We start from the raw sequence: 72,089 nt of genomic DNA, 5'->3' as shown, positions 1-72,089 counted from the left end.
AGGGGATCAGCTGACGTTACTGAACCCCACTGAGACACGGGAGCAAGTGTCTCTTTCCGTGTGGACGGCACTTCCGAACTACAACTGGCTGTGTTGAAGCCCAGGAAATAGGATGGTGTAGGCAGAGGCCTACTGTATTTTGAATGAGGTGACAGCAGGAGAGACTGCCATCCACACAGCAGGGGATCAGCTGACGTTACTGAACCCCACTGAGACACGGGAGCAAGTGTCTCTTTCCGTGTGGACGGCACTTCCGAACTACAACTGGCTGTGTTGAAGCCCAGGAAATAGGAGGGTGTAGGCAGAGGCCTACTGTATTTTGAAAGAGGTGACAGCAGGAGAGACTGCCATCCACACAGCAGGGGATCAGCTGACGTTACTGAACCCCACTGAGACACGGGAGCAAGTGTCTCTTTCCGTGTGGACGGCACTTCCGAACTACAACTGGCTGTGTTGAAGCCCAGGAAATAGGAGGGTGTAGGCAGAGGCCTACTGTATTTTGAATAAGGTGACAGCAGGAGAGACTGCCATCCACACAGCAGGGGATCAGCTGACGTTACTGAACCCCACTGAGACACGGGAGCAAGTGTCTCTTTCCGTGTGGACGGCACTTCCGAACTACAACTGGCTGTGTTGAAGCCCAGGAAATAGGAGGGTGTAGGCAGAGGCCTACTGTATTTTGAATAAGGTGACAGCAGGAGAGACTGCCATCCACACAGCAGGGGATCAGCTGACGTTACTGAACCCCACTGAGACACGGGAGCAAGTGTCTCTTTCCGTGTGGACGGCACTTCCGAACTACAACTGGCTGTGTTGAAGCCCAGGAAATAGGAGGGTGTAGGCAGAGGCCTACTGTATTTTGAAAGAGGTGACAGCAGGAGAGACTGCCATCCACACAGCAGGGGATCAGCTGACGTTACTGAACCCCACTGAGACACGGGAGCAAGTGTCTCTTTCCGTGTGGACGGCACTTCCGAACTACAACTGGCTGTGTTGAAGCCCAGGAAATAGGAGGGTGTAGGCAGAGGCCTACAGTATTTTGAAAGAGGTGACAGCAGGAGAGACTGCCATCCACAAAGCAGGGGATCAGCTGACGTTACTGAACCCCACTGAGACACGGGAGCAAGTGTCTCTTTCCGTGTGGACGGCACTTCCGAACTACAACTGGCTGTGTTGAAGCCCAGGAAATAGGAGGGTGTAGGCAGAGGCCTACTGTATTTTGAAAGAGGTGACAGCAGGAGAGACTGCCATCCACACAGCAGGGGATCAGCTGACGTTACTGAACCCCACTGAGACACGGGAGCAAGTGTCTCTTTCCGTGTGGACGGCACTTCCGAACTACAACTGGCTGTGTTGAAGCCCAGGAAATAGGAGGGTGTAGGCAGAGGCCTACTGTATTTTGAATAAGGTGACAGCAGGAGAGACTGCCATCCACACAGCAGGGGATCAGCTGACGTTAATGAACCCCACTGAGACACGGGAGCAAGTGTCTCTTTCCGTGTGGACGGCACTTCCGAACTACAACTGGCTGTGTTGAAGCCCAGGAAATAGGAGGGTGTAGGCAGAGGCCTACTGTATTTTGAAAGAGGTGACAGCAGGAGAGACTGCCATCCACACAGCAGGGGATCAGCTGACGTTACTGAACCCCACTGAGACACGGGAGCAAGTGTCTCTTTCCGTGTGGACGGCACTTCCGAACTACAACTGGCTGTGTTGAAGCCCAGGAAATAGGAGGGTGTAGGCAGAGGCCTACTGTATTTTGAAAGAGGTGACAGCAGGAGAGACTGCCATCCACAAAGCAGGGGATCAGCTGACGTTACTGAACCCCACTGAGACACGGGAGCAAGTGTCTCTTTCCGTGTGGACGGCACTTCCGAACTACAACTGGCTGTGTTGAAGCCCAGGAAATAGGAGGGTGTAGGTAGAGGCCTACTGTATTTTGAATAAGGTGACAGCAGGAGAGACTGCCATCCACACAGCAGGGGATCAGCTGACGTTACTGAACCCCACTGAGACACGGGAGCAAGTGTCTCTTTCCGTGTGGACGGCACTTCCGAACTACAACTGGCTGTGTTGAAGCCCAGGAAATAGGAGGGTGTAGGCAGAGGCCTACTGTATTTTGAAAGAGGTGACAGCAGGAGAGACTGCCATCCACACAGCAGGGGATCAGCTGACGTTACTGAACCCCACTGAGACACGGGAGCAAGTGTCTCTTTCCGTGTGGACGGCACTTCCGAACTACAACTGGCTGTGTTGAAGCCCAGGAAATAGGAGGGTGTAGGCAGAGGCCTACTGTATTTTGAAAGAGGTGACAGCAGGAGAGACTGCCATCCACAAAGCAGGGGATCAGCTGACGTTACTGAACCCCACTGAGACACGGGAGCAAGTGTCTCTTTCCGTGTGGACGGCACTTCCGAACTACAACTGGCTGTGTTGAAGCCCGGGAAATAGGAGGGTGTAGGCAGAGGCCTACTGTATTTTGAAAGAGGTGACAGCAGGAGAGACTGCCATCCACACAGCAGGGGATCAGCTGACGTTACTGAACCCCACTGAGACACGGGAGCAAGTGTCTCTTTCCGTGTGGACGGCACTTCCGAACTACAACTGGCTGTGTTGAAGCCCAGGAAATAGGAGGGTGTAGGCAGAGGCCTACTGTATTTTGAATAAGGTGACAGCAGGAGAGACTGCCATCCACACAGCAGGGGATCAGCTGACGTTACTGAACCCCACTGAGACACGGGAGCAAGTGTCTCTTTCCGTGTGGACGGCACTTCCGAACTACAACTGGCTGTGTTGAAGCCCAGGAAATAGGAGAGTGTAGGCAGAGGCCTACTGTATTTTGAAAGAGGTGACAGCAGGAGAGACTGCCATCCACACAGCAGGGGATCAGCTGACGTTACTGAACCCCACTGAGACACGGGAGCAAGTGTCTCTTTCCGTGTGGACGGCACTTCCGAACTACAACTGGCTGTGTTGAAGCCCAGGAAATAGGAGGGTGTAGGCAGAGGCCTACTGTATTTTGAAAGAGGTGACAGCAGGAGAGACTGCCATCCACAAAGCAGGGGATCAGCTGACGTTACTGAACCCCACTGAGACACGGGAGCAAGTGTCTCTTTCCGTGTGGACGGCACTTCCAAACTACAACTGGCTGTGTTGAAGCCCAGGAAATAGGAGGGTGTAGGTAGAGGCCTACTGTATTTTGAAAGAGGTGACAGCAGGAGAGACTGCCATCCACACAGCAGGGGATCAGCTGACGTTACTGAACCCCACTGAGACACGGGAGCAAGTGTCTCTTTCCGTGTGGACGGCACTTCCGAACTACAACTGGCTGTGTTGAAGCCCAGGAAATAGGAGGGTGTAGGCAGAGGCCTACTGTATTTTGAAAGAGGTGACAGCAGGAGAGACTGCCATCCACACAGCAGGGGATCAGCTGACGTTACTGAACCCCACTGAGACACGGGAGCAAGTGTCTCTTTCCGTGTGGACGGCACTTCCGAACTACAACTGGCTGTGTTGAAGCCCAGGAAATAGGAGGGTGTAGGCAGAGGCCTACTGTATTTTGAAAGAGGTGACAGCAGGAGAGACTGCCATCCACAAAGCAGGGGATCAGCTGACGTTACTGAACCCCACTGAGACACGGGAGCAAGTGTCTCTTTCCGTGTGGACGGCACTTCCGAACTACAACTGGCTGTGTTGAAGCCCAGGAAATAGGAGGGTGTAGGTAGAGGCCTACTGTATTTTGAATAAGGTGACAGCAGGAGAGACTGCCATCCACACAGCAGGGGATCAGCTGACGTTACTGAACCCCACTGAGACACGGGAGCAAGTGTCTCTTTCCGTGTGGACGGCACTTCCGAACTACAACTGGCTGTGTTGAAGCCCAGGAAATAGGAGGGTGTAGGCAGAGGCCTACTGTATTTTGAATGAGGTGACAGCAGGAGAGACTGCCATCCACAAAGCAGGGGATCAGCTGACGTTACTGAACCCCACTGAGACACGGGAGCAAGTGTCTCTTTCCGTGTGGACGGCACTTCCGAACTACAACTGGCTGTGTTGAAGCCCAGGAAATAGGATGGTGTAGGCAGAGGCCTACTGTATTTTGAATGAGGTGACAGCAGGAGAGACTGCCATCCACACAGCAGGGGATCAGCTGACGTTACTGAACCCCACTGAGACACGGGAGCAAGTGTCTCTTTCCGTGTGGACGGCACTTCCGAACTACAACTGGCTGTGTTGAAGCCCAGGAAATAGGAGGGTGTAGGTAGAGGCCTACTGTATTTTGAATAAGGTGACAGCAGGAGAGACTGCCATCCACACAGCAGGGGATCAGCTGACGTTACTGAACCCCACTGAGACACGGGAGCAAGTGTCTCTTTCCGTGTGGACGGCACTTCCGAACTACAACTGGCTGTGTTGAAGCCCAGGAAATAGGAGGGTGTAGGCAGAGGCCTACTGTATTTTGAATGAGGTGACAGCAGGAGAGACTGCCATCCACAAAGCAGGGGATCAGCTGACGTTACTGAACCCCACTGAGACACGGGAGCAAGTGTCTCTTTCCGTGTGGACGGCACTTCCGAACTACAACTGGCTGTGTTGAAGCCCAGGAAATAGGATGGTGTAGGCAGAGGCCTACTGTATTTTGAATGAGGTGACAGCAGGAGAGACTGCCATCCACACAGCAGGGGATCAGCTGACGTTACTGAACCCCACTGAGACACGGGAGCAAGTGTCTCTTTCCGTGTGGACGGCACTTCCGAACTACAACTGGCTGTGTTGAAGCCCAGGAAATAGGAGGGTGTAGGCAGAGGCCTACTGTATTTTGAAAGAGGTGACAGCAGGAGAGACTGCCATCCACACAGCAGGGGATCAGCTGACGTTACTGAACCCCACTGAGACACGGGAGCAAGTGTCTCTTTCCGTGTGGACGGCACTTCCGAACTACAACTGGCTGTGTTGAAGCCCAGGAAATAGGAGGGTGTAGGCAGAGGCCTACTGTATTTTGAATAAGGTGACAGCAGGAGAGACTGCCATCCACACAGCAGGGGATCAGCTGACGTTACTGAACCCCACTGAGACACGGGAGCAAGTGTCTCTTTCCGTGTGGACGGCACTTCCGAGCTACAACTGGCTGTGTTGAAGCCCAGGAAATAGGAGGGTGTAGGCAGAGGCCTACTGTCTTTGTAATGCGGAGACAGCAGGAGAGACTGCCATCTCCACAGCAGGGGAACAGCTGGCAGTGCTGAACCCCACTAACACTTGAACGAATGTGTTTGGCTCTGTGGAGACGACACTTCTGAACACCAACTGACGTTGTTGGAGCCCAGGATTAGGCGAGGAGCAGGCTGGGGCCTACTGGATTTTGGCAGGTGAATGCAGCAGGAGACTTGCCATCTCCACAGCAGGGGAACAGCTGACAGTGCTGAACCCCACTAACACTTGAACGAATGTGTTTGGCTCTGTGGAGACGACACTTCTGAACACCAACTGACGTTGTTGGAGCCCAGGATTAGGCGAGGAGCAGGCTGGGGCCTACTTGATTTTGGCAGGTGAATGCAGCAGGAGACTTGCCATCTCCACAGCAGGGGAACAGCTGACAGTGCTGAACCCCACTAACACTTGAACGAATGTGTTTGGCTCTGTGGAGACGACACTTCTGAACACCAACTGACGTTGTTGGAGCCCAGGATTAGGCGAGGAGCAGGCTGGGGCCTACTTGATTTTGGCAGGTGAATGCAGCAGGAGACTTGCCATCTCCACAGCAGGGGAACAGCTGACAGTGCTGAACCCCACTAACACTTGAACAAATGTGTTTGGCTCTGTGGAGACGACACTTCTGAACACCAACTGACGTTGTTGGAGCCCAGGATTAGGCGAGGAGCAGGCTGGGGCCTACTTGATTTTGGCAGGTGAATGCAGCAGGAGACTTGCCATCTCCACAGCAGGGGAACAGCTGACAGTGCTGAACCCCACTAACACTTGAACGAATGTGTTTGGCTCTGTGGAGACGACACTTCTGAACACCAACTGACGTTGTTGGAGCCCAGGATTAGGCGAGGAGCAGGCTGGGGCCTACTGGATTTTGGCAGGTGAATGCAGCAGGAGACTTGCCATCTCCACAGCAGGGGAACAGCTGACAGTGCTGAACCCCACTAACACTTGAACGAATGTGTTTGGCTCTGTGGAGACGACACTTCTGAACACCAACTGACGTTGTTGGAGCCCAGGATTAGGCGAGGAGCAGGCTGGGGCCTACTTGATTTTGGCAGGTGAATGCAGCAGGAGACTTGCCATCTCCACAGCAGGGGAACAGCTGACAGTGCTGAACCCCACTAACACTTGAACGAATGTGTTTGGCTCTGTGGAGACGACACTTCTGAACACCAACTGACGTTGTTGGAGCCCAGGATTAGGCGAGGAGCAGGCTGGGGCCTACTTGATTTTGGCAGGTGAAGGCAGCAGGAGACTTGCCATCTCCACAGCAGGGGAACAGCTGACAGTGCTGAACCCCACTAACACTTGAACGAATGTGTTTGGCTCTGTGGAGACGACACTTCTGAACACCAACTGACGCTGTTGGAGCCCAGGATTAGGCGAGGAGCAGGCTGGGGCCTACTGGATTTTGGCAGGTGAAGGCAGCAGGAGACTTGCCATCTCCACAGCAGGGGAACAGCTGACAGTGCTGAACCCCACTAACACTTGAACAAATGTGTTTGGCTCTGTGGAGACGACACTTCTGAACACCAACTGACGCTGTTGGAGCCCAGGATTACGCATGCCGCATGCAGAGGCCAATGGGCATCGGTTTTTATGGAGGTTGTGGACTACTACTGATTCTAACCATGCTCCACTTAGGCCTCTGGCTCCACTGTCTCTACTATTTACCCTGGCCTCCAACCCCGCCAGCTACATCTCTGAAGTGGCGTCAGCACAATCTACACTTGTTCCTGTGTTACTGGTGCTCAGTCCCATCAGTTGATCCCCTGATGTTTGTCCGGCAAGTTCGCCAGCTCTGTCCTCATTCCCACTACTGGTTATGGGAATGTGGACAGAGCAGGAGACCTTGCCGGACACACATCAGGGGATAAACTGATGGGACTGAGCCACAGGAACACAGGAACAAGTGTAGATTGTGCTGACGCCACTTCAGAGATGTAGATGGCAGGGTTGGAGGTCAGGGGAAATAGTAGAGACAGTGGAGCCAGAGACCTAAGTTGGGCACGGTTAAAAATCAGTAGTGGTTTGAATGTTGATGGAGCTGGTGACTCTGCCGTCCACACAGCAGGGGATCAGCTGGCATTACTGAACCCCAGTAACACAGGAGCTAGTGTGTTTCTCTGTGCAGACGACACATCTGAGCGACAACTGGCTGTGTTGAAGCACAGGGATTATAGTTCAGGTGGTAGAAAAATGAACACACCAGCAGACCTGGATACAGTTGCCAACCACTAATTTAGTCTGTAAGAGGAATGGCAAAGTCTTTGGAGATCCAGACCTTGTTCATTTTCAGAAAAGTCAGCCGGTCAACATTATCGGAAGATAGTCGCGTGCGACGGTCTGTTAGTACACCACCTGCGGCACTAAAGACACGTTCCGATAATACACTGGCAGCAGGGCAAGCCAGCACCTCCAATGCATACTGGCTAAGCTCTGGCCATGTATCCAGCTTAGAGACCCAAAACTTGAAGGGGGAAGAGCCATCTGGGAGTACAGCGACAGGGCAAGACATGTAGTCTGACACCATCTGACGGAAGCGTTGCCTCCTGCTGACTCGAGGCGTCGCTGATGGTGTAGACAATTGTGGTGGACACACAAAACTTTGCCACATTTGGGCCATAGTGGTCTTGCCTTGTGCTGCGGCACTGCCTCTGCTCCCTCTTTGTGCAGAGTTTCCTCCACTGCCTCGACGCACAGAGCTGCTTTGTAAAGCACTAGCAACAATGCTGTCGGGTGGAATGGAAAACATTATGGACTGCACCAGTGACTCTTCGTACTCCCGCATTTTACGCTCCCGGTTCAACGTTGGTATGAGCCTTTGTACGCTGTCCCGGTAGCGAGGATCTAGGAGGGTGTACACCCAATAATCAGCCGAGACGAGAATGTGGGCGATGCGGCGGTCGTTTCTCAGGCACTGCAGCATGAAATCAACCATGTGCTGCAGACTCCCAACTGCCAAACAACCGCTGTCCCCTGTTTGAGGCGTGACCTCGACCTGCTCTGCATCACCCCACCCTCGCTGTACATACTGAGTAGAGGTTTGTGTACCTCCCTCCTCTGGAGAGATGTCTTCCTCCTCCATCGACTCCTCCTCATCCTCCTCACAAAGTGTCCCCTGCCTAGGCCTTTGTGAGGAAACACGTAGCGCAGACTGTCCAGAAGCAGATGGCATTTGGGACTCCTCATCCTCCACCTCTTCTGAAACCTCATCCCTTAGTGCTTGCAGTGTTTGTTGAAGCAGGCAGATAAGGGGGACAGTCATGCTGACTAGTGCATCATCTGCACTCGCCATCCGCGTGGATTCATCGAAGGCACGCAAAACGAGGCAGATGTCCTTCATAGAGGCCCACTCAATGGTGCTGAAGTGTGAACGGCGCACAGTGCGACTTGTTTGCGCCTGATGCAGCTGGTACTCCATGACTGCTGCCTGCTGCTCACACAACCGCTCCAACATATGTAACGTTGAATTCCACCGGGTGGGTAGGTCACATATGATGCGATGTTCCGGAAGGCCAAATCGTCGCTGCAGAGCAGCGAGGCGCGATCTTGCCGTGCTGGAACGTCGCAAGTGAGCGCACTCTATGCGGACCTTGTGCAACAGTGCATCAAGATCCGGATAGTCCCTCAGAAAGCTCTGCACGACCAAGTTAAGAACATGTGCCAGACATGGGATGTGTGTGAGGTTGCCTAGGCCAAGAGCTGCCACCAGATTTCGGCCATTGTCACACACTACCAAGCCCGGCTGGAGATTCGCTGGCCCAAACCACACATCGCTCTCCAGCTTGATAGCATTCCAGAGCTCCTGCGCTGTGTGGCTTCGATTCCCCAAAGAAATTAATTTGAGTACAGCCTGTTGACGTTTGGCCACGGCTGTGCTCATATCGGTCGTAACAGGCTCCTGCTCTGCTGTTTCTGAGGAACTTGAGTAGGAGGAGGAGTCTATGTGTACAGACTGGAGTCCTGCAATCCGTGGCGTTGGAAGAACACGTACAGCGCCACTCTCCAGATCCGTACCCGGCTCCACAACATTGACCCAGTGGGCAGTGAGGGAAAGGTATCGTCCCTGTCCATGGTTACTGGTCCACGCATCGGTGGTCAGGTGGACCTTGCTACTAACGGCGTTTAGTAGCGCATGTTTTATTTTGCCCTCAACATGTTTCTGCAGGGCAGGGACGGCTCGCCTGCTGAAATAAAAGCGGCTGGGCACGTTGTATTGGGGGACTGCCAATGCCATTAAGTCCCGGAAGGTGTCAGTGTCCACCAGCCTGAATGACAGCATTTCAACTGCCAGAAGTTTGGCAATGCCAGCATTCAGAGACTGTGCTCGGGGATGGTTTGCCGAGTAAGGGCGCCTTTTATCCCATGCCTGTGCTACCGATGGCTGTGATGGATGGGAACGTGCTGTTATGGGTGGAATCTGACAGGGTCTCCGGACAACAGTGGCAGAGGTTCTTCCTTGGCGATCCTGTGAGGAAGCCGAACCAGCAGTGTGTGAGCTGGAGGAAGAGGGCCCAACACGAACTGAAGAGGTGGTAGGTGGTGCTGTACGTTGGCCTACGTCTTCAGGGTGTCTCTGCAACTCCAACTCGTGCTTGGTGCGCACATGTTTCCACATATTTGTGGTATTGAGGTTGCTGACATTTCTCCCTCTTTTGACTCTCTGATGACACAGCTTGCATTTGACAAAGCAAATGTCATCTGCAACTGTGTCAAAAAAGGACCACGCACTGCAACTCTTGTGAGCGCCCGGTTTGCCTTTGGAAGGAGGAATGCTCCTAACGGGTGCCGAAGTGGAGGGTACAGGCAACCAAGTCTTCCCCCTCCCTCTGCCTCCTGTTTTGGCCGGTAGGGGAATCTCTTCCTCCGAGCTGCTCCCACCACCTTCCTGTTGCTCACGCCATGATGGGTCAAGGACCTCATCATCTTCCCTTCCCTCTTCAAACAGCTGCTTCTCCGGGGTTGTCTCGCCAGCACCGTACGCACCAGAAAGTGGCAACTGAGTCTCGTCATCATCTGATGTGTACTGAGGTGTGCTGACCATAGGCACTGGCCCACTCGCCTCTTCAGATTCAGAGGGACAAAGAAGTTGCGCATCACTGCATACTCCCTCTTCTTCACATTCAGGAATGCTGCTTGGCTGGCCCCCTCTTTCCAAGCCAACAGATTCCGAGAACAGAAGTAGAGACTGTGATGGCTCCTGTCCATGTCTCTCTGACTGCCTGGGCACTTTGGCAGGTGGTGAAGAGACAGATGGTTGCTCTTCGGTGCTCTGACCCTGAGAGGATGCGGAAGTAATTGAAGTCGATGCGTTAGCTGCCATCCATCCGACAACGGCTTCAATTTGTTCCTCCCGCAGCAGTGGGGTACGTTGAGGTCCTACAAAGCTGCGCATAAAGGACTGTTGCCTGCTAAAACTGGGGGATGCTGATCCACTGGTGCCCGCAGCAGGCCCAGAATCCCCACGTCCTCTACCTGTAGAATCCCCACGTCCTCTCCCTGCAGAATCCCCACGTCCTCTCCCTGCTGAAACTCCACGCCCACGCCCACGCCCACGCCCCCGCGCCTTACTCCCTGCCTTCTTCATCTTGCAAGACTGCTTAAGATAGGCAAAAAAGTACAAAGGGGGGCCTTAGTGTGCTTATTCCTGAACAGCTGGTTACAGGTACAAGAAACACTAATTTTATGAAGTGTGTGTGTGTGGACTAGACTTTAATAGGAGCTGATGTGGCCTACACAAGTTCAAAATGTAGTGTTTGGTGAACTTTTTATGTGGTTTCTTTGTTTGAAACAAACTCAAAGTATGAGAACAAAGAATTGAAACTGATAGTATCACCAACTTTTTGGAGCTATTACAATGCAGGCAGGTAACCTACAATGCAAAAGATGAGGCTCCCAAAAAATTGGGTAATACTAATCTGGCTGCGCCGGCAGGGCACAAGCCAGAAAAAAAGGCTCCTCTATCTACTCCTATATAGTGTTTGCAACCAACCAATGTTGATGGATACGGATGGATGCACACTAATAGGAGAAGAAAAAATGAGCTGCACTCAAAGACAAATATGTGTGAGGCAGTGACGCACGTTGAGCGTCCTACAACTAGACGTAGCTGCAGGACACTCTACTCAGCGTGAGCTGCACTCACACACAGTCAGAGACCTCTCAGACAGCCGTCAACAGTGCAGCTAAGTGGGCACTGGCACTGACAGGCTGCAGAAAGGCTCCGCTGTGTACTCCTATATAGTGTTTGCAACCACCGTAGATGGAGACGGATGGATGCACACTAATAGAAGAAAAAATGAGCTGCACTCAAATAAAAATATGTGTGAGGCAGTGACGCACGCTGAGCGTCCTACAGCCAGACGTAGCTGCAGGACACACTACTCAGCGTGAGCTGCACTCACACACAGTCAGAGACCTCTCAGACAGCCGTGAACAGTGCAGCAAAGTGGACACTAGCACTGAAAGGCTGCAGAAAGGCTCCGCTGTCTACTACTAGTGTTTGCAACCAACGTATATGGATACGGATGGAAGCACACTAGATTGAAATTATTTAAAAAATGCAGCTCAAAAAATAAAAGATGTATGAGGCAGCAGTGATCACACTGGGTGGCCTACAGCCTGACGTGGCTGCAGGACCCACTCCACAGCGTGAGCTGCACTCACACAGCCCTTGCAGACAGCTGTGAACACTGCTGCTAGGGCAAAGAAGGCTACAGTGGTGGTTTATGTAGCCTGGGTAAAGCACTAGATGTTTGGTGGAATCGCTATTTCTAACTGTCCCTCACAGTCTTCTACAGCAGCCTGTCCCTAACTGAATTCACAGCAGAGTGACCAGAAATGGCGGCTGCGGTGGCTTTTATAGTGCATCATGACATCATTTCGGCAGCCAATCACAGCCATGCCAATAGTTAACATGCCTACATGCCTAACAGGATGTGCCCACACTTTGGAGGATTCCCATTGGCTTAATCAAAGCAAGCAGGCTCATAGCATGATGGGAACTTCCTATTCCGATTCCGATCCCGGAATCCGATATGAAAAAAGTATCGGAATTAAGTATCGGAATTCCGATACCGCTAATATCGGCCGATACCCGATACTTGCGGTATCGGAATGCTCAACACTAGTGTCAACCTGTACTATCCGTTGGCGTCTGAATGAAAAGGGACTGTATGGTAGGAGACCCAGGAAGACCCCACTTCTTACCCCGAGACATAAAAAAGCCAGGCTGGAGTTTGCCAAAACTTACCTGAAAAAGCCTAAAACGTTTTGGAATAATGTTCTTTGGTCAGATAAGACAAAAGTAGAGCTTTTTGGGCAAAGGCATCAACATAGAGTTTACAGGAGAAAAAAAGAGGCATTCAAAGAAAAGAACACGGTCCCTACAGTCAAACATGGCGAAGGTTCCCTGATGTTTTGGGGTTGCTTTGCTGCCTCTGGCACTGGACTGCTTGACCGTGTGCATGGCATATGAAGTCTGAAGACTACCAACAAATTTTGCAGCATAATGTAGGGCCCAGTGTGAGAAAGCTGGGTCTCACTCAGAGGTCATCGGTCTTCCAGCAGGACAATGACGCAAAACACACTTCAAAAAGCACTAGAAAATGGTTTGAGAAAAAGCACTGGAGACTTCTAAGGTGGCCAGCAATGAGTCCAGACCTGAATCCCATAGAACACCTGTGGAGAGATCTCAAAATGGCAGTTTGGAGAAGGCACACTTCTAATATCAGGGACCTGGAGCAGTTTGCTAAAGAAGAATGGTCTAAAATTCCAGCAGAGCATTGTAAGAAACTCATTGATGGTTACCGGAAGCGGTTGGTCGCAGAAATTTGGCTGCAGGTTGTGCAACCAAGTATTAGGCTGAGGGTGCCAATACTTTTGTCTGGCCCATTTTTGGAGTTTTGTGTGAAATGATCAATCTTTTGCTTTTTGCTTCATTCTCTTTTGTGTTTTTTTCATTTAAGACAAATTAAATGAAGATAATAATACCAAAGAATTTGTGTTTGCAATAATTTTCAGGAAGAAACTGAGTATTATCTGACAGAATTGCAGGGGTGTCAATACTTTTGGCCATAACTGTATGTATGAGTATGACTGCAGCACTATCCTAGCAATATATCGTAGCAATAGAACCAATATTCCGTTTGTGGATCATCATATTTCTTGATGTTACGCAGGTGCTCATTAATTCTCACGTTCATGGGTCTCTTTCTTCTGCCCACATAAAATTTGTTTCAAGGACATCTAATAGAATACAGGCCCCCTTTGATGAGCATGTAATGAAATCTTTAATTTGGTAACATTCATCCCCTTTCTTTATCTCCGTTTTTTTCTTCAATTCTAAAGTTTTACCGACGGAGATAAAGAAAGGGGATAAATGTTACCAAATTAAAGATTTCTTTACATCAAGAAAAAATATGATGATCACCCTCTCTGAAAACATTTTGCTAAAGTACATGAAGGCTCCAAAAGTGGAATAGATGTAATAGGGATCCAAGTAATTAAACAACACTGGTGAAATGGAGATTTTATTAAAAAAATGTCACAAGCAGAGAGTAGGTGGATCTTCGAGTTAGATACATTAAAACCCAGGGGATTAAATAATTAAATTGAGTTATTTGCATTTGAATAAATCATCACTGCTATATAAACACTCCTCCATGATATTAGGACCACCCCTGATGAAGGAAAGCGGTAATGTTTACCAAACGCGTAGGAAATGATCCTAAACGCACATCGTTGTGGAAGAGTGTGCATCACATGATTGCAAAAGAGTCACGTGACTGAAGACGTCACGCAGGTCCTGCAGGTCCTGTGGCTGAACACACGCGTGCATACGCGCCTTCTACAGCACCACAGGACGCCAATCCCCAGCGTCTGTCACCGGCCGGGACAGCGCTGCAACTATACTGACATTTGGCTCACAGCACCGGCTTTTTTTTCCCTTTAGCCTGTGCATCAGTTTATCTAGGATATTCATGATTTAAGGACTCGAGCGCTGCAGCATCGGTATATGGACAGCATCTAAACTGTGGCATTAAGGTAATTCCATCCTCAACGCTCACAGGTTGCAATGGAATATACCACTCAGTCTTTAGATATTTCATCGGAACAGTGCTGCAATTGTGCCTAATTATATGCTTTTATGATAGTAGTTCCCTCCTTTATCCTGTGATATATTTTATATTTCTATTTAAGGACATGAGCACTGCAGCATCTTCATATGATTAGTGATCCACATTGTGGAAACAAGGTAATTTACCTCTACTGCTCCTAATGACCTAAATCAGTCCCTGCTTATATTGCTACGATATATTGCTAGGATAGTGCTGCAATCATACTCAATCATATATACATTTTTCAAGGCCCCGCTTTTCTAGATCGTGTGCCATATCTCGTTTATGGATATTTTCCACTCAAAAATTTGAGTATTGCAGCGCCTCTATACGATCGACACCCTATACTGTGGAAATAAGGTAATTTAACCCCTCTTGCTTACATTGTTTTAATAATATTTGAACATATTATAGAGACAAGTCGCTTAGAGCATATCTGGAACCAGCGCAAAATTATAATTATTTCCCATTATTCCAATTTTGGTCTTGTTGGTATAGACCCTAATTTTTGCTGCGGTTTTCAGTAAGGTAAAAACGCGCCACTAATTAAAATTAGTTTTAAAACTCAAGGATATTTTATTAATAAATAATATTTTTTTTTATCTTAGCAGATGACCGTACCAGGAGATCAGAGGGACAGCTGACATCTTCAATTTTTAAATCTGATGATCTTGAGATCCTACAAGATACAACTGAAGTGATTGCTGTTACTCCAGATATATCATCATCCATTCACAGCAAAGATCTGTCATCTGATCCTATGAAACAGGTCCCATCTTCTGATTCATTACTGACTACTAAGGGAAATCAAAGTCACAAAAGAGGCAATAAAAAACAAACTGCTCCTAAAGCAAAGAAGTCATTCTCATGTTCAGAATGTAGGAAATGTTTTAACAAGAAATCTCATTTTGTTACACACCAGAGAACTCACACAGGGGAGAAGCCTTTTTCCTGTTCAGAATGTGGGAATTGTTTTAAACAGAAATCAGATTTGGTTAATCACCATAGAACTCACACAGGGGAGAAGCCTTTTTCCTGTTCAGAATGTGGGAAATGTTTTACACAGAAATCACATTGTGTTACTCACCAGAGAACTCACACAGGGGAGAAGCCTTTTTCCTGTTCAGAATGTGGGAAATGTTTTAAACGGAAATCGTTTCTTGTTAGGCACCAGAGAACTCACACAGGGGAGAAGCGTTTTTCATGTTCAGAATGTGGGAAATGTTTTAACGAGAAATCACATTTTGTTACTCACCAGAGAACTCACACAGGGGAGAAGCCTTTTTCCTGTTCAGAATGTGGGAAATGTTTTAAACAGAAATCAGATTTGGTTAATCACCATAGAACTCACACAGGGGAGAAGCCTTTTTCCTGTTCAGAATGTGGGAAATGTTTTACACAGAAATCACATTGTGTTACTCACCAGAGAACTCACACAGGGGAGAAGCCTTTTTCATGTTCAGAATGTGGGAAATGTTTTGCACTGAAATCAGATTGTGTTATCCACCAAATAACTCACACAGGGCAGAAGCCTTTTTCCTGTTCAGAATGTGGGAAATGTTTTAACAACAAATCAAATTGTGTTAAGCACCAGAGAATTCACCAGGGGAGAAGCCTTTTTCATGTTCAGAATGTGGGAAATGTTTTAACCAGAAAGGGAGTCTTGTTCCACACCAAATAACTCACACGGGGAGAAGCCTCTTTCATGTTAAATGGAAAATAAATCTTGATCACCATCTGAGATCCCACACAGGGGGGAAGCCTTTTTCCTGTTCAGAATGTGGGAATTGTTTTAAACAGAAATCAGATTTGGTTAATCACCATAGAACTCACACAGGGGAGAAGCCTTTTTCCTGTTCAGAATGTGGGAAATGTTTTACACAGAAATCACATTGTGTTACTCACCAGAGAACTCACACAGGGGAGAAGCCTTTTTCCTGTTCAGAATGTGGGAAATGTTTTAAACGGAAATCGTTTCTTGTTAGGCACCAGAGAACTCACACAGGGGAGAAGCCTTTTTCCTGTTCAGAATGTGGGAATTGTTTTAAACAGAAATCAGATTTGGTTAATCACCATAGAACTCACACAGGGGAGAAGCCTTTTTCCTGTTCAGAATGTGGGAAATGTTTTACACAGAAATCACATTGTGTTACTCACCAGAGAACTCACACAGGGGAGAAGCCTTTTTCCTGTTCAGAATGTGGGAAATGTTTTAAATGGAAATCGTTTCTTGTTAGGCACCAGAGAACTCACACAGGGGAGAAGCGTTTTTCATGTTCAGAATGTGGGAAATGTTTTAACGAGAAATCACATTTTGTTACTCACCAGAGAACTCACACAGGGGAGAAGCCTTTTTCCTGTTCAGAATGTGGGAAATGTTTTAAACAGAAATCAGATTTGGTTAATCACCATAGAACTCACACAGGGGAGAAGCCTTTTTCCTGTTCAGAATGTGGGAAATGTTTTACACAGAAATCACATTGTGTTACTCACCAGAGAACTCACACAGGGGAGAAGCCTTTTTCATGTTCAGAATGTGGGAAATGTTTTGCACTGAAATCAGATTGTGTTATCCACCAAATAACTCACACAGGGCAGAAGCCTTTTTCCTGTTCAGAATGTGGGAAATGTTTTAACAACAAATCAAATTGTGTTAAGCACCAGAGAATTCACCAGGGGAGAAGCCTTTTTCATGTTCAGAATGTGGGAAATGTTTTAACCAGAAAGGGAGTCTTGTTCCACACCAAATAACTCACACGGGGAGAAGCCTCTTTCATGTTAAATGGAAAATAAATCTTGATCACCATCTGAGATCCCACACAGGGGGGAAGCCTTTTTCCTGTACATAATATGGGAAATGTTTTAACTAGAAATGGAATCTTACTACTACTAATCTTTCTTTTTATATAGCTCTAACATATTCCGCAGCACTTTACAGTTTGCACACATTATCATCGCTGTCCCCAATGGGGATAACAATGTAAATTCCCTATCAGTATGTCTTTGGAATGTATGAGGAAACCCACGCAAACACGGGGAGAACATACAAACTCCTTGCAGATGTTGTCCTTGGTGGGAGTTGAACCCAGGACTACAGCACTGCAAGGCTGCAGTGCTATCCACTGAGCCACCTCACCAGGGAACTCACACAGGGGAGAAGCCTTTTTCCTGTTCAGAATGTGGGAAATATTTTAACCAGAAAGCGCTTCTTGTTAGACATCAGAGCAGTTACACAGGGGAGAAGTCTTTTTCATTTTCTTAATGTGGGAAATATTTTACTTGGAAATCAGCTGTTAATAAACATCATAGACATCACATAGGGGAGAAGCCTTTTTTATGTTCATAATGTTGGAATAGTTTTAACCAAAATTAAATCTTCTTAAATGGGTTGTCTCTTTTCATTCCTCATGTTTGCTGACAAAAGGATAAAACTAAACTTTATTAATTCCAAATATAAAACTATACCCATAATTCACCCCCTGAAGGTTAGTCAGTAGGTGACTAATAGAAAAAACATATACCCCACATCTCAGTATATAGGGTGAGATGATGTATGCACACTCTCCAAGCCTCTCATTTCTAAGGGTTTCATCGTCCTCACCAAAGGCGACTCATCAGGAGACTATTTAATATTGATCTATATTCAAGCGAGACTAGACAAAAAACAAACTAAAATCATGTATCATGTTATCCGAAACAGAAAACTAGTCACATATTGGCAGATCCCAGACTTCAAACTATATACTTCATATAGTTTTTACATCACGAGGGACATGGATCTATTATTCTATAGGAAACAACCTAGGGGTTTTCAGCCTCAGTTGGAGGAATACAGATCTGCTCCATTGACCATCACTGAACCATGGATACGTTTGGAGAAGCCAGGTTGTGATCCTCGAATCAACTGGCCTTTTACCTTGTATGGACTGAATGGATTGTCATCTTCCTACACTTGTCGTTACCTCCTCTCTGTGCGTGCCACAGGTGGGTTAGCGATCCTGTGAGCGAATCAGCGGAAGGGTGAGACTCTGTAATGTGCACTCTGTTGGGTGTTTTGCCGGGACTGTTCTATGTGTTATCTGCCTATTTTGTGGTTCAATAAAGCATTGCCCACACTGTTTTACCCTCACTGTGTGTTGTCTGAGTAGTGTTATGCCCATGTTAAAGGGAGAGCGAGCATTCAGTGGGATGATCCCTCATCCATGTGGTTTCGGCCAGCGGATCGGGGTGCCGGCTGACCACCCCATGTCTTCACAGGCATGCTTCAATAGTCTCAATGGGAGGCTAGAAGCTGCTATAATCCGATCGGCTCTGCTACATACAGGCAATGATCAGATCACCTGCGTGTAGCAGAGTTGCTCACTTGCTATGAGCGCTGACCACTGGACAGCGCTTATAGGATCCAGCAGTGACAACCATAGAGGTCTTCTGGAGACCTCTGGTTGTCATGCAAGCCCATCGGTGACCCGCGATCACGTGACAGGGTCACTGATGTGCGGGATTTCTGGCCCATCATGTGCCAGAAAAGATGTAGGCTCAGCGCCGGGGCCCACATCAAAAGGAGGGAGTCCGACATCCTCATACAGTTACACCCAATGTCAGAAAGGGGTTAAAGGGGATTGTTTTTACAGAGACAGAAGTGGTAATCAATCATGTGTACATACAAATAATTACAAAAATACACAGATTCTAATGTTAAATAGTATAGAGTTAAGACAAGAAAATATAATTTGCGTAAATCAAGTGTAGATGTAAACATTCAGGCAAATGTCAAATGTTCAAAAACACAGCAAAAAGGCAGAGATGCTTAGCTGCCCAGACCTCCAAACAAACGCACTATCAGGGTGAGTGGGCCCATATAGTTAGGATGGCGGCAACACAGGTGCAAGAATACAGATGAGACAACCGCTCACAACCTACCAGTGTATGGAGGGGCGGTTGCTTGGTATATTAATGCACAATGAAGACTTGTATGCTCCGCTGTTCACACAATGGGAATGCACAGCATCCAGGCCAACAGCCTATTAGTTACACCCATACTATTAGATCAGGCAGGCTGCCCAGTGCTATCCAAATGCATCCCATGTGAACAGACACCACAGTTTACAAGACCGAATGGGCCCAACTGCACCCTGAAAAATAAAATGCAAAAAACACATATAAAAATATGAGAGGTCTTAGTAAATATTTTGGCCAAAATACGTATGCAAGTAACTCACGTCATGCGTTGGCCTAAAAAAGTGTCTAAGGACTCAGAGAAATTGCTTCTTCTACTTCCACCACTGCTGCTGCTGCTAATGTTTTGGCGTTGAAGAATTGATGGTCCGGAGGTTGGAAGTCTACAGCTGCGATGCGAACGATGTGCTTCAGTGATGTCTTGGGGAAAAGCTCTCGTAAGGTTGTATAAAAGCGTGTTTCAATACTCCAGCATTCACAGTTCCCTTTCTAGGGCGGGAATCATCTGGCAAAATTTGGTTTTATAACGTGGATCTAATAAAGTGGCAACCCAGTAGTCAGCGTTATTCCTAATCATGACTATACGGGGATCATGTTGCAGATAGTGCAGCAAGAAGGCGCTCATATGTCGGGCTCTACCATGAGGTCCAAGCCCATGCTGTGTTGGTGGCTGGGTAACAATGAGGCTCGTTTCCTCCATCCCATCCCGCCAACCACAAATAACAGAGAGGGGAGTATTATCCTCTTCATCTGACAGTTGCTCGCCCATCACCTCTTTCTCTTCCATTTGTTCCTCAGATCTTGTACTTTAGATAGCAGCTTGTCTATCACCACCCCCCCTCGATCACAGTAATCCACCCTCCCTTGACACCCACCTGTGTGGCGACAGTCTTGAACTTAGAGACAATATTATCCCTTCTACATCCCTTCTACATCCTCTGCTTCCTCCTTTCCTCCTCTTCTTCTAGGACCACCATCTCTTCCCGCAGGCTATTCAAAGTCTTCTCCAGCATATAGATGACCGGAAAAGTGATGCTGATGATGGCACCATCAGTGATAACCATCTCAGTAGATATTTCAAAACAGTGCAGAAGGGTGCAGAGGTCCTTAATCTGTGTGCACCCTGTAAATGTGACATGCGTACTGCGTTGGCCCAGGCTATACGACATGACATACTGCGTCAGGGCTTGTTGCTGCTGCCACAGTCACTGCAACATGTGCAGAGTGGAATTCCACCGTGTATCAATGCAAGTCGATGAGGAGAGGGATGCGAATGGCAGAAATGAGCACACAGCTTACGTGCTTTCTGGAGCAGCTCACCCAGGACAAAATAGTGGCTGAGAAAACACTGTACCACCCGGATGAGGACATGAGCCATGAAAGGCACGTGTGTGAGCTTGCCTTGCCGTAGGGCCGCCACCAGGTTTGCACTGTTATCGGACTTGGCCTTCCCTGCATGCAGGTTCAGCGGAGACAGCCATTGATCAAACTGAGCCTGGAGAACTGTCCACAACTCTTCAGCTGTATGACTGCGATCTCCAAGACATATGGAAAGGAATACATGGCTAGAAGGATATAACTTATTTGTTAGAAACACACTTGAGGAGGAGGTGTCGCATTGTATGTTAGAAACGCGTATATCTGCACAGAGATCCAAGCTTCAGAGACTGGGAGTTCTGTGGAAATTGTTTGGGTAAGAATACAAGGACAGAACAATGGAAAGGACACCATTGTAGGCATTTGCTACAGGCCACCTGTGCAAGCTGAAGATATGGATGAACTCTTTATGCATCAAATGGTCAAGTTCTCCAAAAAATATGACATAGTTGTCATGGGAGATTTCAACTATCCAGACATTTGTTGGGAATCTCTCTCAGGCAAAACTAACAGGTCAAGGAAATTCTTATCCTCTCTTGATGACAACTTTATCTTCCAAAAGGTAGGGGAGAAAACAAGGGGAACTGCTACCTTGGATCTAATCCTCATAAACAGGGAGGAAATGGTTGAGGAGGTAAAAGTGGCTGGGACCCTAGGAGGTAGCGACCACGCTATATTAGAATTTTGGATAACTAGAGGAGGAAGACCTGTGAAGTCTCAGATGTCAAGGTTAGATTTCAGAAAGGCAGATTTTAAGGGATTCTGAAAGAGAATTGGAGGAATCCAATGGCTGTGTCACATCGCCGTCAGACACAGGGACTGCTGTTCCTGCCTCGGCCACTGGGAGGCGCCGGACTGTCACGTCGGCATCAGACACAGGGACTGCTGTTCCTGCTTCGGCCACTGGGTGGCACCGGACTGTCACGTCGCCGTCAAACTCGAGGACTGCTGTTCCGGTCTCGGCCACAGGGAGGCGCCGGACTGTCATGTCGCCGTCAGACTCGGGGATGGCTGTTCCTGCCTCGACCACTAGGAGGCGCCGTGGTTCGCCCGTGGGTGGTGGTGACAGAGAAGGGGCTCCTGCGCAGGCATCTGGTGGGCACAGGCTCCGCTCCTGTCAGTCATGAAGGGGTTTGTGCATCACCATCTGGCCTGGTCCTGGGGGCGGTCCAAGTGACGTCATGAGACTGTGAGCCTGTGAGGGATAGCCTGATCCTTCAAATACCTTGGGGCCTGTCTTGCAGACCACCAGATATAGTCTTGGTTTCCCCAGTGTACTAGTGTGTTATTTGCTATTGCTGACTCTGACCTTAGCCTGGATTTTGACTCTGATACTGCCTGCTGATTTTGTACCTCTGCCGCCCGCCTGGTTTAGACCTGGACTCCTGACTACTACTTCGGTTCCATTAATTTATCCCTTTCTGGTGACCGTCCTGCTCTGGTCTGCTGCTCTTATACAGACAGCTACCTCCTGGGCTCTGCTGTAATTCCAGATCCCTGTATAGGGGTAAAGGGTCTCTGGGTTGCTCGGGGTGCTGTCTCAATTGCAGTCCAGACTCGCACCAGACGGTCGTCACATTATATCTGGCCCAAAATCGTTTTTATATATCCAGCGTATATATAAAAGCATTATCTCTGAACTTTTTTTTTCCCTCTCCTGCCTCGCTGGCTGAGCTGATTCTTTGGCTAAAAGCACCTGTTACCTGCTTCTTTCCACAGCCTGGAGGAACACTCCCATTCTCCTACACAAGCATGCTGCAGTCTGGAGACTTCAGGGAAAACGCTTGATGTCAGAAGTCTTCACTCTCGGGACGTCAGCCCCTGGGCAGCTCTGGTCATGCCTGCCCAGGGGCCCAAGTACTGCTGGCAGATGCTGCTAAAGTTTTTTTTACCCATCTCTCTGTCATACCTTAAAAAGTCTCTGTGTTTGGAGGCTTATGTGGATAGTGGTTCTGAGGGAAACTTCATGGATTTCTTGGTGGCAAAGAAGCTTGGTGTACCACTGCTAAGGCTTAATGCCCCTATTAAAACCACTGCGATTAATGGCACATCTATTGTCCAGGGTGGAGTATAGTTTGTTGCTGCAGAAATTGCAATGTCAGTGGAGACACTACATACTGAACATGTGTCATTTTTTGTGATTGATAATTTATCACCGCAGTTATTTTGGGTATGCCATGGTTGCGTACACATAATCCGGTCATAGACTGGCACCTGGGTGATATTGTGCGCTGGAGCCCACAGTGTCAGGACAACTGTATATCGCTATCGGTGAACCAAGTTGAAATCAAACCTCTCTTTGTACCGTATGCATTTAGAGATTATGGGGATGTTTTTTCCATAGTGGAATCAGAGAAATTACCCCCTCACAGAGAGTATGATTGCCCCATAGACTTGATACCAGATTCTCGTCTCCCAAAGGGGAGAATATTTAATCTCTCTGGTCCAGAGCATCAGGCCATGAAAGACTACATAGCAGACAGTTTACATAAGGGGTTTATTAGACCGTCCACCTCACCTGTTGGAGCTGGGTTCTTTTTTGTGGAAAAGAAAGATGGTGGCCTCAGACCTTGCATTGATTACCGTGAGTTAAACGCAATCACTGTAAAAAAACAGCATCCGCTTCCACTCATCCCTGATCTTTTTAATCAGCTGTTGGGAGCCCATTGGTTTACTAAGCTTGACCTCCGTGGAGCATATAATCTTGTCCGTATAAGAAAGGGAGATGAGTGGAAGACCGCATTTAACACACCCCTTGGCCACTTTGAGTACCACAAAATGCCGTTCGGGCTCAGTAACGCACCTGCTGTGTTTCAGAATTTTGTGAACGATATCTTCAGAGACATCTGTGGAGTATATGTAGTCATTTGTTTGGATGACATCCTGATCTACTCTGCTGACCTTATAATGCACGTCCAACATGTTTGTTCTGTTCTCCAGAGACTTAGAGAACATTCTCTATTCGCCAAACTAGAGAAATGCGTTTTTATGGCTGAGGAGGTACAGTTTCTGGGGTATATTGTCTCAGCTAAAGGGTTCGCATGGATCCTGACAAGATCCAACTCATTAAGGAATGGGTACAACCCATGTCTCTTAAAGTGCTGCAGCGATTCTTAGGGTTCACCAACTATTATCACAAATTTATTAAAGGTTTTTCGGAGATCAATAAACAACTCACGGATTTGACCCGGAAAGGGGCGGATGTGGTTAATTGGAAGCCTGAGGCACTTCAGGCATTTTCTGTTTTAAAAGAATGTTTTGCTTCTAACCCGCTATTGATTCAGCCTGATCTAGACTGCCCCTTTGTTGTAGAGATTGATGCCTCTGAGGTTGGAGTAGGAGCAGTGCTATCGCAGGACTTGTCTTAACTCTATACTATTTAACATCAGAAGCTGTATTTTTGTAATTATTTGTACATATACATGATTGATTACTAATTCTGTCTCTGTAAAAACAATCCCCTTTCCGACATCGGGCGTAAATGTACTTCCTCCCTTTGATGTGGGCTACGGCGGTAAGCCCACATATTTTCCAGCACGTCAGCTGTTTTGAACAGCTGCCATTTGCCCCTAACAGCCTCTGACAGCGGCAGTTAATGCGCACTTCCAGCAAGATTGCCGGAAATCCCGCCCATCGGTGACTCCATCACATGATCATGGGTCACCGATGGGTTGGCATGACAACCAGAGGTCTCTAGCAGACCTCTATGTTTGTCACTGCCGGAATGCTATAAGCACCGCCCGCTAGACAAAACCACATGGACCAGGGATCGTCCAGCCAAACTGCCCCTCTCCTTTTAACATGTTCAAAACACTACTCAGACAACACAGGGTGAGGGTTAAACAGTGTGGTCAATGCTTTATTGAACTACAAACCAGGCAGATAACACATAGAACAGTCCCAGCACAGTACACAAGATGGGGCACAATACAAACTCTCACGCTTCTACTGACCCGCCGGGATAATAGCTGCTGTGACATCAGACCTTCCAGGGTCACTACCCCAGCTGTGGAACACATACAGAGAGGAGGTAATGACAAGTGTTGGAAGATGACAGTCCATACAAGGTCAGTTGATCTGAGGATCACATAGAATCATAGAATCATAGAATCGAAGAGTTGGAAGGGACCTCCTGGGCCATCTGGTCCAACCCCCTGCTCAAAGCAGGATTCGCTAAATCATCCCAGTCAGATGTCTGTCCAGCCTCTGTTTGAAGACTTCCATTGAAGGAGAACTCACCACTTCTCGTGGCAGCCTGTTCCACTCATTGATCACTCTAACTGTCAAAAAGTTTTTTCTAATATCTAATCTGTGTCTCTTCCCATTCAGTTTCATCCCATTGCTTCTAGTCTTTCCTTGTGCAAATGAGAATAAAGTTGATCCTTCTACAATGTGACAGCCCTTTAGATATTTGTAGACAGCTATTAAGTCTCCTCTCAGTCTTCTCTTTTGCAAACTAAACATTCCCAAATCCTGCAACCTTTCCTCATAAGACAGGGTTTGCAGACCGGTCACCATTCTGGTCGCTCTTTTCTGAACTTGCTCCAGTTTGTTGATGTCTTTTTTAAAATGTGGTGCCCAAAACTGGACACAATATTCCAGATGAGGTCTGACCAAAGAGGAGTAGAGGGAAATAATGACTTCACGTGATCTAGACTGTATGCTTCTGTTAATACATCCTAGAATTGCATTTGCCTTTTTTGCTGCTGCATCACACTGTTGACTCATATTCAGTCTGTGATCTATTAGTATACCCAAGTCTTTTTCACATGTGCTGTCACTTAGCCCTATTCCTCCCATTCTATATATGCTTTTTTCATTTTTATTGCCCAGATGTAGTACTTTGCATTTCTCCCTGTTAAAAACCATTCTGTTAGTTGCTGCCCACTTCTCCAGTTTATTTAAATCTTTTTGAATCCTCTCTCTCTCTTCTCTAGTATTAGCTATCCCTCCTAGCTTTGTGTCATCAGCAAATTTAATCAGTTTACCCTCAATTCCTTCATCTAAATCGTTGATAAAGATGTTGAACAATACAGGGCCCAGGACAGAGCCCTGTGGTACCCCACTTGAGACATTCTTCCAACTGGATGTGCAGCCATTTACGACCACTCTTTGGGTCCGATCACTAAGCCAGTTATGAATCCACCTAACAGTTGCCTTGTCCATTCCATACTTAGTCATTTTTTCAATAAGGATTGTATGAGAGACTTTGTCAAATGCTTTGCTGAAGTCAAGATATACTATATCTACAGCATTTCCTTGATCCACCTGGCTTCATCTTCCAGGGTCGACTACTCCACCTGTGGCACACACACAGAGAGGAGGTAATCCCAACCTGGCTTCTCCAAACATGTCCATGGCTCAGCGATGGTCAATGGAGCATATCTGTATTCTTCCAACCAAGGCTGAAAACCCCTAGGTTGTTTCCTATAGAATGATAGATCCGTGTCCCTTGTGATGATGTTGTGGCTGCTGTCCTGTCTCTTTTACTTTGGATGTATAGATGTCTTGGCAGAATCTCTCTGGTTGTATCTCTCTCTCAGTCTGTCATGTCCGCCATGTTTGTCATGTCTGCCATGTCTGTTTTGTCTTAAGAACTCCTGGAGCGATGTGCATGTGCATATCTTGTCTGCTGTCCTGCATGTTCACTAGAGCAGTGTGCACACTCACCTCATGTCTGAGCTGCAGGATGCCTGCGTTTCTGCTCTGCCTTCTGTGATCTTCTCGTCTTGTCTAGGATTCCTGATCATGTGTTCCTGCCTGGATCCTGCACTGTCTGGTTCGGCAATCATCTCGTCATGTCTGGAACTCTGATCATGTGACCTGTCTAGGTTTCAGCACTGGATCTGCAGTCGTCTTGTCATGTCTGGAACTCTGATCATGTGACTGTGCTCTGTTATCCGTGGATCTGAACCCGGAAGTGCTCCCCTGGTCCTGACCTGGAAGAGGAGGTGCTATGCCCTATATCAGGCCGCCCCTTCCTATGCTCAGGGCCTGAGTATTGTGTGGTGTCCCTGCATGGCTGCTTGGTCTGTGGGGCGCTCCCTCTATTCTGTGCACTTGCACTCTGCCCTGTCTTGCGTCTCTGCACACGCTCTGTGCTCGTACTCCATCTCTTGTCCCGTGCCTTTTCTTATGTTTGTCTGTTGTGCCATGTTCATCTTTGTCCTGCTTGGACTTGTAGTCCTTCTGTTTCTCTGCCTTGCTTGTTTTCGCTATGCCTTCTTTTGTACCTTGCCTTGCTCTGCCTTGTTCCTCCCTATGGTCTTTGCTTGCTCTGCCTCGCTCTCTCCTATGGTGCTCTGTTGTGCTCCCTGGCACACGCACCCTTCCTCCTCTCTTTTCCATGTCTAGTCCCAAGGTTCTCCCTTGGCCCGGCTCTGGGCTTCGCCTACACTCCGCTGCTAGACTCTTTCCTATTATGCTCTCTTGCACATTTGTAGGCTAGTCCCAAGGTTCTCCCTTGGCCCGGCTCTGGGCTTCGGCTTACGCTCCGCTGCTAGCTCTGTTCTTGCTCTGATCTGCTTCCATTCCTGGTTCTGTACTCTGCCTAAGCCCTGCCTTGTTTCTCGTCTTGTCTTCCCTTGCTCTTTTTCTTCGTATGCTCTTTGCATGCACCTGGCCTTCCTAGCCTCCTGTTTGTGCCTCAGCCGTGCCCGCCCTAGCCGTGCCCGCCTGCTTGTGCCTCAGCCGTGCTTGTTGGTCAGTGACAGCTGTGTCACCTGCCATGCCTCAGCCGGGTTCGCTGGAGTCTTGCCCGTCTGTCAGTGCCGCAGCCCGATCAGCTAGCCAGTGCCCCAGCCGTGCCCTCTGTGCTCCCTTGCACTTCACGCTGTTTCCGCACTGTGCTCTGCGTGCTCTCTAAAGCACGCGCAGGCTCTCGCCTGCCCATGGCATACCTCCCCGTGCTTCTATAATAGTACGCACAGGTTTGGCCATGTACCCTGTCGTGCCCTCTTGCACGCACAGGTCCTAACCTGGTCCTTGAACCCTGTCCCTGGCGTGCCTCTCTGCACGCGCAGGCCTCTGCCTAGCCTGGACCCTGGCGTGCCCCTTTGCATGCTCAGGACTCTGTCTTGTACCTCGTGCCTTGGCGTGTCTCTACACACGCACTCTGTCTCGTACCTTGTGCCTTGGCGTGTCTCTACACACGCACTCTGTCTCGTGCCTTGGCGTGTCTCCACACACGCACCCTGTCTGGTTTTGTGAACCCTGGCGTGTCCCCTACACACGCACCTAGTCTTGAACCCTGGCGTGTCCCCTACACACGCACCTAGCCTTGAACCCTGGCGTGTCCCCTACACACGCATCTAGCCTCAGACCTCGGCGTGTTCCCTAACACGCATCATGCCTGGATATCTGTCGTGCCTCCTTGCCTGAAACCTGGTTTGCCTGCCAGATGCCGGGAACCTGCCGATCGCTGCCAGAGATCATGAGCTGGATGACTGCGGCCTGACGTCCGGAGCTGATGTCCGCAGCCTGATGCCTTGATGATGTCGATCGTTGCCAGCAGTCCGGAGTCCGATGCCATCGTGCCGTTACCTATGCCTAGGCATGCCACCTGGCACGTACCATGCTATGGACCTTGGCGTGCCCACGCACGCACCTTTCCGTGTTTGCTTTCTCACGTTTTTGCACTGTATGTGATCCTGAGTTATCCTAATGAAGATACCTTGCACCTACATCTTGTCTTGTCTTGCTTCCTGCTCGTCTTTGTAGTCAGACACTTGCACTTAGTGTCCCCTGAGCCGGCCGTCTGGTTCCAGCAGTCGTGGTGGCTCACCCCCTTGGTCTTGCCCCTGACACTCCCTGTATAGGGGGTGGATTCTCACAAGGTAAGCTCGTCCTTGGTGGGTGGGTGCCATGACCCAGAGGGTCCACTCAAAAAATGGGCTCAGAAGGAGCTGAGTCCGTCACACAGTCTCTTTATACAGAGGCATTTAACCTATTTTTAGACTTAACAAGTGTCTCTCATTCAGTATTTACATAAATGGTAAGAATGGAGATGAGATTATTATAGCATTATTGATTATTTAAACTATTTGCATAGTTTATCCCTTTCTGCTGTAAGCCCCCGTCACACACAGTGAGATCGCTAGTGAGATCGCTGTTGAGTCACAAGTTTTGTGACGCAACAACAATCTCATCAGCGATCTCGCTGTGTGTGACATGTATCAGCGACCGCCCCCCCCCGCCGGGTATCGCTGATCATGCTTGAATGCCCTGGACTTTTTTTGATCGTTGGTCTCCGGCTGGCCAGCATGCATCGCTGTGTGTGGCAGCGGGAGACCATCGATCAGTGAGCTGGAGCTGGTATCCAAGATAGACAGCGGGTAACTAAGTGACGCGCGCGCTTGTTACCCGCATCGTCACTGGTCCTGATCGCTGGTGAGATCTGCCTGTTTGGTGTTTGGCAGTTCACCAGCGATCATGTAGCGACACAACAGCGATCCTGACAAGGTCATATCATTGTCGGGATTGCTGGTGCGTCACTAAGTGTGACAGGGGCTTTAGAATTCAACAAACTGGCTCAGTAACACAAGGCATAATTAGCATATCAGCAAACATCACCAGTGATCAAGGATAAGCACGCAATAAAAGTCACTATTACCGGCTTACACAAACAAAAGTCTGTGTTATTGACCAACTAGAAATCAAGACTTAAATTTAAAGCCAACATACAGATAACATTCTATTATTCTTCATTTTCTAAAAAATAGTCATCTGGTTAATTAAGATACAATGCTGTATGTTTTCACAATGCCAAAAGTAAAAAAAAAAAAAGTTTTTAAAAATATTAAAAAATATAAAAGTTCAAATCACCCCCCTTTCACAATAAAACAATAAAAAAACAAACATACACATATTTGTTATAGACGCATTCAGAAATGCCCAATCAATATAAAAAATAATTAACCCGATCGCTAAATGGCGTAACGAGAAAAAATGTCAAAACACCAGAATTTACTTTTTTTGGTCGCCGCAACATTGCATTAAAATACAATAACGGATGGCCAAAAGATCGTATCTGTACCAAAATGGTCTCCATTAAAAACGTCAGCTCGGCACACAAAAAATAAGCCTTCACCCAACCCAAGATCCTGAAAAATGGAGACGCGACGGGTATCGGAAAATGGCGCAATTCTTTTATACTTTACCTTATAAGGATGAGTTATTTTTACTGATACAGTGGGTACGGAAAGTATTCAGACCCCTTTAAAATTTTTAAATTGTTTCATTGCAGCCATTTGGTAAATTCAAATTCATACTATCTATTCCTGACACTGGAGTGGCTTATAAACTTCAGAAGCATATAGTTTGAGGTCTGGGATCTGCCAATATGTGGCTAGTTTTCTGACTGTTTCTGATAACAATACATGATTTTAGTTTTTTTTTGTTTAGTGTCACTTGAGTATATGCCAATATTAAATAGTCTCTTGATGAGTCGTCTTTGGTGAGAACGATGAAACCCATAGAAATGAGAGGCTTGGAGAGTGAATGTGTATACGTCACCTCACCCTATATACTGAGACGTGGGGTATATGTTTTTTTCTATTAGTCACTTGTTGACTAACCTTCAGGGGGTGAATTATGGGTATAGATTTACATTTGCAATTAATAAGGTTTAGTTTTATCCTTTCGTCAGCAAACATGAGGAATGACAAGAGACAACCAATTTAAGAAGGTTCAATTTTGGTTAAAACTATTCCAACATTATGAACATATAAAAGGCTTCTCCCCTATGTGACATCTCTGATGTTTATTAACAGTTGATTTCCAAGTAAAAAATGTCCCACTTTAAGAAAATGAAAAAGTGTGTGACAGCTCTGATGGAGATCAAGAAGCGCTTTCTGGTTAAAATATTTCCCACATTAACAGGAAAAAGGCTTCTCCCCTGTGTGAGTTCTCTGGTGTTGAACACAATTTGATTTCCTTCTAAAACATTTCCCACATTCTAAACATGAAAAAGGCTTCTCTCCTGTGTGGATTCTCTGGTGCTTAACACAATCTGATTTATTGTTAAAACATTTCCCACATTCTGAACAGGAAAAAGGTTTCTCCCCTGTGTGGATTCTCTGGTGCTTAACACAATCTGATTTATTGTTAAAACATTTCCCACATTATGAGCAGGAAAAAGATTTCTCCCCTGTGTGGATTCTCTGGTGCTTAACACAAACTGATTTATTGTTAAAACATTTCCCACATTCTGAACATGAAAAAGGCTTCTCTCCTGTGTGGGTTCTTTGGTGGATAACAAACTGTGATTTATGTGTGGTGCCCCTGAGGCTCAGTCGCCACAGAGGTACTGCACGTTCTCCTAAGCTGTGGTGCCCCACCATCCTGGTAAGTTGGGAGCTCCTGACCACGCTCCAACACTCACATCCCACACAATAGAGTAGTTCAGCATAACCACATTGCGGCTCTTTGCTTAGAGAGTAGCAGAGCACCTTTGGTGGTTCCCTGCTTGGAACACTAGATGTGCTGGGAGGTGGGTGGAATTTAGACTAGATATAAAAGAACGGAACAGTTCCAGGATTGAGGTTCAGTCGGGGTTCAGTCTGACAGGAGGTTGAGAGGCCACTCGTAGAGGAGTGGGGATCCCTGGAAGAAGGGATGGAGGAAGGAGTGCTGCAGCTGCCTCAGTGACCTGAGCCAGCTGGCACGGGAAAGGAAAGGAAAGAAGGACATTGAACCGGACATTGAACCGAAGCCTGAGCTTCCATAGAAGGGAAAGACAAGTACGGAACGTAGGAGTAAAAGGGAACACAGAAGACGTGGGTTAGAGGAAGGACCCTGCCTAGACGTTCTAAGCGCAAGGCCGGGGCCCGGTCCCCGAGGTTGTATGAATGCTAATGGTTCTGCAGCAGACACCGGTGGAGTAGTGGGCTGTAAATGGGGGCACAACAGCAACACGGATAGAGAGCCGGGACTCAGGAGTAGAGAGTCCCCAAAGCAGGCTACAGCTGTCTGCCGTACAAGTAGAGTTCTTGGGAACATCTGTCAGGAGGAACTCCAGTGTAACTCAGTACAAGGAGATCTTCACACTTAAAGGCGCTATAGAGGAGACGTTCAGAAAAGGCACATAAGTTGGCAGAGTGTGGAAGGGAGCTTTCCATCTTGCCTGGAGGTTGACTGAGTCCCTGACCCGGAGGACACAGCACAGAAGCGGGCACTACAGACTGTGAGTAAAGCTTTGGAACTACATGCCCTGGTGTCCTCCATTCCTTCCTGCGTCCGTCCGCCTGGCACTGCTACATCCCCTGCGCCAAACACTACACCATCTAAGTGTCTCCACATCTACACTGCCCTGGGACAACAGCCCTGCCTGTGGAGGACTATACCATCACTGCTGCACCACACCATCTGTCTCAGAGGATCTGTCTGCAGCATCGGCTTAACACCTCCCTTGCCGAACACCACAGGTGGCGTCACGAACTATTCATCTAACTACATTCCACCATTCACAACATCTTCCGCCATTGCTTGGGCGCCCAGGTCCACGGTCTGGGTCACCGCTGCTGTGACACGTCCCCCTGATACCGGCCCGGTACCGAGTACCCCACAGCCCTGGGAGGGCGACCCATATGTGCAAAACATTTTCCACATTCTGAACAGGAAAAAGGCTTCTCCCCTGTGTGGATTCTCTGGTGACTAACACATTCTGATTTATTGATAAAACATTTCCCACATTCTGAACAGGAAAAAGGTTTCTCCCATGTGTGAGTTCTCTGGTGCTTAACACAAACTGATTTATTGTTAAAATATTTCCCACATTCTGAACATGAAAAAGGCTTGTCCCCTGTGTGAATTCTCTGGTGGGTAACAAAATTTGATTTCTGTGTAAAACATTTCCCACATTCTAAACATGAAAAAGGCTTCTCTCCTGTGTGAGTTCTATGGTGCCTAACACTATCTGATTTTTTTTAAAAGCATTTCCCACATTCTGAACATGAAAAAGGCTTCTCCCCTGTGAGAGTTCTTTGGTGATAAACAAAATGTGATTTCCATGTAAAATACTTGCCACATTCTGAACATGAGAATGACTTCTTTGCTTTAGGAGCAGTTTGTTTTTTAATGCCTCTTTTGTGACTTTGATTTTACTTAGTAGTCGGTAATGAATCAGAAGATGGGACCTGATTCATAGGATTAGATGACAGATCTTTGCTGTGAATGGATGATATATCTGGAGTAATGGCAATCACTTCAGTTGTATCTTGTAGGATCTCAAGATCATCAGATTTAAAAATTGAAGATATCAGCTGTCCCTGTGATCTCCTGTTACAGTCATCTGCTAAGATAATAAAAACAATTATTTTTTAATAAAATATCTTTGAGTTTTATATTTTTGAACATTTCTACTTAAACTGTCCATAAAAATGGCAAGCTATGTAAAAAACTAATTATTTACCAAGACAATGACAGTTCACAGTCTAATAGAAAACCTTGTTGGATGAACCAGTAGTGTGCGGTGTTCAACTGTTTGTTCATTCTACCTCCCAAATATTGAATTAAAAGAAACCAATCAATGCTATGTTGTAACATATCAGTATTTCTATAATAAAAAATACAGATTAATTCACATATGCAGAGTCTAACTAGCTAGCAGAAACTCTGGTCAGTGGATGAGAGAGCTATTCTGAGGATTTTGGCTGATACATCTGTTCCCTGCTTGTCAAACCTATAGGTCACTTGTCAGAACTGTCAGTATGTGACTATTTATAATGAATGGTTCTCCATAGGTTTAAGTTTCTTAGGCTAAGGTAATAACTATATGCAAAGTGTTAAAATAACTAAAGTTCTTCTAATATGGAAAAGGCTACGAATATAGCGGCAAATCACCATATGTGGTTATAGGACAGACACTAATGCAAGTCTATGGGTCAAAATAGTATAAAATCCAACCTTACTCTTGTTCAGGAGATCTCCCATAAGCTGGAGACTCTCGAACACACGGACCACAGCTGCTCAACTCAAGGCCATATGTAAGAACTATGAATGCTTGTTTTTTCCTTCAATATTTATTACGTCATGTACTCACTTTTCCTCATTTTTGTAATCACTTGTTGAATGAACAATTAAACAAGATTTATTTTATCCACAATTCAACATCGCTTTTCCTTTTTATCCTCACCGTGCTCTTACTTGAAAAGTAAGAAAGAAATATTTTTCTTCATTTTGGCGAGCTCAGGCCAGGTTGACCTTTTGTGCTAATTTAGGCTGGCATTCCATCATTGTTTGTACACGAAAACACACCTGTTGTACAAAGCCTCCTCAGGAATTCCACCATTTCACGTCACAAAGATCAGACTGAATCTACAGACTACGTGTAAGGATCTCCAACCATAAAGAGCTGCATGCGTCCCATCCAGATGGAGGTCTAAGGATTTCAGTAAAGACAAAGGACCATCCAGGATCAACCCAGGAGACAAAGGATCAACCCAGGAGAGGAAAAGACGCTCCATAGGTGAGAAAATGGATTTTATACATGATTATTCTAAGAAAAGTAACAGAGTTTAAGTATGTTCATAGCCATACAGATGCACAATTATGGTCTAGTTTGTATAGTCAATGTGAAGCAGAAAATGTTAAAATTGATAAGAGGTTTTTCTCAGTAAAAAGTTACAAAGAAAGCTTCAAAATGTCATGCACATGGTCCGAGTGTACAATAATTTAGTCTTTAAGAAAACTGAAACATAAAACTTATACTGTCACACAGGAAATTAATCACACTGACACACCAGGTGACACACAGGAGTCTGACGGAAATTACTTCGATTGTTCAAATTGTTTGATATTGTCAGAACATATTGAACAATTGGAAGATCAGATTGATACTCGGACAGTTATTGTCCAAATTGCGACAAGATATAAAAAAGGTTTCTGCTAACACAAGATCAACAGGTAAACAGGAGGACAGTGCTGCTGCCTCATCATTTGTACCAAACACACAAGATCCAGATGTCACAGTAGAGGATTTACAGGCAGATGACATACAACGGAAAAAATTACATGACAGTGCAGCACGCATTAATCTGAAAATACATGATCAGTTAATGAAAATTGTAAAAGACATTCCAAATTACAACGATAAGATGGACGCCTTTTATAATGCGGACATTTTTTAATCAAACACAGAAAAAATCAATCTTAATGATGAACAAAAAAATAAGATATTCAAAGTATGGCTACCTTCACATATGGGAAAAAGATTACCGACTGCACCCAGATTAAATGATGATCATGAAATGACACATAGTACAAAAGAAGACAGACTTAGACAATTGGTATTGTTTACAACCGGAGATGTGGCGCCCGTGAGGCTTCAGTCGCCACAGAGGTACTGCACCTTCTCCTAAGGTGTAGTGCCCCATCATCCAGGTAAGGTGGGAGCTCCTGACCACACTCCACACCTGCATTCCACAACCACACTCCACACCTGCATTCCACACACAGGATAGTTCAGTGGGGCCACCTAACAGCTTCAGGCTGGGGGTTAGCAGAGCACCCCTTGTGGAACCCTGCTTCGTAACACGAGATGTACTGGGAGGCGGGTGGAGTGAGATGATACAAAAGAGTGGGAAGAGTGAGTTAGTGAACAGTTGGTTAGAGGAGAGAAGATGGGTATCTGAGGGACGTGCTGCAGCAGGTCCCAGTGATCTTTGCTGCTGGCACGAGAAAGACCAGAGAAAGAGACTGATAAGATTGATAACCTAACCTTCCATAAGAGAGATAGAACAGATCGGAACGAAGGAGAATAGAAGGACAGTGGGAAGCTGGTTGAAGAAAGACAGAGAACCCTTCCAGTCCAGAGAGCGCAAAGGCCGGGGCCCGGTCCCCGAGGTTGATTGGATCTTTATGTCCGGCAACAGACACAGGAGGAGTAGTGAGCCGCTAACGCCTTGCTCCCATCATAGACTTGGGACACAACAGCAACTGAATAGAGAGCTGGGATGCAGTGAGGAGTCCCCGAAGCAGGCTACAGCTGTCTGTCATACAAGTAAAGACTAGGAACACCTAGAGAGAGGCATTCCAGGGTAACTAAGTACTGGAGTGCTTCGCACCTAAAGGCGCATTGGAGGAGTCGTTCAGTGAAGGTACATATTGGCGGAGTGTGGAAGGGAGAATCCTATCCTGCCTGGAGGTTGGATGGAGCCCTGACCTGGAGAACACAGTATGGAGGCAGGCAGTTGTGTGAACTACAAACAGTGAGTAAAGCTTTGGAACCGCATACTCTGGTGTCCTCCAGTTATTCCAGCACCGCTACACCTGAGTAACAACATCTATACCATTCTGCGCCTCTCCTCATCCATTGCACCTACACTGCCCTGGGACTACAGCTCCACCTGTGGAGAGCTATACCATCTCTGCTGCACCACACCATCAGTCCCAGCGGATCTGCATGCAGCGTTGGCTCAACACCTTACTTGCCAAACACCACGGGTGGCGTCACGAACTATTCTACCATTAACTACATCACCGCCATTGATATTGGGCGCCCAGGGCCACGGACTGGGTCACCGCTGCTGTGACACATTCCCGCCTGACACTGACCCGGTACCGAGTACCCCGCTGCCCTGGGTGTGCGAGGGCGACCCAATTTTGGTGTCACGAACAGGATGACGAGACCCGATGCCATCGGGTTCTGTGTGCCTTGGATTTACAACTTTTGAAAATGTGCAGAAGACCAAATTTAATAGACTGTAAAATGGACATTAGAAATGGCCGCTGGCGCGGAGAAGAAGGGCGTGAAGAGATGGGAGGTCCTAAGAAAAGACCGCGAAGAGTATTGGGCCGTCCCTGCCTGAATTACTATGTGACAGATGCATGGCCCACCCTCAAGGGGTTCGTATACTGGCTTGGTATGGAGGCGCTGGAAGAAGACGCCGCCCCCGGAAGGAGGGGCAGAGGAAGCCAGTGGCAAGCAGAAGGGCGGAGCAAGGAGAAGAACACCAGAACGCCATTTTGGAGAGTGAGGGAAGGAGGCCTGTGGAGCGCGGGCAAGTGCAAACCCCTGGTGCCATGGCTGACGGCTCCAACCCGAACTCCTGAATGAACCGCCAGCAATTAGAAGATGAAATCGCTGAAATGACTACCCGTCTGCAGCTACGAAGAGAAGCGCTGGAGAAGCTGAGAGCGCGCCCCGGTGGGGCCTACACCAGCGGTACCACCCTCTCCATCGGTACCCGTGGCTACCGCACTGGACTGTCCCCGGGCGGCGCTGACCTACACATCTACTTTGACCATGCAGTTGAGCACCACCGGCCCGGAGAAGTTACCGGAGGAGCCGGGAGTGGAAGCAGAGCTCCCACCTGGACCTGGCGCGGCTGCACCGGTCCCCAGAGACCCCTGCGGATCCAGAACCCGCAACTGCTCCTTCATCAACTGCACCGGAGCCGAGGCCGCACCGCCGGGAGACCTCAGGTATGTCCGATGTCCCTTCCCCTGAGAAGACCCGGGGTTGCCCCACCGTTGCAACGGCCGGCCAGGTTGTGTTAGACCTGGTCTGGGACCGGGAAGCCAGTCCCCGGGAGGAGATACCGGAACCCCCAACAGTGGCACCGCAGGCCCCAGTAGGCCAAAGCAGGTCCCGGGCGGAGCAGAATGAGGCCTATGGTCGAGCCACCATTAAAAAGCTGGCAGATGAGTACCGGGAGAGGGAGCAGAGGAGATTGGCTGTAATGGGCCCAGATCTGAAGAGAAAAGAGAGGACCCGTGCTGGGCATTACGGTTCCCAGGATGCAGCTGGTTAGGGGCAGGTGCTTGGGGGCAGGTGCTGAATGTGAATAAGTTGAGGGGTTTTGGATTCATCGCGGACCCCAAGCGCATTGGTGATCTGTTCTTTAACCGGCGGGATGTGGAGCCTCATCTGAGGAGAGGGCATCCAGATGGAGACCTGCAGCCTGGGGAATATGTGACCTTTACCCTGCATGAGGGATTCAGGGGATGGTACGCCCTGAATGTACAATGTATCCCTGCAGAGTTCATTGAGAGGTACCTGCCATCAAGACCAATCAATGCTCCATCCACCGGTACCCCACAGACTGCTCAGGTACCTGTTTCCAAGAACAAGGTTTCTATTGCATCACCTCCAGTTCGGCGGCCCAAACCAAAGATCTCTGGCTTGACACCGTGGGAAGAGGAGTACCTGCGGATTGCTAATGACTACTTGGTATCTGGTAGCCGTTAAAATAATTTACCAAATCTCTTTACCCAGGAGGGTTTTCTTTGCACCAGTTGTGCCTTGTTTGCTATCATGTTTTTACGGCAGCACTTTTGTTGCCTGCTTTTGATTGGCAGTGTTTTTCTACAAATGGAACTGTGGAGATCATGAACACTGTGTGATCCAAAACTTTCTTGTAGTTTGCACCCCTTTGGGTGCTCTCTCTTGGTTTTACATATAAAGACTCTTTGCGAAGATGATGTTTTTGAATGGACACTTTTCGAAAAACGATGTCTACGTCAAGGGACACTGCAAGAAATCCCGGCTGGGAGCAGTGTTCAGCACTTTGCAAGAATTTTGAATGTTTTATGATAACGTATTTGATAATGTTGTGTCTTATGAAAAGTAAATGTCTTTTATAGAGTTAGAAAGGTTTTGAGATAGACTGTGAGAATTGAATAAAGACTGAAGAATTGAAAGTGACAGGTGACAGGCCAAGCGTAGATGGTCAGTGTCTTGCGTCCAGTAGAGAAAGAGAAAAAGAGAATAATTGATAGCAAATGTAATAAAGAAAATGTGTTGAGTATAGCACTTTGAATTAAGAATTGCACTTAAGTAAATTTTTGATACTAAGATAGGAAGTTAGCCTGTTTGTAACGTTTAAGAAATGTGCCTCCTACATTAGGAAGATTAGATAAGTATTGTTAAACAGCATTTAAAAATTTTTGTGTGTTCCTGTATTGTACCTTTTGTTGTCTTGCAGCCCGCGGACATGCTGTGCTTACCTGGGGGGGGTATGTGGCTCCCCTGAGGCTTCAGTCGCCACAGAGGTACTGCACCTTCTCCTAAGGTGTAGTGCCCCACCATCCAGGTAATGTGGGAGCTCCTGACCACACTCCACACCTGCATTCCACACACAGGATAGTTCAATGGGGCCACCTAACAGCTTCAGGCTGGGGGTTAGCAGAGCACCCCTCGTGGAACCCTGCTTCGTAACACGAGATGTGCTGGGAGGCGGGTGGAGTGAGATGATACAAAAGAGTGGGAAGAGTGAGGGTTAGTGAGCAGTTGGTTAGAGGAGAAGAGAGAAGATGGGTGTCTGAGGGACGTGCTGCAGCAGGTCCCAGTGATCTGGGCTGCTGGCACGAGAAAGACCAGAGAAAGAGACTGATAAGATTGATAACCTAACCTTCCATAAGAGAGATAGAACAGATCGGAACGAAGGAGAATAGAAGGACGGTGGGAAGCTGGTTGAAGAAAGACAGAGAACCCTTCCAGTCCAGAGAGCGCAAAGGCCGGGGCCCGGTCCCCGAGGTGGATTGGAACTTTATGTCCGGCAACAGACACCGGAGTAGTGAGCCGCTAACGCCTTGCTCACATCATAGACTTGGGACACAACAGAGAGCCGGGCCGCAGTGAGGAGTCCCCGAAGCAGGCTACAGCTGTATGTCATACAAGTAAAGACTAGGAACACCTAGAGAGAGGTATTCCAGGGTAACTAAGTACTGAAGTGCTTCGCACCTAAAAGCGCATTGGAGGAGTCGTTCAGTGAAGGTACATATTGGGGGAGTGTGGAAGGGAGAATCCTATCCTGCCTGGAGGTTGGCTGGAGCCCTGACCTGGAGAACACAGTACGGAGGCAGGCAGTTGTGTGAACTACAAACAGTGAGTAAAGCTTTGGAACCGCATACTCTGGTGTCCTCCAGTTATTCCAGCACCGCTACACCTGAGTAACAACATCTATACCATTCTGTGCCTCTCCTCATCCATTGCACCTACACTGCCCTGGGACTACAGCTCCACCTGTGGGGAGCTATACCATCTCTGCTGCACCACACCATCAGTCCCAGCGGATCTGTATGCAGCGTTGGCTCAACACCTTACTTGCCAAACACCACGGGTGGCGTCACAAACTATTCTACCATTAACTACATCACCGCCATTGATATTGGGCGCCCAGGGCCATGGACCGGGTCACCGCTGCTGTGACACATTCCCACCTGACACCGGCCCGGTACCGAGTACCCCGCTGCCCTGGGTGTGCGAGGGCGACCCAAAGACATGCCTACAGTTGATATTTTAGGGAATTTACAAACAAATATTTCCGATGATCCATTCTCTTTTTTGGTAAAATTTGAGCAGGCCTATAGAATGGTAATGGACCTTAGACCTCACGAAGAGGTCGGCCAGGTATCTATCACATAGATAGTATGTGAAAATACAGTATATACTGCTCAGGGAACACTTAACCTTCAGAGATAATTTCCAATTTGTCTGCATTACTAATTAACAGCTGTTACAATACCAAACTAGGTCGGTCCCTATAGGAGAAAAATCACAAGAATAAAACTGTATTTTCACATACTATCTATTCCTGACACTGGAGGGGCTTATAAACTTACACAGTATATAGTCTGAGGTCTGGGATCTGCCAATATGTGGCTAGTTTTCTGACTGTTTCGGATAACATGATACATGATTTTAGTTTTTTGTCTAGTCTCGCTTGAATATAAGTCAATATTAAATGGTCTCCTGATGAGCCATCATTGGTGAGGATGATGAAACCCGTAGAAATTAGAGGCTTGGAGAGTGAGTGTGTATACGTCACCTCACCCTATATACTGAACTGTGGGGTATATGTTTTTTCTATTAGTCACCTTCTGACTAACCTTCAGAGGGTGAATTATGGGTATAGATTTACATTTGGAAGTAATAAACTTCAGCTTTATCCTTTTGTCAGCAAACATGAGGAATGACAAGAGACAACCCCTTTAAGAAGATCCAATTTTGGTTAAAATGATTCCAACATTCTGAGCAAAAAAAGGCTTCTCCCCTATGTGAAGTCTCTAATGTTTATTAACAGATGATTTCCAAGTAAAATATTTCCCACATTAAGAAAATGAAAAAGGCTTCTCCTCTGTGTGACTGCTCTGATGTCTAACAAGATGCTCTTTCCCTATTTCCCACATTCTGAACAGGAAAAAGGCTTCTTCTCTGTGTGGGTTCTCTGGTGCCTAACCAAATTTGAGTTAAGGTTAAAACATTTCCCACATTCAGAACAGGAAAAAGGTTTCTTCCCTGTGTGAGTTCTCTGGTGCCTAACCAAACTTGAGTTAAGATTAAAACATTTCCCACATTCTGAACAGGAAAAAGGCTTCTCCCCTGTGTGAGTTCTCTCGTGCCTAACCAAATTTGAGTTAAGATTAAAACATTTCCCACATTCTGAACAAGAAAAAGGTTTCTCCCCTGTGTGAGTTCTCTGGTGCATAACACAATTTGATTTTTTGCTGAAACATTTCCCACATTCTGAACAGGAAAAAGGCTTCTCCCCTGTGTGAGTTCTCTGGTGAGTAACAAAATGTGATTTTTGTTTAAAACATTTCCCACATTCTGAACAGGAAAAAGGCTTCTCCCCTGTGTGAATTCTCTGGTGAGTAACAAAACAGGATTTTTGTTTAAAACATTTCCCACATTCTGAACAGGAAAAAGGCTTCTCGCCTGTGTGAATTCTCCGGTGCCTTATCAAATGTTTGTTAATATTAAAACATTTCCCACATTCTGAACAAGAAAAAGGCTTCTCCCCTGTGTGAATTCTCTGGTGTATAACAAGGTCTGATTTCTGATTAAAACATTTCTCACATTCTGAACAGGAAAAAGGCTTCTCCCCAGTGTGACTCCTCTGGGGCCTAACCAATTTTGAGTTAAGATTAAAACATTTCCCACATTCTGAACATGAAAAACGCTTCTCCCCTGTGTGAATTCTCTGGTGGTTAACAAAATATGATTTCCGTGTAAAATATTTCCCACATTCTGAACTTGAAAATGACTTCTTTGCTTTAGGAGCAGTTTGTTTTTTATTGCCTCTTTTGTGACTTTGATTTTCCTTAGTAGTCGGTAATGAATCAGAAGATGGGACCTGTTTCACAGGATCAGATGACAGATCTTGGCTGTGAATGGATGATGGTATATCTGGAGTAACAGCAATCACTTCAGTTGTATCTTGTAGGATCTCAAGATCATCAGATTTAAAAGTTAAAGATGTCATCTGTCCCTCTGATCTCCTGATACAGTCCTCTGCTAAGATAAAAAACAATTATTTTAATAAAATATCCTTGAGTTTTATATTTTTGAATGTTTCTACTTAAAATGTAGATAAAAATGGCAAGCTATGTAAAAATCTTTATTTACCAAGACAATGACAGTTCACAGTCTAAAAGAAAACCTTGTTGGATGAACCAGTAGTGTGTGGTGTTCAACTGTTTGTTCATTCTGCCTCCCAAATATTGAATAAAAAGAAACCAATCAATGTTATGTAGGCGAAAATAATACCAATTCTTATCTCACAAAAAACAAGTCCCCACTCAGGGCCATCATCTGTCAAAGGAAAAACAGAGGTTCCCGCACTATTAGTGGCTCAAAGGCTGTTGAAAAGCAACAAGGTTTCCATAAACCAATCCAGCAAAATCCGCTCTCACTTCGGAGTCTTGCAGTGTGCGCAAACAACATTTAGGATCCCTGTATTTAGCAATATTATAGTGAGAAGAATCCGCTTAATTTTTGGTGTGTGTCTCCTGGAGCACAATCTGGGCACTATGTGCTGAGTAAGAAAATGGCAAATGTGTAATTTTCACTCTCCAACATCCACTGCGTGTTAATTTCCTGAAAGTGGTGGTGGAGTCAAAATATTCACTCCTCCTAAGGATTATAACCCTCAGTGAATTAATTTATAAAATGGAATCACTTTATGAGGATTCATATGGTGTGTCCAATCTCATCTGGGATCTGTTCCTGCTGTCCAGCTGGAGTAATCTGCTCCCTACTTCAGCCAATTGGAAAGTACCACACCCTACTAAAGCGCAAAGCACATGGCCGGAATCTGCCAGATACAGCGCTGTCTCCTCTGGTTCAGTCCTCTGTGCTCAGCTTGCGGCTTGTGTATTTGTTTCCTGTTGTGACCGTGGCCCGTTTACTGACTACTCTTGTGCCTTCTGATTCTGTATTCTGTCCTTCTGGTTCTGACCCAGCTACCTGACTATTCTTCTTGCCATCTAACACCACAGAATAGCAGGTAACATCATGGTCCAAGCCTAGGGGTCCCAGTGTAAGTCTAGATCCATGTAATGGTGTTATAGGGCGATGAGCAAGGCAATCCTTGGGATATGGAAAGCAGAGAAGATAGAGCCAAGCATGGTCATGGTGGACATCTTTTGAGCTGCCAGGTGACCATGAACAGTGCTCCCAATACATTGTGTCTGCAAACTATTCCAGCAAGATCTGCATTCAAATAGCTAAATGGCGCTCCTTCCCTTCTGAACACTGCCATGTGCCCAGACAGTAGTGTACAACCGTATGTAGGGTATAGTGCGAAGCTGGAAAATAATCTGTAAGATCCATTTGTTTCCTATTATCCTCTGTGAATAATTTATCACCACATAAAGTGACACACGTCAGATATTAATAATGGGGTCTGATTAGGACCACAAAACTGGCTGCAGGAAGAGGTTAAATCAGAGGATTTTGGACACTACTGTAATCACACACTGTGACTATAGACAATAACATCTACTGAAATGATCAAACTCCACAGTCTCCATCAGTAATAAATGAGCAGCTAGTGGTGAAACCTCTCTGGGGTAATTAGAGTATGGGGCTCGGTGACGTCACAATCTAAACTATTGTAAGCTCCAATATTTTCTGTCAGATGAGTTTCATGGAGAAATATTACACATTTATAGAGAACTGTGTATAATAGTGCAGAGCTGAGATGTCTTAAAGGGAACCTGTCAGCAGGATTGTGCTCAGTAACCTACAGACACTGTCAGGTATACTGATTACAATGATACCTGGTGATGAAATCCGTCTTGTGGTTGTTGTATAATCTGTATTTGTAGTTTTCAGTTAATGAGATTCTCGTGCTCTGGGGCGGGGCTGGGGGTGGGGCTGTGGGCGGGGCTTTATGTGGTGCTCTGATTACATATTCATCTGTATTGGCTTATGACAGGTCGCTGACCCCTCACTGACCTGCCCCCCATTATAATAGTGATGAAAACATAGCTAGAATCAAAGGTAGATATAACAATCATATTTCTTGATTAGAGATACTCTCCATTAATCATGAAAAGCAATAATGAACCTTTGGGAGCTTAGATCGCTAGAATAGAGTCAAAAGAAGGTGTGTGTATAAGTAAAGTCATAAATTCCATCTTATCCCTGCTTATCAAAAAAAGTATGACAAAGCCTTTATTTAAATCCACCAAAACAGGGCATATAAATATACATATAAAATGCTCCACACCTTATGTACAAAAACTAATAAAATCAGGCGGACAGCAACACAACCATGGTGCGGCCACACAGGCATGAGGTAATTAAGACAGAGAGCAACACGATGTGATAGTAACCTAAGAGGAGTATTACATGTGCGAAGCTCCCTTAATCACACATGAACATGAAAAGAGGCATTTAGAAAGACAATCAAACCGCAAATGTACATTCAGCAGATAAACACTGGCAAATATAGGAATACGTATGCACACCACATATTGCCAAAGTGATAGAGTATCGTTCCGTATTATATTACCATAGACACATGTATTGTGGAGAGAAAAAAAGTAACAAAATATGAAAGCCAATGCTCACATGAGATTGAACCAAACCCTCTTACCCATGTTCAAAGATGCCTGTGCGCCACGCCAAGGCCCCGACGCACGTTTCGCTCTCGCTTCCTTTTTTTTGATAATCTATAGATGACTATTGTGAGGGTTAGAAAAAGATTACAGCCAGCAAAACGTCACCAGTGGTGGCGGTGCCTGCGCAGTAGCACCTACAGTGGGGAAAAAAAGTATTTAGTCAGTCAGCAATAGTGCAAGTTCCACCACTTAAAAAGATGAGAGGCATCTGTAATTTACATCATAGTTAGACCTCAACTATGGGAGACAAACTGAGAAAAAAAAATCCAGAAAATCACATTGTCTGTTTTTTTTTCATTTTATTTGCATATTATGGTGGAAAATAAGTATTTGGTCAGAAACAAGCAATCAAGATTTCTGGCTCTCACAGACCTGTAACTTCTTCTTTAAGAGTCTCCTCTTTCCTCCACTCATTACCTGTAGTAATGGCACCTGTTTAAACTTGTTATCAGTATAAAAAGACACCTGTGCACACCCTCAAACAGTCTGACTCCAAACTCCACTATGGTGAAGACCAAAGAGCTGTCAAAGGACACCAGAAACAAAATTGTAGCCCTGCACCAGGCTGGGAAGACTGAATCTGCAATAGCCAACCAGCTTGGAGTGAAGAAATCAACTGTGGGAGCAATAATTAGAAAATGAAAGACATACAAGACCACTGATAATCTCCCTCGATCTGGTGCTCCACGCAAAATCCCACCCCGTGGGGTCAGAATGATCACAAGAACGGTGAGCAAAAATCCCAGAACCACGCGGGGGGGGACCTAGTGAATGAACTGCAGAGAGCTGGGACCAATGTAACAAGGCCTACCATAAGTAACACACTACGCCACCATGGACTCAGATCCTGCAGTGCCAGACGTGTCCCACTGCTTAAGCCTGTACATGTCCGGGCCCGTCTGAAGTTTGCTAGAGAGCATTTGGATGATCCAGAGGAGTTTTGGGAGAATGTCCTATGGTCTGATGAAACCAAACTGGAACTGTTTGGTAGAAACACAACTTGTCGTGTTTGGAGGAAAAAGAATACTGAGTTGCATCCATCAAACACCATACCTACTGTAAAGCATGGTGGTGGAAACATCATGCTTTGGGGCTGTTTCTCTGCAAAGGGGCCAGGACGACTGATCCGAGTACATGAAAGAATGAATGGGGCCATGTATCGTGAGATTTTGAGTGCAAACCTCCTTCCATCAGCAAGGGCATTGAAGATGAAATGTGGCTGGGTCTTTCAACATGACAATGATCCAAAGCACACCGCCAGGGCAACGAAGGAGTGGCTTCGTAAGAAGCATTTCAAGGTCCTGTAGTGGCCTAGCCAGTCTCCAGATCTCAACCCTATAGAAAACCTTTGGAGGGAGTTGAAAGTCCGTGTTGCCAAGCGAAAAGCCAAAAACATCACTGCTCTAGAGGAGATCTGCATGGAGGAATGGGCCAACATACCAACAACAGTGTGTGGCAACCTTGTGAAGACTTACAGAAAACGTTTGACCTCTGTCATTGCCAACAAAGGATATATCACAAAGTATTGAGATGAAATTTTGTTTCTGACCAAATACTTATTTTCCACAATAATATGCAAATAAAATGAAAAAAAAAAAAAACAATGTGATTTTCTGGATTTTTTTTTCTCAGTTTGTCTCCCATAGTTGAGGTCTACCTATGATGTAAATTACAGACGCCTCTCATCTTTTTAAGTGGTGGAACTTGCACTATTGCTGACTGACTAAATACTTTTTTTCCCCACTGTATAATAAGTAAAAGATAGATGCTACTGGACAGGGGCCACTGGTGACATTTTGCTGGATGTAATTTTTTTCTAAGCCTCACAATAGCCACAATATTATAGGCATTATCACCAATAATATCAATGCTATTATATGCATTATGTAATAATGGGGGGCAGGTCAGTGAGGGGTCAGCGACCTGTCATAAGCCAATACAGAGGAATATGTAATCAGAGCACCACATAAAGCCCCGCCCACAGCCCCACCCACAGCCCCGCCCCAGAGCACGAGAATCTCGTTCACTGTTAATCTAATATATAAAGCTCAAAGTGTGTGTATGTATGTATGTATGTATGTGTGTATGTCCGGGATAGGCATCCGCACCGTCGCAGCTACAGCCACAAAATTTGGCACAGTCACACGTCTGGACCCCGAGAGCGTCCTAGGCTATGTTGTGAGGTGAAATTTTAATCCCGCGCGTTCCAGTTCACCAAACAATTTTGCCCCATCTACATACTGGGGGAAAAAGTGTGTGTGCGCGTCAAGCCCCGCCCCTCATTATGATGTCATAATGCCCCTATTTGCATACTGGGGAAGCAGTGTGTGCGTATCAAGCCCCGCCCCTCATTATGATGTCACAATGGTTGCCATGGCAACGCTGATGTCATCATAGGTTGCAAGCCCCGCCGCCACTCATTATGATGTCATAAGGCTGTGTGCACACGCTGCGGAAAAGGTGCGGATTCATCCGTGCGGATTTTGTACAATCCGCAGGTGAAACCGCAGGTCAAAAGACCTGCGGTTTTACCTGCGGATTGCTCTGCGGTTTTGCCCTGCGGTTTTTCATCTCCTCAATGGAGGAGATGGCAAACCGCAGGAGAATCCGCAGAAAGAATTGACATGTCAATTCTTTCTGCGGATTGAAAACCGCAGATAATCCGCGCGGAAAATTCCGCACCGTCTGCATTGCGGTTTTTGATTCCCATAGGGAATCATTGTACTGTACACCGCAGCAAAAACTGCTGCGGGTCCGCAGCGGCCAAAACCGCTGCGGAACCGCAGCAAAATCCGCAGCGTGTGCACACAGCCTAATAGTTGACTATGGGATGGAGGATGTGTGATGGGTATATGGGCACTGGACTATGGGATGGAGGATATGTATGACGGGTATATGGGCACTGGACTATGGGATGGAGGATGTGTGATGGGTATATGGGCATGGGACTATGGGATGGAGGATATGTATGATGGGTATATGGGCATGGGACTATGAGATGAAGGATGTGTGATGGGTATATGGGCACTGGACTATGGGATGGAGGATATGTATGATCGGTATATGGGCACTGGACTATGGGATGGAGGATATGTATGACGGATATATGGGCACGGGACTATGGGATGGAGGATGTGTGATGGGTATATGGGCGCGGGACTATGGGATGGCGGATATGTATGATTGGGAATATGGGCACGGGACTGAGATGGCGGATATGTATGATGGGTATATGGGCACGGGACTATGGGATGGCAGATATGTATGATGGGTATATGGGCACGGGACTGAGATGGCGGATATGTATGATGGGTATATGGGCACGGGACTATGGGATGGAGGATATGTATGACGGATATATGGCACGGGACTATGAGATGGCGGATATGTATGACAGGTATATGGGCACGGGCATGGGGTGGAGGATATGTATGATGGGTATATGGGCATGGGACTATGAGATGAAGGATGTGTGATGGGTATATGGGCACTCGACTAGGGCATGGCGAATATGTATGATGGGTATATGGGCACGGGACTATGGGATGGAGGATATGTATGATGGGTATATGGGCATGGGACTATGGGATGGAGGATATGTATGATGGGTATATGGGCATGGGACTATGGGATGGAGGATGTGTGATGGGTATATGGGCACTCGACTATGGGATGGAGGATATGTATGATGGGTATATGGGCACGGGCCTATGGGATGGCAGATATGTATGATGGGTATATGGGCACTCGACTATGGGATGGCGAATATGTATGATGGGTATATGGGCATGGGACTATGGGATGGAGGATGTGTGATGGGTATATGGGCATTCGACTATGGGATGGAGGATATGTATGATGCGTATACGGGCATGGGACTATGGGATGGAGGATGTGTGATGGGTATATGGGCACTCGACTATGGGATGGAGGATATGTATGATGGGTATATGGGCATGGAACTATGGGATGGAGGATGTGTGATGGGTATATGGGCACTCGACTATGGGATGGCGAATATGTATGATGGGTATATTGGCATGGGACTATGGGATGGCGATTATGTATGATGGGTATATGGGCATGGGACTATGGGATGGCGATTATGTATGATGGGTATATGGGCATTCGACTATGGGATGGAGGATATGTATGATGCGTATACGGGCACGGGACTATGGGATGGAGGATGTGTGATGGGTATATGGGCACTCGACTATGGGATGGAGGATATGTATGATGGGTATATGGGCATGGAACTATGGGATGGAGGATGTATGATGGGTATATGGGCACTCGACTATGGGATGGCGAATATGTATGATGGGTATATTGGCATGGGACTATGGGATGGAGGATGTGTGATGGGTATATGGGCACTCGACTATGGGATGAAGGATGTGTATGATGGGTATATGGGCACGGGACTATGCGATGGAGGATGTGTGATGGGTATATGGGCATGGGACTATGGGATGGCGATTATGTATGATGGGTATATGGGCATGGGACTATGGGATGAAGAATATGTATGATGGTTATATGGGCATGGGACTATGGGATGGAAGATGTGTGATGGGTATATGGGCACTCGACTATGGGATGGAGGATATGTATGATGGGTATATGGGCACGGGACTATGGGATGGAGGATAATTATAATTTGCTATAACTAACCACAGTTAGTTACTGTGCCCGGGCAGCACCGGGGTCTTCAGCTAATTACAAATAAAGATTAAACAACAACCACAAGACAGATTTCATCAGCAGGTATCAATGTAATCAGTATAACGGCGCCGACCTGACAGTGTCTGGAGGTTACTGAGCACAATCCTGCTGACAGGTTCACCTTAAATTTAGATCTCAGACATTTGGAAGCGGCAATGGAGAGATTTTTTTCAAGACTATCAGGGAGTTACAGACTCACATAAGTGAGGCCGGCCGATCCCGCCACAATCAAAATATCATACAGAATAGAGAGTCAAGGGTTCAGTGCACACTCATAAGATGTATAATGCAGAATTTCATTTATTACAGTCCAAAAAACTGGTCTTACAAATGAGCGGTACTCATATACATAGTAACCAAGGTTGTAAAAAGGGACAACAGCTACATCAGACATTTCGCCCCTCCCGGGTCTTACTCACTGAATCACTAAAAGAAAAGAATGAAATGTAAATACAACGAAACAGACAAAACTGTAAGTACGTACAAAAGAATAAGTAACATAAAAGGTAAGACCCGCTCATTTGTAAGAGCAGCTTTTTTTGGACAGTAATAAATGAAATTCTGCATTATAAATTATATGAGCGGTGAACCCTTGACTCTCTTTTATTTGGGACTTCTCAGTCCTTACACCAGCACCTCCCCTATTAGACTGTGTGCGCCTCAATACTATACCTCTGCCATCATACAGAATGAACAGGTAAAAAAGACATAATTTATTACTCTATGTAACATCCCCAACAACAACGTAAATATGAAGGGAGAACTCCATCACTAAAACAGGGTTGCCCTCATTGTGGCGGCACGGTGGCTCAGTGGTTAGCGCTGCAGCCTTGCAGCGCTGGGGCCCTGGGTTCAAATCCCAGGGCCCAACATCTGCAAGGAGTTTGTATGTTCTTCCCCGTGTTTGCGTGGGTTTCCTCCGGGTACTCCGGTTTCCTCCCACATTCTAAAGACATACTAATAGGGAATTTAGATTGTGAGCCCCATTGGGGACAGTGATGATAATGTGTGTGCAAACTGTAAAGCGCTGCGGAATATGTTAGCGCTATATAAAAAAAAATAAATAAAAAAAAAATAAAGATTTATGGTGGATCATTGGAGTCACTGTGAGTCCTGACTAGAAAAGTAGAGAAAGTATTAGCGCCCCCATTTCAGGAGAGACCGTGCAGTAATCTGAATTCCTTAGGATCAATAACAATGTAATTTATGACATGGAGTGAATCCATGACACCAGGGCTGGAGCCAACACATCTCCTGCAGGCGGGAATAAATGTATATTACAGCCCTCAGCCACGCACAGCTTAGAGATCTATCATGGCACAGGTGGAATGTTTGTCCTGGAGATTATCACAATCCTCCTGGAAGTTAGTTGGTTTTAATACAAATTGAAAAGTCAGGATAAAGGGAAACTCTGCTGTTATTGGACAGAAATTCACACTTGGCCTCACTGCACATTTACTGTTGTCGCTCATAAAAGGGAAGTTTGGCCAGAAAGACTGGACCTGGTCTTGTAGGGACCACGAGACATTCAGCAGCACAGAAGGGAGAGAAGATTCATCCGATAAGATCTCAGGGATCTAGGAAGCCAACAGCATCATCACCCTCCGCTTTCTCTTACAGGCCCAGCATAAGATTTTTCTTCAAGTGATTTTCTATTTTGTCAGCACATTCTACGTACGCTGTCATTTGGCTTTATAGTTACAGATCTGGGCAGGTAACGGTCAACGTCTCCAAATCCCAGGGGGTAGGTGGATCCTCCAGGTGGGAAGTTCTATAGAAAAGGGCTTTCAATGCCCAAAGTCATTTGAACAGTTTTGGGTGGAGGAGAATGTTGTGGTCTAGAGGCAAAATGGTGATCATGGTAATACGGCCGGACTACACCACCGATAAAGCAGCCACAGCCGGTGACTGAGAGGAATCTGTGACTTCTCTGCATTCAGTGGTTACTACTCACCCGGGTAGTCATATGTGGGAATCTCCTCTTTACACCGCACATCACCTCTCACATATGTCTCTGTAGTATTAATATGGGTCAGATCTTCACCCTGAAACAAATATTGTAAAAGTCACCGACAGATGGAGAAGTCCCATCTATGATCAGCTCTAATCCTGCCATCTCCACCGTTCTCATTACACAAGTATAAAACATATACGGTAATACTGGTGGATAAAACAAGACTGAGCACAAGACCTTCACAGCCGTCTACACATCATAGGGGAGATCTCCTGACACCTTCTCTCCATCTACCTGATGATCCTGAGGAGCACTGGGATCTTCTTGGTTACAGACCTGTGGAAGAAGAGGACGGGGACATCTCTCTGGTGTTGTCCTCTTACTGGATAGATCTGGAGGAAACACATACAGGGACTGAATTCATTCTCTACATAGAGATAATTATAGGCCGTGTGTATTTAGTCCTGTCTATTACCTGGAGATGTGAGGGGCTGGGGAACCTCCATTATGACGTCCTTGTACAGATCTCTGTGTTCTTCTAAATACTCCCACTCCTCCATGGAGAAATAGACAGCGACATCCTGACACCTTATAGGAACCTGACACATACAATGATACCGTCATCCCCCGATCCCTTCATAGTGTTACTGTATAATGTCCCAGCATTCCCAGCAGTGTCACCTCTCCAGTCAGCAGCTCAATCATCTTGTAGATGAGGTCTAGGATCTTCTGGTCATTGATGTCCTCATGGATCAGGGGGTGAGGTGCAGGCCCCGTGATTGGGCTCAGGGGTCTTCCCCATCCCTCAGACACAGGGTCCTGACAGCGATCACTAGAGGTCTTCTTCACCACTGTGTAATCCTGGTTATGGAGAGACACATTAATAAATCTCACTACAGACATTTCCAGAGTCCTCACCTCTCCAGTTCTGTCCATCTGTTATTCCCATAGATAAGAATGATGGAATGTGACGTCATCAGAATCTCTCACCTCTCCAGTGAGACGGAAGAGGATCTCTAGGGTGAGGTGTAACATCCTCTCCGCCATCTTGTCTCTGTCCATATCCATCCTTGATGGGTAAATCAGGAAAATTCTCTTCTGTAGAAGATCTTCACTGAGAGGATCCGATATTGTAGAGACCTGAATGAGAAGAAGATGATCCGATGTAACATCATAAGAATCCTGTGTAATAATACAATTACTGGAGATAATAAGGGAAACATATGAGGAGATTTATTATCTTACAGGGTTTAGTTTTCTTCCCTGACATCTACTAATAAAACCTATATATTTAGGCCACAGACAACAAGCAGTTTCCTCCTCGGAGTCGGCAGCTGAACACGTTCCTCATAGACTCATCAACGTCACCATCAATTCCCAACAGAGTGAAGGAACATCGCTCCTCTATTCAGCTCTATGGATCGAGGATCAAATCCACTGCGGCCCCTGCAAGAAAAGAGCGAAGTCTGGTGAGACCCCCGAGGCCGGAGATTTCTACAGCTGCTCTGTGAGCACAGGACCTGTGATGAGGTCACAGGAGGGGAGGAGTCAGGGGTCACATGATCAGGGGCCTCAGTGTGGGCAGGACTCTGCTGTGCTGGTTGTCATGGTGCTGGATGAGGGGAAGTTTCTGTGTGGGGTCAGGAGGGGTTTACAGGGTGGATGTAGCGGAGCTGTGTGTGTACAAGGTGTACGGAGCGGAGATGTGTGTGTACGAGGTGTACGGAGCGGAGCCGTGCGTGTACGAGGTGTACGGAGCGGAGCCGTGTGTGTACGGAGCGGAGCCGTGTGTACGAGGTGTACGGAGCGGAGCCGTGTGTGTACGAGGTGTACGGAGCAGAGCCGTGTGTGTACGAGGTGTACGGAGCGGAGCCGTGTGTGTACGAGGTGTACGGAGCGGAGCCGTGTGTGTACGAGGTGTACGGAGTGGAGCCTCGTGTGTACGAGGTGTACGGAGCGGAGCCATGTGTGTACGAGGTGTACGGAGCGGAGCCGTGTGTACGAGGTGTACGGAGCGGAGCCATGTGTGTACGAGGTGTATGGAGCGGAGCCGTGTGTACGGAGCGGAGCCGTGTGTGTACGAGGTGTACGGAGCGGAGCCATGTGTGTACGAGGTGTACGGAGCGGAGCCCTGTGTGTACGAGGTGTACGGAGCGGAGCCGTGTGTACGAGGTGTACGGCGTGGAGCCGTGTGTGTATGTGGCGCCCCTGAGGCTTCAGTCGCCACAGAGGTACTGCACCTCCTAAGGTGTAGTGCCCCACCATCCACGTATGGTGGGAACTCCTGACCACACTCCACACCTGCACCCCACACACAGGATAGTTCAGCAGGGACCCATCCATGCTTTATGCTGGAAAGTTCATAGGTTGCCTTTTGTGGTCCCTGGCTTCGTAACACGAGAGGTGCTGGGGAGGCGGGTGGAGTTAGCTATAAAAGAAGGGGAAGAGTGAAAGTTAACAGACAGAGAGACAGTTAGTTGGTTAGCGGAGAGAGAAGAGAGAAGATGGGTGTCTGAGGGACGTGCTGCAGCAGGTCCCAGTGATCTGGGCTGCTGGCATGAGAAAGACCAGAGAAAGAGACTGATAAGATTGATCATAGAATCATAGAATCATAGAATCGTAGAGTTGGAAGGGACCTCCTGGGCCATCTGGTCCAACCCCCTGCTCAAAGCAGGATTCGCTAAATCATCCCAGTCAGATGTCTGTCCAGCCTCTGTTTGAAGACTTCCATTGAAGGAGAACTCACCACTTCTCGTGGCAGCCTGTTCCACTCATTGATCACTCTAACTGTCAAAAAGTTTTTTCTAATATCTAATCTGTGTCTCCTCCCATTCAGTTTCATCCCATTGCTTCTAGTCTTTCCTTGTGCAAATGAGAATAAAGTTGATCCTTCTACAATGTGACAGCCCTTTAGATATTTGTAGACAGCTATTAAGTCTCCTCTCAGTCTTCTCTTTTGCAAACTAAACATTCCCAAATCCTGCAACCTTTCCTCGTAAGACAGGGTTTGATAACCTAACCTTCCATAAGAGAGATAGAACAGATCGGAACAAAGGAGAATAGAAGGACGGTGGGAAGCAGGTTGAGAAAGAGAGAGAACCCTTCCAGTCCAAAGAGCGTAAAGGCCGGGGCCCGGTCCTCGAGGTTGATTGGATCTTTATGTCTGGCAACAGACACCGGAGGAGTAGTGAGCCGCTAACGCCTTGCTCCCCTCATAGACTTGGGACACAACAGCAACTGAATAGAGAGCCGGGACGCAGTGAGGAGTCCCCAAAGCAGGCTACAGCTGTCTGTCATACAAGTAAAGACTAGGAACACCTAGTGAGAGGCATTCCAGGATAACTAGGTACTGAAGTGCTTCGCACCTAAAGGCGCATTGGAGGAGTCGTTCAGTGAAGGTACATATTGGTGGAGTGTGGAAGGGAGAATCCTATCTGGCCTGGAGGTTGGCTGGAGCCCTGACCCGGAGAACACAGTACAGAGGCAGGCGTGTGTGTGAACTGCAAACAGTGAGTAAAGCCTTGGAATCGCACACCCTGTGTCCTCCAGTTATTCCAGCACCGCTACACCTGGGTAACAACATCTACCCCATCCTGCGCCTCTCCTCATCCATTGCACCTACACTGCCCTGGGACTACAGCTCCACCTGTGGGGAGCTATACCATCTCTGTTGCACCACACCATCAGTCCCAGCGGATCTGTATGCAGCGTTGGCCTAACACCATACTTGCCAAACACCATGGGCGGCGTCACAAACTATTCTCCCATTAACTACACCACCGCCATTGACATTGGGCGCCCAGGGCCACGGACCGGGTCACCGCTGCTGTGACACATTCCCGCCTTGACACCGGCCCGGTACCGAGTAACCCCACAGCCCTTGGAGGGCGACCCATGTACGATGTGTACGGAGCAGGGTTGTGTGTGTACGAGGTGTACGGAGCGGAGCCGTGTGTGTACGAGGTGTACGGAGCGGAGCCGTGTGTGTACGAGGTGTACGGAGCGGAGCCGTGTGTATGAGGTGTACGGAGTGGAGCCGTGTGTGTATGAGGTGTACGGAGTGGAGCCGTGTGTGTATGAGGTGTACGGAGTGGAGCCGTGTGTGTACGAGGTGTACGGAGAGGAGCCGTGTGTGTACGAGGTGTACGGAGCTGAGCCGTGTGTACGAGGTGTACGGACCAGAGCCGTGTGTGTACGAGGTGTACGGAGCGGAGCCGTGTGTGTACGAGGTGTACGGAGCGGAGCCGTGTGTGTACGAGGTGTACGGAGGGGAGCCCTGTGTGTACGAGGTGTATGGAGCGGAGCCGTGTGTGTACGAGGTGTACGGAGCGGAGCCGTGTGTGTACGAGGTGTACGGAGCGGAGCCGTGTGTGTACGAGGTGTACGGAGTGGAGCCGTGTGTACGAGGTGTACGGAGCGGAGCCGTGTGTGTACGAGGTGTACGGAGCGGAGCCGTGTGTGTACGAGCTGTACAGAGTGGAGCCGTGTGTGTATGAGGTGTACGGAGCGGAGCCATGTGTGTACGAGGTGTAGGGAGTGGAGCTGTGTGTGTATGAGGTGTACGGAGCGAAGCCGTGTTTGTGTGGACCCCTCTGTGTACTCTGTATACCCCCATCTTCAGTCACAGACCCCTCTGTGTACGCTGTATACCCCCAGCTTCGGTCTCAGACCCCACAGTGTACGCTGTATATACCCGTTTACCCCCATCTTCGGGCGCAGACCCCTGTGTACGCTGTATACACCCGTATACCCCCAGCTTCAGTCGCAGACCCCTCAGTGTGCTCTTTATACACCCGTATACCCCCAGCTTCGGTCGCAGACCCCTGTGCACACTGTATACACCCATATACCCCCAGCTTCAGTCGCAGACCCCTGTGTATACTGTATACACCTAGCTTCAGTCACAGACCCCGCGTCTCTCACTCTATATACACCTGTATACCCCAGCTTCAATCTCAGATCCCTGTGTGCTCTGTATACACCCGTATACCCCCAGCTTTGGTCGCAGACCCCTGTGTATGCTGTATACACCCGTATACCCCCAGCTTCGGTCGTAGACCATTCTGTGTACACTGTGTACACCCGTATACCCCCAGCTTCGGTCACAGACCCCTCCGTGTATGCTGTGTACACCCGTATACCCCCAGCTTCGGTCACAGACCCGTGTTCACTGTATACACCTGTTTATCCCCAGTTTTGGTCGCAGACCCCTGTGTACACTGTATACACCCATATACCCCCAGCTTCAGTCGCAGACCCCTGTGTATACTGTATTCACCTGTATACCCCCAGCTTCAGTCACAGACCCCGCGTCTCTCACACTGCATACACCTGTATACCACCAGCTTCAGTCTCAGAACCTGTGTGCATGCTGTATACACCCGTATACCCCCAGCTTCGGTCGCAGAACACTCTGTGTACGCTGTACACACCCATATACCCCCAGCTTCGGTCACAGACCCCTCTGTGTACGCTGTATACACCGTATACCCCTAGATTTGGTCACAGCCCCGTGTTCACTGTATACACCCGTATATCCCCAGCTTTGGTCGCAGACCCCTGTGTATGCTGTATACACCCGTATACCCCCAGGTTTGGTCGCAGACCCCTGTGTACACTGTATACACCTGTATACCCCCAGCTTTGGTCACAGACCCCCCTGTGTATGCTGTATACACCCGTATATCCCCAGCTTTGGTAACAGATCCCTGTGTACATTGTAGAAAAATATTCAGGATTGAGAGTCCTCAGTGGTTGATACCTTTTAATGGCTAACTGAAATGATGGTAACACGTTGCAAGCTTTCGAGACTACTCAGGTCTCTTCATCAGGCTAGACTAATACAAAATCTGAAGTCACATATTTATGCACAGTACGGCCTAGAAAAAATGCAATAGATAAGACAAGTGACGTGAAGCAGAACTATCAATATGGGAGAGGGAGAAACATAAATATAAACATTGGACCAGTTCATAGATAAGGAGTCCGGATGTTTTATGGTCCTCTGATTGGGGTCTAGTTCTGTGTTGTGATGCCCCCACAAGGTTTTAAAAGGAAATTCCTTAATTGATGTAAAAAGACATAAATCCATGCGACACATTCATTCCAGCACTGAGAGTGTCAAAGGTCGTCATAAATTTGTACTCCCAAACTCGTTTCTCTCTCTGAGAATTGAAGTTACCTCTCAATACCAGTAATTTCATATCCACGCTGCTGTGATCAGGGATACAGAAATGTTTTGCCACAGGTAGATCCATTCTTTTTTCTCTTATTGTGTGACGATGAGCATTCATCCTTGTTCTAAGCTTTTGCTCTGTCTTCCCCACATACAGACCCCCAGTTGGACATTTAGGACAAATAATTAAGTACACCCCATTAGATGTGATGCAGCTGAGAGTACCTGGGATCTTGTAGTCCTGATGTGAGTTGGGGATCTTTATCTTGTCCGTGGTCATTATAAATGGACAGGTTTTACATTTTTTCTGGTTGCAAGGAAAGGTTCCTGCAGCTGTTGGAGAGGACAGGGAGCTTCTGACAATGATGCTTCTTAAATTTGGGGGCTGCCTAAAACACAGCAGTGGGGGGTCTGGAACAATGGATTTTAATCGGGCATCTTTTTGTAGTAAAGGTTGCAATTTCCGTGCAGCTCCCCTTAGCACCTCCAGATTTGGGTTGTAGGTGACCACTAGAGGCACTCGGTTATTTTCTTCTTTAGCTTTGTAATGTAGCAAGTGATTCCTTGACATTCTGGTGGCTCTTGTAATTTGGTTTTCAATTGTTCTTGGATGGTAACCCTGATTCAAAAAGGTCTTTTTGAGGCGACCAAGGTGTTTGTCTCTATCCATGGGGTTGGAACATATACGATTGTATCTGATGGCTTGGCTATAGATAATAGAGTTCTTTATGTGTTTTGGATGGAAACTGTTCGTGGAACGTCTTTAGCTGTTGCTCAGACTCCGTCCAGATGATTAAAATATCATCAATGAAGCGGTAGTAGGCCAGTACACTGTATACACCCGTATACCCCCAGGTTTGGTCGCAGTCCCCTGTGTACTCTGTATACACCCGTATACCCCCAGCATTGGTCGCAGACCCCTATGTATGCTGTATACACCAGTATACCCCCAGCTTCGGTCACAGACCCCTCTGTGTATGCTGTATACACCCGTATACCCCCAGCTTCGGTCGCAGATCCCTGTGTACTCTGTATACACCTGTATACCCCCAGCTTTGGTCGCAGACCCCTATGTATGCTGTATACACTCGTATACTCCCAGCTTTGGTCGCAGATCCCTGTGTACTCTGTATACACCCGTATACCCCCAGCTTTGGTCGCAGATCCCTGTGTATGCTGTATACACCCGTATACCCCCAGCTTCGGTCACAGACCCCTCTGCGTATGCTGTATACACCCGTATACCCCCAGCTTCGGTCACAGACCCCGCATCTCTCACACTGTAGAATTGACACCGGACACACACGGTAAAACTGCGGTCGTCGGTCTCTCATCTCTCACACTTATACTAATAACATAAGATGGAGTCAGACGAACCCTCCTACAAAACGTGAGAACAAAGTCATTACTACAGGACTGTGTGAGAAAGGGATTTATTCTACAAGAAACGCTGGGGCCACAAATGAGAATAACATAATATCGTTCATCTTCTCTTTCACCATAGATATCGACAGTGAGGGCGACTTCCACTTTGCCGCAATGTGGATTTTAGTGGCCATACATAAGTAGTTTACTAGCTTCTGAAAGCTTTCTGGAAGCCGGGAAGTCCTGGTTCCCAGTAAAAGGGTAGAAGGTTCCAGATCAACCGGTCCACCATACATCTGTGCTATCAGACGCTTCACCTTCTCCCAAAGCCCAGAAACCACCGTACAAGACCACCAAATATGTTTCATGTCACCAGATATTCCACAGCCCTTAAAATAGTCTCCCGAGATTTTAGGAAAAATGTTGTGAATTTTTTCCGGTACATAATAGACTCTGTACAATAGTTTTAAGGAAGTCTCAACAAGGGAAGTCTGGTGACTACCTCTTGATATGGTGTCACAGTTACGATACCATTCATCAATTGACTGTTCAAACTCCAAATCCTCCTCCCACTGTAACATATACTTCAAATTTTTTATCATTTTGTGGAGAATTTCTAGCATAGTAGATCAATGAGATCGTTCCCCTGCCCAAAGGGTCATTTAGACATTTATTTTTCAAAACTCGTTGCCCTGAGAGTAGTACCGCTCGGGAGGATCTGCTTTGCAAAGTGGGAGATCTGGTTCAATCGCATTACCTCCCTAACTGGAGGGTCAAATTTTTGAACAAATTCATATCTGTCAAGTAAGATATTAAATGGGGATCACAAATGTTTAAGTATATGAATACCTTTCAGCTTCCACCAAGAAAAAATTTGAGGCTCAAGGCCTGGTGGGAACATGGGGTTTTGTAATATAGCTGTCAGGGGAGAAGGGCTTGATTGTAAGTTATATTTAAACTTTCCTCCAAAGAAGCAACGAGTGGACTGTAAAAGGAGCCACATTCATTAACCCCCGTGGAAGTCAGTCTGTGGTCCACTTTAGGCCTGATAAAGAGAATGGTTTGGAGAGAAATGATTCCAGAATAACCCATCTCGGACTATTGGGATATGAACACGCACTTATTAATGGAGCAATCTGTGCCGACTTGTAATAAAGTGTAAAATTAGGGAGGGATAAACCCCCTTTTTTTCTGTGACGGAACATAAGTTTTTGCACAATTCTGGGTTGTTTTCCGAGCCAAAGAAACTTAGACATCATAGAGTGTAAATGAGTGAACGTTCTGGCTGATACCATAATTGGGAGGGACCTAAATAGAAGAAGCGAGGCAGTGACACCATTTTTAATGCATATATTCTGCCGGGCCAGGATAACTTTAAGGAAGCCCATCTATCCATGTCCCTCTGGAAGTTTTGGATCAGTGGAGTGTAATTCCACCTAATGTCATATCGGACGCTATTCACACCACAGCGTCCGGCAGGCAGAGGTAGTTTCACCTCCGTCCACTTGTCATGTCGGACGCTATTCACACCACAGCGTCCGGCAGGCAGAGGTAGTTCCACCTCCGTCCACTATAGCCTCAGTGGCGCCGGCTTGATTTTCTCAGGCTATCGGGGGTTAATCTAGCTGGAGATCAGGTTGGATGTTTGGTCACGCCCACGGTCTTTAAATAGTCGTGCTGGCCTATGGGCGTCGCCGATTATAGCTTGTGTTTCATACCAAGTGGTTCCGGTCTGGAGTGGAGGTGTTGGAGAGAGAGAGATTCGTATCTGGTGGCGTATGATCCGTTGTTACCTTTTCGCCTTCCCATATTTGTGTTTTGTTGTGCCCTGTTCACATTACTGTATAGTCCTGTGTGTATGCGGCGCGGTGCAGTTTAAGTTCTCCCTGTCTGTCATTGTGTGGGGCTTTGGTGGTTTGTCTCCTCACTGGGTGGAGGGTGGAGGGTTAAGCTTAGGGCTGAGCAGGAGATAAGGAAAGGTTGGAGGCTCAGGCATTTGCACCATTAGCAAAAACCCTGGGTTGAGGGTCAGACAGGGTTTCCCCTAGTTAAAGGGACACCACAGAGGCCCCGGGTATTTCAGCCTTAGTTGACCTAAGCCTCGCGTGACATTATAATCGGCCTACATTTTTCAGGAGTCCATGGATCCCATGGATTCCATAACCCGCCAGTTGGCGGCGCTGTCCTTACAGGTCTCCGAGTTGAAAGGGGCAGTTCAGCAGCAGGGCCTGGTAGTATCGAAGGTGCAAACGGCATCTGCAGGTATCGGTGCAGAGCCGAAGATCCCGCTGCCAGAACGATTCTCAGGGGAACGCAGCAAATTTGTCATATTTCGGGAGGCCTGCAAGTTATACTACCGCATGCGCCCTATCTCCTCAGGTAATGAGGCTCAGCAGGTGGGTCTGGTGTTATCATTACTGAGTGGGGACCCCCAAGCATGGGCGTTTTCCTTACCAGCTGACTCTGCTACATTTCATTCTGTCGATAATGTTTTTTCTGCCCTCGGGCTCATTTATGATGATCCTGACAGATTGGTTCTAGCGGAATCTAAAATCCGCGCCCTCCGCCAGGGGGAGCGCTTGGCGGAGGACTATTGTTCGGAATTTCGTCGTTGGGCAGTAGACACACAGTGGAACGACCCAGCGCTGCGGAGTCAGTTTATTCATGGGGTATCAGGGAACGTTAAACAGGCACTCCTGATGTATGAGACTCCTGCATCGTTAGAGTCTGCCATGAGTTTGGTTATACGTATTGATCGCCGTTTGCGTCAGGGGGCACAGGAGACGCTACCCCTGGGGGAAAGCAGAGGTGCAAGTGTGGTTGCTGCAGGTGAGCCCACTGAACCTATGCAAATTGTGGGGGTGTCACAGGTTAAGCGTCGCGTTCCTGGGTTCAGGAAGCCCGGAGCATGTTTTTACTGTGGTAAAAGGAATCATTATGTTAACGCTTGTCCTGTGCTACCGAAGAAGGTCACACCGGCGGAAAACTGTTAGGCTCAGAGGGTATGGAGCAGGCCCAACTGAGCGTATGCATATCCTCCATGATGGTATCTCAATGTATGCTCCCTGCCAAGATTATTATCGCGGGCAGAGAGCTACCAATATCAGTGTTTGTGGATAGCGGTTCCGCCACCAATCTCATAGATGAGGAGTTTGCACGCACTGCCGGGTTTAAGACCGAAAAACTCCCTCATCCCATTCAGGTGGTTACCATTAATGCCGCTCTCCTCCCACAAGGGGAGATTATGGAGTTTGTGGCTGAGGTGAAACTCCACATTGGGGTCCTACATTCTGAGTGGGTTACATGTAGGGTCCTCCGTAATCTCCCAGCACAAATGGTCCTGGGTTTTCCATGGTTGTCCAGGCACAACCCGGTGATTGATTGGAAAACTCAGGACATAGTCCAATGGAGTGGTTTCTGCCAGGACAATTGCTTGGCCACATGTGTGTCCGCCGTGACGCCCAGCCTTCCGGAGGCTTTGCAGGATTTCGCGGATGTATTCTCTGAGAAGAGTTGCTCAGAACTGCCTCCACATCGAGCCTATGACTGTGTGATTAGGTTAAAACCCGGGGCCAAATTACCTAAGGCCAGGATGTTTAATATTTCTGGTCCAGAGAGACAAGCTCTGAAAGACTACATCGCGGAGAGTCTGAGCAAAGGACACATCCGGCCTTCGTCCTCGCCTGTAGCAGCGGGGTTTTTCTTCATTAAGAAGAAAGATGGGGGGTTACGCCCGGGTCTGGATTTCCGGGAGTTAAACCAGATTACGATCCGTGATCCCTACCCGATGCCTTTGATCCCTGATTTGTTCAACCAGGTGGCGGGGGCGAAGTGGTTTTCCAAGCTTGACCTCAGGGGGGCGTATAACCTCATAAGGGTCCGTCAGGGGGATGAGTGGAAGACGGCGTTTAACACTCCTGAGGGTCATTTTGAGAGCCTGGTTATGCCATTTGGGTTGACAACCGCGCCTGCTGTTTTCCAACATTTTATTGATGATGTATTTGCTCATGTCCTGGGGAGATTTGTGATTGTATACCTGGATGATATCCTCATTTATTCAAGCGACCGGGACACTCATTTAGAGCATGTCAGGCAGGTGTTACAGTTGCTCCGGGAGAATAAGCTCTATGCTAAGCTGGAAAAATGCTTATTTTTTGTTCAGGAGTTGCCTTTTTTGGGATATATTGTGTCCGCCGCAGGGTTTAAAATGGACACCGCGAAGGTGCAAGCGGTGCTGCAATGGGAAAGGCCTGATAATCTGAAAGCGCTCCAGCGGTTCCTTGGGTTTGCTAATTATTATAAGAAATTTATAAAACACTTTTCTACTATAGCCAAACCGCTCACGGACATGACAAAAAAAGGTACCGATCTGGCGAACTGGCCTGAGGTGGCTATACGTGCATTTGAGCGTCTGAAGAACAGTTTTGCTTCAGCCCCCATTCTGGTGCAACCGGACGTGTCTAAACCTTTTGTGGTGGAGGTTGATGCGTCTGAGGTGGGAGTGGGGGCAGTACTGTCACAGGGCTTGTCCTTGAGCGATATGCATCCATGCGCCTACTTCTCCAAGAAGCTGTCGCCGGTCGAACGGAATTATGATATCGGCAACAGGGAGTTGTTGGCCATCAAATTGGCTTTTGAGGAATGGCGACACTTCTTGGAGGGGGCGGCTCACCAGGTCACAGTCATCACCGACCATAAGAACCTGCTCTATCTGGAGTCGGCCAAGCGTCTGTCTCCTAGGCAGGCTCGCTGGGCATTGTTTTTTACACGTTTCAATTTTCTGGTGACTTACCGTCCCGGGGCTAAAAACACCAAGGCGGATGCCTTGTCCAGGTGTTTTCCGGGGGGAGAACCTCGGGAAGAGCTGGTACCCATCCTCCAGGAAGGTGTAGTGGTCTCGGCTCTCACGACTGAGGTAGAGGCGGAGATTGCCGAGGCCCAAGAGGAGGTACCGCCAGGACTTCCCGCCAACAAATCATTTGTACCCCTTCATCTTCGTCTTAAGGTGTTGAGGGAACACCATGACTCAGTACTGGCTGGTCATCCAGGGGTTAAGGGCACCTTAGATCTGGTATCGCGTCGTTTCTGGTGGCCCAAAATCCGGCAGGACGTGGTCTCGTACGTGGCAGCTTGCATCACAAGCACTAGGGCCAAGTCGCCCCGAGCCCGTCCTGCTGGCACGCTACAGCCTCTGGGGGTACCTAATAGGCCATGGACAGAAATCTCCATGGATTTTATCACTGACTTGCCAGCCTCGGCGGGGAACACAGTCATCCTGGTGGTGGTTGACCGATTTTCAAAGATGGCGCATTTTGTGTCGTTGCCTTCCTTGCCCAATGCAAAGACGTTGGCTCAGGTGTTTGTGCAGGAGGTGGTCAGACTCCACGGAGTTCCGTCGGACATAGTATCTGATAGGGGAACTCAATTTGTGGCGAGGTTTTGGAAAGCTTTTTGCTCAAGTTTGGGGATCAAGTTGTCACATTCATCGGCGTTTCATCCACAGTCAAATGGTCAAACTGAGGGCATGAACCAAAATCTGGAGTAGTATTTACGATGCTTTGTGTCCGACAACCAAGAGGAGTGGTCTACTTTCCTTCCTCTGGCCGAGTTCGCGTTAAATAATCACCGCCAAGAGTCATCGGGAGAGTCTCCGTTCTTTTGTGTTTACAGTCAACATCCTCAATTTTGTACCTTACGTCAGGGTGACTCGGGGGGCGTCCCGGAGGAGGACCAGCTAGGAGCTCAATTATCATCGGTCTGGAGGAGGGTGAAACAGCGATTGTTGAGCATGAGTGCGAGGTACAAACGGGTGGCTGACAGTAGACGCGTGCCAGGTTCGGACCTGTGTGTGGGTGAATGGGTGTGGTTAGCGACTAAAAACATAAAACTCAAAATTCCATCTTTAAAATTGGGTCCAAGGTTTATTGGGCCTTTTAAGATTGCTGCCATCATTAACCCAGTTGCTTATCGGTTGGAACTTCCTGCGGTATACAAGATACACAGCGTGTTTCACAGGGCTTTATTGAAAAAGGTGGTAGGCTCTGTGGACACGACGCCAATGCCACCTCCGGTCATGGTGGATGGCGATTTAGAGTTTGAGGTCTCCAAGGTAGTGGACTCTCGAGTAGTGCGCCGTACTCTTCAGTATTTGGTACACTGGCGGGGGTATGGTCCGGAGGAGAGGTCTTGGGTACCAGCCTCGGACATACATGCGGATCGGCTGGTCAGTTCTTTTCACCGTCGTCATCCGGACAAGCCGGGTCCTATGAGTCTTGAGGGCCCTGGGGTCCCTCGTAGAAGACGGGGTACTGTCATGTCGGACACTATTCACACCACAGCATCCGGCAGGCAGAGGTAGTTTCACCTCCGTCCACTTGTCATGTCGGACGCTATTCACACCACAGCGTCCGGCAGGCAGAGGTAGTTCCACCTCCGTCCACTATAGCCTCAGTGGCGCCGGCTTGATTTTCTCAGGCTATCGGGGGTTAATCTAGCTGGAGATCAGGTTGGATGTTTGGTCACGCCCACGGTCTTTAAATAGTCATGCTGGCCTATGGGCGTCGCCGATTATAGCTTGTGTTTCATACCAAGTGGTTCCGGTCTGGAATGGAGGTGTTGGAGAGAGAGAGATTCGTATCTGGTGGCGTATGATCCGTTGTTACCTTTTCGCCTTCCCATATTTGTGTTTTGTTGTGCCCTGTTCACATTACTGTATAGTCCTGTGTGTATGCGGCGCGGTGCAGTTTAAGTTCTCCCTGTCTGTCATTATTGTGTGGGGCTTTGGTGGTTTGTCTCCTCACTGGGTGGAGGGTGGAGGGTTAAGCTTAGGGCTGAGCAGGAGATAAGGAAAGGTTGGAGGCTCAGGCATTTGCACCATTAGCAAAAACCCTGGGTTGAGGGTCAGACAGGGTTTCCCCTAGTTAAAGGGACACCACAGGAGCCCCGGGTATTTCAGCCTTAGTTGACCTAAGCCCCGCGTGACACCTAAGCAGAGGTGACCTGTTGGCTGTTAAGTTAAAACCCAGATATGTTAGATAATGTTCTTTGTCTATAAACCCAAAATGGGAGGCTATATTAGTTTGCTCTTAGGAAAATTTACAAATAATGCTTCAGATTTATCAATGTTAATCTTTAACCCTGAGATCTTCTCAAATTCGTGAAGGAGGGAAAACACGTGAGGGAGTGTAGTGTGGGGACTTATTAATGTTAGCAGGAGATCATCCGCAAAGAGGCTGACTTTATATTGGTCTCCCATATTCTCAGGGCCCAGGATATTCTGATCTCTCCTTATTGCTTCCACAATGGGTTCCATTGCAAGTGCAAAAAGATCTGGAGATAGAGGATGGCCCTGCCTGGTACCCTCTGAATATTAATTGGAGGGGGATGTGGTGACGGGAGTTTTACATAATCGATAGGGCTGTCATATAACAATTGGAGGCACTTTATAAGTTTAGGGGAGAATCCGACTTCCGATAGAACCGTAAAAAGATACGTCCAGGACACCGAATCGAAAGCCCTCTCAGTATCTAATGCAAGCAGGAGAAGTCGCTTTCGCTGTAGGTTAGTTGTATGAATAATATTTAACGCTCTCCTAATATTATCTGGGGCCTGTCGCGCTGGTATAAAACCAACCTGACCCTGATGGATGAGGTGAGGGAGGATTGATCCTGTTAGTCACAATGGATGTAAAGATTTTGAAGTCAATGTATAAGAGGGATATAGGTCTATAATTTGTTGTGAGATGATCTTTCTTAGGATTAGGGATTACGGTTACATGCGCCACGTAGAGCTCAGGGGGCAGCTGTGAGCCATTTAGTAGTGAATTACAGAGGTTTTTATATGTGGTGTCAGCACATCGCTGCATTTTTTATAATATATTGCTGTAAGACCCTCCGGCCCCGGGGCCTTTCCTCTTTTTAGTTTTTTGGTTGGTGAAACTATTTCCTCCTCAGAGATGTGTAAATGGAGTTGTTGTGGCGCGGACTCAGTCAGGTTAGGTAGATGTAGTGTGTGAAGGAATGACTCCAGTAGTGAGGGGGGGTGATTGTGGGGGGAATACAAACTCTGGGAGTATTCATTATAAGTGCTATACATGACATCGGGGTGGGCTGAGGTCTGACCCTTAGGGTCTTTTATAGAGGAGATTATATGCAGTGACTCTCTCATTCTGAGCTTACGAGCGGCATCTTATTAGGCTTATTGGCATGGTGATAAAACGCGGCTTTACTCCAAGTTAGCGCCTCTCCGTTCTGGTGGTGAGAATGGCGTCTAATTGTCATTTCATATCTTGTATTTGTGTAGATAAGTATAGGGGTGAAGAGCGCTGATTGGCCAATTCTCACTCCTGCAGTTTCTCCTCCAGTCTGGGCTGTAATTCAGACCTTTCTTCTTCCTGTCGGCCGATAACTTATCACAGAACCGGGAATAGATTTTCTGTGCGCGAGTCACATTGCTCCAAGTGAGGCCTCCTCCGCTGTGTGAGTTTAGGGGAAATTTGTTATATCTTCTCTTATAGCGGTTACATTAGAGATTTGGGCATTTTAGCTCCTGGTGTGGAGTCGATAGCACAATCATATGCCGCCATATAGTAGACGGCCGGTAACTGGTGAGAATTCCCTGATGTGTGGGGTCTATTTCCCTCCAGAGAAATCACACGTTACATTCCACACATAACACTGTGTAGAGAAGGCGGCGCGGGGTAATTGTGCCAGTAGTGAGGGGCGAATAATGGCGGGAATGTCACTGACTGAGGAGAAGGCTCCATGGAGCGTCTTCACTCCGGAGATCATGTGACCCCTGACTCCTCCCCTCCTGTGACCTCATCACAGGTCCTGTGCACAGAGCAGCCATATATGTGGAGTGCGGCTCTGCAGGTTAGTGATGGGCAGTCCGGCTCTTCTGGCTCCTTCCCCCACTTTTCTCCCTCCTGTCCCTTCACTATAAAGCCTGGGCCTCATTATACAGCTGTACAGGGGTCTAGTGAAGGCTTTTTAGCCCTTTCCTCAGACTGTAGCTCCTGGACACAGGCCCTCACTCCTGTCCCTTCACTATAAAGTCTGGGCCTCATTATACAGCTGTACAGGGGTCTAGTGAAGGCTTTTTAGCCCTTTCCTCAGACTGTAGCTCCTGAGAACAGGCCCTCACTCCTGTCCCTTCACTATAAAGCCTGGGCCTCATTATACAGCTGTACAGGGGTCTAGTGAAGGCTTTTTAGCCCTTTCCTCAGACTGTAGCTCCTGGGCACAGGCCCTCGCTCTTGTCCCTTTACTATAAAGCCTGGCCCTCATTATACAGCTGTACAGGGGTCTAGTGAAGGCTTTTTAGCCCTTTCCTCAGACTGTAGCTCCTGGGAACAGGCCCTCACTCCTGTCCCTTTACTATAAAGCCTGGCCCTCATTATACAGCTGTACAGGGGTCTAGTGAAGGCTTTTTAGCCCTTTCCTCAGTCTGTAGCTCCTGGGAACAGGCCCTCACTCCTGTCCCTTCACTATAAAGCCTGGGCCTCATTATACAGCTGTACAGGGGTCTAGTGAAGGCTTTTAGCCCTTTCCTCAGACTGCAGCTCCTGGGAACAGGCCCTCACTCCTGTCCCTTCACTATAAAGTCTGGGCCTCATTATACAGCTGTACAGGGGTCTAGTGAAGGCTTTTTAGCCCTTTCCTCAGACTGTAGCTCCTGAGAACAGGCCCTCACTCCTGTCCCTTCACTATAAAGCCTGGGCCTCACTATACAGCTGTACAGGGGTGTAGTGAAGGCTTTTTAGCCCTTTCCTCAGACTGTAGCTCCTGGTCACCATGTGATCTCACCATAACCCTAAAAAGCTAATTAAGGTGTGAAATCTTGATCAAAATTATCTCAGTGCACAAATCTCTAAAGGTGCCCAAAGTTTTGCATCGCCCTTTCTCCTTTTTGCAATTATGAAATTGTAAAAAAGTCATATATATAATGTTTTATTATTTATTATTATTTTTGCCGAAAATACAAAGGCCATGTGTCATCTTAGAGGTTCGGCCTTTTAGAGATCATTTCATCTTCATCTTACTACTGCTCACAATAACGGTCATTTTGACCAGGGGCGCCCACACTTTTACATGCCGCTGTCAATGCTTCATCCCGCTGGTGCTCAATATTTAATAGGGTCTCGCTATTAAGCTTAATGAAAAGTTTGGTGAATTTCTTTGAGCTGTTATTACTAGAGATGAGCGAATATCGTCGGAGAAGTTGTTATTGGCTAATATCTCTTACCGAATAGCTGCATCGGGACCCCGGATCCCTGGAGCGCTCCCGATAATCAGCTGCATGTGTCGCCCTCCATGCAGGTGCTGTGACTATCACACAGCGCGACACATGCAGCTGATTATCGGGAGCGCTCCAGCACACTGAGTCCTGCACACACTGAGACCCCTGATCATGTGACCCCTGACTCCTCCCCTCCTGTGACCTCATCACAGGTCCTGTGCACACAGAGCAGTCATATATGTGGCGGACACTCCTGGATCTTCTGCTTTCTGGGCCGGTTCCTCCCGTGAGTCCTATTAACCCTTTCGCTCCCTGTTTTCTCCTTTCTGACAGGACAATATCTGAATTCGGATACTGTGACGGGAATATAAGCAATGTGGAAAGAAAAAATGACAATTTTACTTTTTTTCCTTACAAAAATGTGACTTTACCCCAAAATTGGCAGCGTAATAAATCCTTATTTTCCCCACTGTAGTTTGTAGACTCCATATACAGATCCCTTAAGTGTGAAAAGAGCTGAATTCCCCACTTAAGTTATTACATTTTGGAAATTGCCCCCTCTGGGAATTTATCTCCAGGTAAAGGCACAATTGTGTCTCCATGGGGGTTGTGCTCACAGCCCAACATCGTGTGGCCTCCAAAGAAATGCCACCCCACACCATTACTGACCCACTGCCAAACCGGTCATGCTGAAGGATGTTGCAGGCAGCAGATCGCTCTCCACGGCATCTCCAGACTCTGTCACGGCTGTCACATGTGCTCAGTGTGAACCTGCTTCCATCTGTGAAGAGCACAGGGCGCCAGTGGTGAATTTGCCAATCCTGGTGTTCTGTGGCAAATGCCAAGCGTCCTGTACGTTGTTGGGCTGTGAGCACAACCCCATCTGTGGATGTCGTGACCTCAGACCATCCTCATGGAGTCGGTTTCTTACCGTTTGTGCAGACACATGCACATTTGTGGCCTGCTGGAGGTTATTTTGCAGGTCTCTGGCAGTGCTCCTCCTGTTCCTCCTTGCATAAAGGTGGAGGTAGCGGTCCTGCTGCTAGGCTGATGCCTTCATACGACCCCCTCCACATCTCCTAGTGTACTGGCCCTCATAAGGCCCCCTCCATATTTCCTGGTGTACTGGCCTGTCTCCTGGTAGCGCCTCCAGCCTCTGGACACTACGCTGACAGACACAGCAAACCTTCTTGCCACACCTCGCATTGATGTGCCATCCTGGATGAGCTGCACTACCTGAGCCACTTGTGTGGGTTGTAGAGTCCGTCTCATGTTACCACGAGTATGAAAGCACAAACAACATTCAAATAAGTGGACAGTTTGATTTCACAGAAGTTTGATTTACTTGGAGTTATATTCTGTTGTTTAAGTGTTCCCTTTATTTTTTTTAACCGTGTATATAGATAGATTTTTTTTTTCTTTACGTTGGAGGGTCCAATTCCAGCTATTGCTGTGGGATCTGTGATTTCTATCTACTCCACTGTGTACAGGATAATAGCGTATAATAAAGTAGTTATGGACGTGACGTAACTAACATTGTGCAGTGACTCTGCTTTCCTTTTAGTGATGGATATTTCTTGTTGCTGAAACTGTGATATTTTTTCCACTTTTAGGCTGAGTTCACACGTGGCGGTTTTTTCGTGTTTCCGCGGCGGTTTTACCCGCACGATTTTGCCACGAAAAATAAGCATCCCATGCATTCCTATGGGATTCCGCAATGCTGTGCTAATGCTGCGGTTTTTATCGCGGCGGAATCGCTTCGCGGTAAAAACCGCAGCATGCTCATTAATTTTGTGGAATCGCGGCGATCCCGCACCCATAGGAATGCATTGTTCTGCTTACTTTCCACATGTGGCTGTGCACACCATGCGAAAAGTAAGCAGAACATTTGGGGATGGTACCCACAGTCCGGAGGAGAGGAGACTGTCCTCCAGGCTCTGGGTACCATATCCCTGTAAAAAATAGAATTTAAAATAAAAAATATTGTTATTCTCACCTTCCGACGTCCCGCGCAGCCTTCCCTCCTCTCTCCACGCTCCCGTTCCCAGTAATACTTTGCGAGCGATGACGTCCGTTCTCGCGGGATCGCGAAGTCTCGCGGTCATTCGCGCGAAGTCATCACGAATGACCGTGAGACGTCGCGATCCCGCGAGAACGGACATCATCTCGGTAATTGTCGCAAAGGATTACTGGAACCGGGAGCGTGAAGAGAGGCGGGAAGGTGAGAATAACAATATTTTTTTTTATTATTATTTTTTACATTCTATCTTTTACTATTGATGCAGCATAGGCAGCCTCAATAGTAAAAAGTTGGTCACACTCGTCAAACACTATGTTTATTGGACGCTGCCTCTGGCCCGGCCTAATAGACCTTCATACATTGCAGCCCAGACCCTATTATTAGGCATGCAAGTATCGGAGTAACTAGGCCGCCCCATACTATCGAGTACTTGGAGGCGGGGGGCATTCAGCCGAACTCTGTCACACCTTCTTAGATGTCATGCTTGCTTTCCACAGCAGCAAGGGGTTAAACTGTCAGGGTTTGTGGAGAAGCCTCATCTGTGCCGTCCCTGCGGTGTACATCTATGTTCTGGGGTACAAAAAGATTAATTTCTTTTTAATAAATGTTTAACATGTTAACAATTATAAAATGTGTCTTCTGCTTTTTACATATTTTTTTCTTCTTACAAGAATTGTTGGAGCCAATTTTCTTTAGAAACATTTTAATATCGGCTTTTTCTGGAGTTTTTCTTGTAATATAGGAAAGCCTAAGGCCAGAAATAAACCCCATAAATCACTGTACATGGAGACTTTGGGATCAGATCATTTCTGTCCGTTGTGTTTGTCGAAACAAAAAATCTTTTCTAAAAGCCTCAAACTTCTGTGTGTGACTCAGAGCTGAGATCTAACATGATAGAAGATTCCAGTGCGGGGAAGACGGGAAACCTTCATATAGACGGCCGGTGGGGATGGAGGCAGTGACCGACTCTGGCCAAATCTGTCTCTAGAGCCGTAGTAGAAGATGAAGATGTCGTCCTCATCATGAAGGAGTTATTTCTCATGTCGCGTGTAATGAATATCTCCTGCAGTATTGCTAATGCCGATTCCAGTGTCG

General features: G+C 47.3%; 1 protein-coding gene and 1 pseudogene across 1 annotated transcript; one reads left to right on the top strand and one right to left on the bottom strand.

The window, feature by feature from the left end:
- Positions 1-13,874: 13,874 nt before the first annotated feature.
- Positions 13,875-18,459, top strand: LOC141056822 (uncharacterized). The gene is made up of 3 exons (XM_073553296.1): positions 13,875-13,908; positions 14,942-15,929; positions 16,076-18,459. The coding sequence occupies exons 1-3, from the start codon at positions 13,875-13,877 to the stop codon at positions 17,079-17,081; spliced, it is 2,028 nt and encodes a 675-aa protein (XP_073409397.1). The 3' UTR covers positions 17,082-18,459.
- Positions 18,460-30,339: 11,880 nt separating this feature from the next.
- LOC141056821 (uncharacterized) lies at positions 30,340-51,748 on the bottom strand (annotated as a pseudogene).
- Positions 51,749-72,089: the final 20,341 nt, after the last annotated feature.

The sequence above is a fragment of the Dendrobates tinctorius genome, unplaced genomic scaffold (genome assembly GCF_039654945.1).
Source record: "Dendrobates tinctorius isolate UK_male_01 unplaced genomic scaffold, ASM3965494v1 ptg000200l, whole genome shotgun sequence".
In the NCBI taxonomy this organism is placed as follows: Eukaryota; Metazoa; Chordata; class Amphibia; order Anura; family Dendrobatidae; genus Dendrobates; species Dendrobates tinctorius.
This window is presented reverse-complemented; position numbering and strand designations above follow the sequence as displayed.

Bases quoted from the DNA above. Each gene is read 5' to 3' on its own strand.
- LOC141056822 (XM_073553296.1), top strand. From the start codon at position 13,875: ATGATATTAGGACCACCCCTGATGAAGGAAAGCG. The intron at 13,909-14,941 runs GTAATGTTTACC...TTATCTTAGCAG, and splicing joins ACCCCTGATGAAGGAAAGCG to ATGACCGTACCAGGAGATCA. The intron at 15,930-16,075 runs TCACCAGGGGAG...CCATCTGAGATC, and splicing joins TGTGTTAAGCACCAGAGAAT to CCACACAGGGGGGAAGCCTT.